Source organism: Humulus lupulus, chromosome 9 (genome assembly GCF_963169125.1).
Source record: "Humulus lupulus chromosome 9, drHumLupu1.1, whole genome shotgun sequence".
In the NCBI taxonomy this organism is placed as follows: Eukaryota; Viridiplantae; Streptophyta; class Magnoliopsida; order Rosales; family Cannabaceae; genus Humulus; species Humulus lupulus.
The window spans coordinates 123,410,576-123,482,664 of NC_084801.1; the positions used below are offsets into that span (position 1 = coordinate 123,410,576).

Sequence of the window (72,089 nt, forward strand, 5' to 3'; positions counted from 1 at the left end):
TTTCAGAAAGATTTTTTCCTATCTTTACTACCCTCGTGGTATCTTTCTAATCGAGCTTTACTTCTTCAAGCTCCTCCAACGGTTCGAGATCGACCCTTTCTTCAACTCTAGTGTCAATCTCTTCTTCTATCTCGAAGACGGATCCGTCCATTTCCTGAATAACCACAAGCGTCTGTGCACTAGTTTGGCTTTTCCCTCTCATGGAAATGCTATAGCTTTCCCTTGCTGTGAGTTGGTCTCCCTTTAGTGCCCCGATGCCACTAGACGTCGGGAACTTGATGGCCAAATGCCTAACAGATGATACTGCCCCCAGCCTAATCAGGGCTGGTCTCCCGAGCAATACGTTGTAGGCCAATGGGGTATCCACCACCACGAACTCCATCATCTTGGTTACCGAGACTAGATAGTCTCTGAGGGTTATGGGGATTTCAATGGATCTCGTAACAGCAATCCCTTCTCTGGAAAATCCGTACAACATCGTTACACAACATTTCAAATCTCAAAGCGTGAGTACCATCTTTTCTAGAGTAGCTTTATAAAGGATATTGAGAGAGCTCCAGTTATAAATAAGGACTCTGTGTACCCTTTTGTTCGCGAGCTAAAGTGTGATGACTACGAGATCGTTATGAGGAAGTTGGACATGTTACGTGTCCTCTTCTGTAAAAGTGATGGGTTAAGTTTCAACTCTCTGTTTCTTCGAAGCTCATGAATCAGGCTCTTAGGGAGAACCGTCTCCAGTCTTGAGCTCGTTTACGTATCTTTTCTGGGAATTTATGCCCAATCCGGCAAGGTGAGGTCCCTCAGAGAGGGTAATCACATCCTCCCCATCTATTTGGGGGGGAGGTCGATCATCCTCTCGTGCTTGGAAATTGTTGTTTTGTTGGGAAGGTTGTGTAGACACTGCCCTTTGTCCTGTCGAGACTTGATTAGGATTCTGGTTTCTCACATATTGTCCAAAATATCCTCTTGAGATCAAGCCTTCGATTTCATCCTTTAGTTGTCGGTGCTCAATAGTTGTATGTCCTACATCCCTATGGAATCTACAATACTTATTGGAGTCCCTCTTTGCCTTTTGATTTTTCATTGGGTCAAGTCGCCTAAACCGGACCTGATTCTCATTGGCGAGGAAAATATTTTCCTGAGTCTCATTGAGCTCGGTATATACCATATAAATGGAGAAATACTTGTCTCCCTTCTTCTTTTTCCCTTGTTTGCCTTAGAGTTATTCCATTCATTTTTCTTTCTTTTTGAAGGGTTATCTATGGCTGGACTTGACATCGATGGGGTAGCCGAGGTCGAGGCTGAGTTTACATTTTTTGTTGTAGTTATGGGCTGAAGGTCAGATTTAATGCTGACCTCACCTCCTCTATATTGACAAATCTATGGGCCCTCCTATTGAACTCAGGTAATGACCTTATAGGTTTTCTTTGCATATCCTCCCAAAGGGGACTCCCTGGTAATATACCAACTCTTACAGCCATAAGCTGGCCACTGTGGTCGACGTTGTGGGCTCGAGCCACTTCTATATTAAACCTTGTGAGGTAACTCTTCAATGACTCTCCCTGTTGTTGTCTGACATTTGTTGAAGCTGAGGCTTTGGGCCTGACGCCTACCATGGCTTTGAACTGGTTCTTAAATTCCTTCGCTAATTGATCCCAAGATGAGATCAAATGTCTTCTAAAATTTTTGAACCAGTTTTTTGCTAGTCCTGTCAGAGTAGTTTGGAACAACATACACCAGAGCTCATAAGCAACATTGCTAGCTCACATGATGGTATTGAATGTGCTCAGATGGCTGTATGGGTCTGAGTTCCCATCAAATGGTGCAACGTGGGGTACCCTAAACCCCTGAGGAAATGGCATGTTGGAGATATGTGGGGTGAAAGGCTCAAGCTCTTCATCGAAGTCTTCAGCCTTATCCATGTTCCTTTCATCCTGAAGAAGTAAGAACGCCCTTTTGAGCTAGTTAATTCTCTCCTGGACCAAGTCCACTGGAGGTTGAGCTTGTACTTGGGGGAGCTGGTTATTGTTTATAAATACCCCAACTCCTTGTCTCAGTATAGGGTTATTCTGATTCCCATATGTCGGCGGTTTTTATTGTTCAAATGGTCGCGCAAATAGAAGTTTGTAGGATCAGCATGCCCTCGGTTATGGTTCAAGTGATCTCGAAGGTCGGGATGATTGCCCTGATTCCCAGTATTCCTGGGTTCGGTATTATATATGCTTACAGACCTAGTGTGGTCTAAGCTCTCATTTATGAAACTAACGTTTCTCTCTGGCTGAGGGGCTCAGTGGTTACCAGGTGGATCTTCCACCGGCCTCCTCGCTCTAGTAGTTTTTGATCTCGACACATGGCTTCTCACCGGTTGTGCAACCCTATGTTCTCGAGTCGCCTCCCTCTCGCCCCCATGTCTAGGTCTGACTCGACGGTTCCCATCTCGACTGCCACTGCGAGAGGGCCTTTGTGGTGCAGGTTCTCCTGCCTGGTTCCTATGAGGAGTTGGTCGTGGAGCCTCTCAGCTTGATGAAGGGTGTCTTATAGGAGATGGTGGATATCTTATAGGATATGGTGGTGGCCTCCCATTGTTGGGCCTGGAAGGTCCAGAATTGTCCTGGACAGGTTCCAAGTTGTTCTTGTCTGCTTCAGGGTTAGAACTCCGAGCTACTGGAGGAGCTCGATTATTCCTTGTTCCTATAGACACTTCCACATTCAGATTACCAGTAGTATCAGTTCGAGTATTTCTCTTAAGGTGTTCATTGCCAGGGTCTTCCCTGGGCCTTGGCTGAGCCTGCTGGGCCCCCCCTTACTCAGCCCTCCTGGTGGTCGTGCTCCCTCGGGGATGTCCTCTTGGCCTCTTGGGTGGTGCCTGGACCTCAGCGGCCTGTTTGACCAATTCTTCATTGCACCTTGTAGCCTCTGCCAATTTTTGGTGCAGTTGGCGATTCTCCAGTTCAATAATGGGAATATACCTCTCTTGATTATAGTAGAGATCCTCGTTAGGCCTGGGAGCAGGCGGTCCCTGGGAATTAGAGGATGCACTCCCCTCCTCTGGGTTATGGTCAGTCATGGGCTACTTCCCAGGTCAATGTGGGTAATCTTCAGTGCGAGGAGTTTTCTCCTCTGGTATTTGGGGCAATGGTCGCCCACCAGTACTGGGGTTGTTCGTGGCAGCCATTGGTAATTCAGGAGGTTTCTAATTAAACAATCAAATGCCTTGCTTAATGCTCTCAATGAAAGCAACATTTCAGGAATATATTTTTCAAATTTGAAATAAATATAATTAAATGCATTAATTATATGATATCCCATGATAATTGGGATTTAATATCAGATAATAACATATCCCTAAGGAATAGGGATTTCCTAACAGCAACCGTGTTCAAACTGCGTTATTGACCTCGAACACACAATTTACACGCCTTCGAGATCGACTAACATCACGAGCTCGTTATTCTAGTCAGCCTTGTCCTTAGCTAGTGATTTCATCGAGCTCAACCTTCGGAGACCAATATCTTCGAGCTTGCAACTAGGGCTCGAATAACACACATGCCTCGGAGAAGATTCTATAACGACCCAAAATCACTAATTAGGCTTAAGGGCTTTGATTAGTATGTCGGGAGGGAATAATTGGTTTATGTGTGATTTTAATGATTAAATGCATGATTATATGATTATATGGATATGTGAAATGCATGTTTCTGAGTATTAAATATGCATGTGGGCCATGTTAAGCTTATAAGGGCATATTTGTAATTTTGGCCCGTTGAGGGCATAAATGTGATTATATGTGATAAATTGTTGAGACCACTTTATTATGTGGATATATTTGCAGTATAAGGCTCGAGACGGTCCTAGTGAGCGGATTGGCGAAATAGTCACGTTGGGGATTTATACCTGGCTTGGGGTAGCCTGGGGGTATTTTTGGGAATTTAGAAAATATATTGGGGATCATTAGACATTGGATAAATAATTGGAAGTTAATTGGAAGACGGGATTAATCGGTAAATGTTAGGAACACTTGAGGAATTAGTGGGAATTGGGAGCAAAGGACCATTATACCCTTAGATTGATTAGTGGATTAAGTGTTATGTGAGAGGCAAATTGGTCTTTTCTATAAAGGGATATAGTTAGATTTACATAGGATTAAAACAAAATGAAGTAGAACCTCCCTGCCCCTTCTCTCTCACGTACTCCTCTCTCTTACTCTCTCTCAATTTGATCAAAATCTAGGAAGGAAAGAAAGGGAAAAAGCTAGGCTTGGGCTAGGGATTTTTGAAGGAAAATAGACGGAATTTGGAGAAGATTAAAGCTAAAACTTGTGTGGAATCAAGCCATAGTTGAGGTTATTTCCAAGGCTCGGGGCTAAGGATCGTGCACGGAACCATTTCACTTTCTCCGCTCGGGATTAAAGGTAAGAAAATTGCACCCTTGTGTGGCTGTGTTGGGATTAAGGTTCCCTATATTTGAATACAAATATTGTATGATTATGATATGCCATGAGAGCATGAAATAAATGACCTAAGAGTGTCAGGACTAATATTTGCGCATAGGACACGGCTCGGCCACTGAGAGCTGGGTTAGCTAAACAATCGCTGAGCTTGGCCTAAGCGAGCTGGAGTCAGTGGGGTAAATAGAGGGTAACTTGAGTATTGTATGATGATTATGATATGTTTACTATTGTTAATCTGATGTTTATAACATGCCAAATAGCTGGTTAACTGCCTTATGGATTATTTGATTGTTTGTATTGTTTATACTATGCTATATGGTTTTCTTGCTGGGCCTTGGCTCACGGGTGCTATGTGGTGCAGGTAAAGGCAAGGGTAAGGTAGACCAATCCTGAGTTGGAGAGCCCTAGGGGCGGGATGTACATAGTCAGTTGCTCGTCCGCCACGGCCGAGGGATAATACAGGGACAGGAAAACCTAAAAATGTGTATTTTTCCATTAGAGTGGCATTTGCTTGTATATAACTTTTGAAAGCTGTTAATTTGTCCTTTATACCCTATTTTTGGTATCCCATGTACTAAACGTTTATTTAAATGAAAAATTATCTGTTTATGACCAAAATCTTTTAACCCTAGCTCGATCATGACTTTAGGGTCACATTTTCAACTAAACGACTTGATTAGCAGGACTTGCACAATTATAAACACACAGTGTAACGGTCTTGGTTATCCAGGGCATTACAGATTCGTTTTTTCGAGCTTGATGCTTAAGCTCGAGCCTTTTTAACTTGTGCTCGTTCGCCAATAAGAACAAGTCAGGAATCATGCAAATTTATATAAGTGTTGAGCCCTTACTTTCCATTTTCGAGCTTACACTTTTCGAGCCCACGTTTCGAGACTCATATATGACGATTTCGAAATTTGAGTGTAACAACGCTTCTATTAAATAAATAATCATGTAATAAACATGTGAGCAATGCATTGATAAACAAAAAGATTTCTATGCTTTATTGATAATAAAATGTGTTACATAAAAAATATGGTTTTATAAAGGCATAAAACCCAACAAAAGTTTCTTAACAGACTAGGCGATTTGAATGTGTATAAGTGTGTAGTGTTTAGAGAGCACCTAAAACTTCCATAATGAGAAACATCACCTAGTGGCACTCCATCATGAATAGATAACACGACTCCAATAGTCGTTGAATACGAGTTTAGAATGGATATATTGTATGATGCATTTTTGGACTCAAATGTATAATTTCCTCGCAAAAGAATGATTAGAGGGATTGAAGAACAAATTTGTGAACTTATGGATGTGTGTATTAATGTGTATATGTTTTCAATGGGCATTGTTTAGGGCGTTTCACGAGGGTTTGTTTTGTTAATGATATTCCTCTCATAAGATGGAATCACAAATTTATCTGAGTGACAATAGTCAGGTATGCAACTTCAAGAGTAAAATTAACTGTTTCAATGAGGTGAATACTGAATTGGTTGTGCGCATGTCATGTTTGTGTCATGTTGATTTGTTCTTTGTGTTTGACGAGAAAAAAATGATTCAAGTTGCTAAGTATTATCGATATGCATGCCTTTTGTGTTGTTAATGATATTCCTCTCATAAGGCGGGATCACAAATTTGTCTTGGTGACAATAGTCAGGTATGCAACTTCAAGAGTAAAAATAACCGTTTCAGTGAGGTAAATGCTAGAATGCTTTGTTCTTTGCTTTTGACAAGAAAAAATTGATTCAACTTCCTAAGTACCATTGAGATGCATGTCTTTTGTGTTTTTGAACTCTTGGCACTTGAAGATTAACTTGAGACATACACTATAAATATGCGCACAAGAAAAGAGTTTGGAGACTTAGAAAATAGTAGTGATCTTCCAAAACAAATGGTTGCATGAAATAAGAAATAGTAAAGGATATTATCATTTAGTAACTTTAGCATTGATATGTTAATTTGTGCAATTATTTTATTAATCTACCAAATCAATAAATGATTTTATTGTCTTATTTAGCATAGATTTTTCTGTCATTAAGTGTATATATAGAATTATTCTATTTATTTTCCTACATATAAATAATTATGCTAATTTGTATTATTTTATTATTATTCATGCAAAATTTATTTTTAGTATAATTATATTTAATGTTATATGTATGGCTTTATAATTTTAAATATGTTTTATAGTCCATTATTGTGCTATATACATTAAGATTATATTCACACATTAAGATAGGTTGAATAATATTTAGCATGTTAATATTCATAAAATTTTCACATTAATATTCATAAAATATTTAGGGTAAATAAAATTATGAATAATACATAAACAATTTTGTTGTTGACATAATAACGCATGAAATTGAGACAAATGCTCAATCTAGAACAATTTTTATTGATCTTTGGATGACCACACTAGGAGCACTACTCTCTGTGATTGTCTATTATGTTATGACGAAATTGTTCTTAGGTCTTCATAGATCCTAAAACATAATGTCTAGTGAACCATATAATTTTAAATAATTAGGGAGTAGCCACAACATCTTCAATTACATAAATTTATTTATTAATCTAAAAGGATCACATAATGGACATAACTTGTGATTGATTATATAGATATAATAATTTTACCTCACGACGATTTTATTATATTTTTATAATTAATTATGATAATATATATTAAATTAATTTTCTTAATTTACCCTCAGAAGTTATGATTAATTTAATAGTTTTATCATAAAGTTTAGTTTAGATAGAAATATCAAACCTTAATTTATCCCAAATAATGTGTTTGAATAATCTATCATAATGTACACCCAATTTTATTAAATTAAAAATTTACCCCACAAGAAATTTTTGTTTAATAAAATTTCATCTTTCAGCATGTTATACATTGGTAAAACATGACTTCATTAAGCCTCAATCTTTATAAATTTTGTAATCCTATTCATGCAGCTTCTTCATCCTCTTCTAGTTTCGCTGAAATCCTTACCGAAATTCCCGAGCTTAGGGGTGATAATTTCAAAATCTGGAAGGAACAAGTTCTTCTTCACCAAGGCTGCGCCGACATGGATTACGCAATAAGGAATGATGAACATGTTGCAATCACTGCGACTAGCACTAGTGCTGAGATCGCATTATATGAAAAATAGGAGCGATCCAATCGCCCCAGCATCATGTTCATTATGTCCAAGATACCTATGGGAATGCGTGGATCGATGGAGCAACCTGAGAAAGTCAAAGACTTGATCAAAATGGTTGATGAGCAGTTTGACACTTCGGACAAACTACTTTACAACAACCTCATCCACCAGTTCTCATCAACAAAGATCAATGGTGTCAAAGGAGTTAGAGAACATATCTCAAAGATGAGGGACATTTCTGCTCAACTGAAGAAGCTCGATGTAGTCATTCTTGAAACCTTCCTGGTTCACTTCAACCTTAACAATCTTCCACCTCAATATAGGTCTTTCAAAATTTCCTACAACACACATAAGAACAAATGGAGTATCAATGAACTAATAACCATGTGTGCTCAAGAAGAAGCAAGGCTCCTACAGTAACAATGTGAGAGTGTTCACATGGACACCCAAGGAAAGAAATGCAAACCAACCAAGAAGGACAAGGGGAAAAATAAAGTGCTTCCTCAAGGCGAGATAACGAATCATTCCATTAAGTGTTTTTTCTGCAAAAGGAAGGGACATGCGAAAAAGGAATGCGCCAAGTTCAAGAAATGGATGGACGACAAAGATATTCCAATTTCCATAGTATGTTATGAATCTAATATGGCTAATGTTAATATTAACACATGGTGGATTGATTCTGGAACCACAATTCACATTTCAAGTTCCTTGTAGAGTTTACAAAACCTAAGGAAGCTAGTGGGAAGTGAGCAGAGCATCTTATCCGGAAACAAGATGGGCTCATATATGGAGGCTATTGGAACGTGCCATTTAGTTTTAAGTAGAAGTTTTATTTTAAAGTTAGAAAAGACCTTTTATGTACAAAGTTTCTCTAGAAACTTGATTTCAGTTTCAAGACTTGTACCTTTTGGATTTTCCTTTACATTTTTAGGAAAATCTTTTAATTTATATCATAAATTTGAATGTGTTGGAAATGGTATTTTGTTTGATGGTCTTTACTGCCTTAATTTGCAAAACAATACCGCTTATAATATTGTGCATGTTTACGCTGGCAATAAAAGATGTGTTATGAATGAGAATTCCTCTACATTATGGCACCGGAGATTGGGACATATCTCCGTTGATAGAATTAAAAGATTAGTGAAAGATGGGGTACACAACACGATACTGATTTTGATACTTGTGTGGATTGCATTAAGGGAAAGCATACCTCCAAGTATAAGAAAAGAGGTGTCCATAGGAGTTCTGAACTATTAAAAATCATACATACTGATATATGTAGTCCAGACATGGACTCGTATGGTCAGAAATACTTCATCTCCTTTATAGATGATTACACATGCTACATGTATATCTACTTACTTCATAACAAAAGCAAAGCGATAGATGTCTTTATGATAATTAAAGCTGAAGTAGAGAAACAATGCAACAAGCAAATTAAGACAGTGAAATCAGATAGAGGTGGAGATTATTATGGTAGATACATCGAAGATGGACAAGCACCTGGCCATTTTCCAAAGTTTCTTCAAGAAAATGGGATTGTGGCCCAATATACCATGCCCAGTACACCCGAACAAAATGGTGTTGCAGAAAGGAGAAACCGAACATTGGCAGACATGGTACGGAGTATGCTTAGCAGCAACCTTAATGTTCCTAAATTCTTGTGCACTGAAGCTCTAAGGACATTAGTGTACATATTAAACCGAGTTCCAACCAAGGCAGTCTCAAAAACTCCTTTTGAATTATTAAAAGGTTGGAAATCGAGTTTGCAACATGTACTCATTTGGGGATGACCATCTGAAGTTAGGATATACAATCCACAAGAGAAGAAACTAGACGCAACGACCATAAATGGAAACTTTATTGGATACGCTGAAAGTTCTAAAGGATACAAGTTTTATTGTCCATCTCATAGTACTAGGATTGTGGAATCAAGGAATGAAAAATTTCTTGAAAATGCCTTGATTAGTGGAAGTGATCAATCAAACACTACTACAAAACTAGGCTTTCCCGACACCCAACCACGACAGTCAACTCTATTGACTATCGTAATTGCTTAGCAGAACTCTACGCTTACAGTTAAAAACTATAGGCATAGAGACCAATGCCGACAGTTAATTCAAGACCAATGCCGACAGTTAAAATGTGTCGCTATTGACTCCAACGCCGACAGTTAATTCGAGACCAATGCTGACAGTTAAAATGTGTCGCTATTGACCCCAACTTCGACAGTTAATTTTAGACCAATGCCGACAGTTAAAATGTGCCGTTATTGACCCCAATGGCGACAGTTAATAAAAGTCCAATGCCGACAGTCATAAAATGTCGCCAAAATTCAAATAAAAAATTATAATTAATGAATAGTATAATTTTAAAATTTTAAACTAAATTATGTAAATATATATATTTATAAAAATTATGTATTCATTAAAAACTTTTAAAACTAGATTTTTTTTTTTCTAAATTTTTTCATATTATTTACTTTTGTATTTATAATAATTTCTATATCAAAATTTAAATTTATTATTCTTTAACATATCTATAAAATTAACTATATTATTAATTATATAATTCGTTAACATATTTATAAAATTTGTATTAGTTAAAATAGAGTTGTTTTATTAATTGGAAAAATATTGTAAAAAAATTAATGAATAGTATAATTTTAAAAATAAACTAAATTATGTAAATATATATTTATAAAAATTATATATGTATTTAGTAAAAAAATTTAAAACTAGATTTTTTTTGTTTCTAAATTTTTCATATTATTAACTTTTGTATTTATAATAATTTTTATATAAAAATTTAAATTTATTATTCTTTAACATTTTTCTAAAATTAATTATATTATTAACTATATTATTCGTTAACACATTTATAAAATTTGCATTAGTTAAAAAAATTTGTTTTATTAATTGGAAAAATATTGTAAAAAAATTAATGAATAATATAATTTTTAAAATAAAGTAAATTATGTAAATATATATTTATAAAAATTATTAAAAACTTTTAAAACTAGATTTTTTTTTTTCTAAATTTTTCATATTATTAACTTTTGTATTTATAATAATTTATTAATGTTACATTATAATTATATTTAAAAAAATATTTTAATTTAATTGTATTTACAATTTAAAATAAATAAATAAAACTTGATAAAAAGTATCTGAAATGATTTTTCAAATGACATGGTAGGTCGGTTCTAGTAAAACTGACCTACCATATCATTATAATAATATATTATTAAAGATAATCTTATTTTTTTTTACATTATTTGAATTTTAAAATATATTTATTTATTTAAACAATACATACATATATATATACATATAATTTATTTTGGGTATGAAATAAGTATAAAAAATATAAACTTATCAATATTAAATATGTAATTTTTTTAAAATATAAATAAATGAATAAATTATTTGTCATTAAATAATTTAATTTAATTTGATAAATAAGAAAATATTTTAATTAAATAGTATTTATAATTTAAAATAAAAAACTTTATAAATAATTTAGAGTATCTATTTTTTTTTAAAATGACATGGTAGGTTGGTTGTAGGAAATGACTTCTCATGTGACATGATAGATCGGTTGTGGGAAATGACTTCTCATGTAACATGGTAGGTCAGTTGTGTAGGAACAGACCTACCATGTCATTATTATAATATACTATTAAAGATGCTCTAATTTGTTTTACATCATTTAAATTTTAAATTATATTAATTTATTCAAACAATAATTATACATAATTTATTTAGGTATGAAATAAGTATTACATATATTATTATTTTTTAAATGTAAATAAATGAATTAATTATTAGTAATTAAAAAAATTTAATTTAATTTTTATAAATAAGAAAATATTTGAATTTAATAGTATTTATAATTTAAAATAAAAAACCTTATAAAATAATTTAGAGTATCTATTTAATAATTTTTTTAAATGACATGGTAGGTCGGTTGTGTGGGAAATGACTTCTCATGTGACATGGTAGGTCGGTTGTGGGAAATAACTTCTCATGTCACATTGTAGGTCGGTTGTGTAGGAACAGACCTACCATGTTATTATAAAAATATATTATTAAAACTACTCTAATTGGTTTTTTACATTATTGAAAATTTTTAAAATATATATAATTTATTAATACATTATTAAAAAAATGTGAAAATGAAAAAAAGAGGCGCGGAGGGCAAAAATGAGGCGCCAAAATATACTTAACTTTTTTTTTTATCTTCAGTAAAGGAGAAAGAACCCTAAGCCGCTAGCCTCCCCTCCTCTAACTCTTCTCTGTTTTTCTTCATTTCCCGATTCCCCTCAACCTCCTTTCTTGGATTCTCAATCTCTCTCTGCTACCTTAGGACTTCTCTTTTCTCCTCTCGCCCTCCAGCGGCAACGAAATTGACAAGGTGCAGTTCAAAGCATGGACGCGAGACTGGCAACGATGTCTCGACTTCTCAGCGGCAGTGGCTCGAACTTTTCGCAGGTGCTGATGGCCTTGGGTTACGAAGCAATCTAATGCAAATTAGTTTTTGAATATTTTTTTATTGATAAAATTTCTATTTTGGTCTGACTATGGTTTATCTACAATATTGAGTAATGGGTTTTTCTAGGTCTAAGTTTAAAAAAAATTGTATCATAGGTATCTCTAATGGTGACAACAACGACTTTTCAGAACCCTTTGGATTGGGGATTTGTAGTATTGAGTCGACGAAAACTACGTGAATTACTGCTTTGTTCACACCGGCAAGGTCTTCATCTTTCTCTCTCTCTCTATATATATATTTGTGTTTATATTTCATATGTATTACCATTGTTTATTGTTTTTTCTGCGATTTAACAATTGAAGAACCCCTTGAAACAATTTAGTTGTCATTATATATAAATATTTGTATATGTATATTTTGAAAGTTGGGTATTATTATTCACTTAAATTAGTGTAATATAGCTAAGCTGAGAAATTCAATATACTCGTTGTGGGGTTTTCATCTCCCTTTGTTTATGTTTCTATGTATTACCATTGTTTATGGTCTTCCCTAAGATTTAACAGTTGAAAAACCCTTTTAAGAAATTTACTTGTGCCTCACCATGACCAAAGTTCCTCTGCACTATGTGCTTCTGCTGGGTTCTAGAATTTTTTAAGAGAAAGGATTTATGCAAAGCGATTTCATATGGTAGTAAACCATAGTCAGCCTTGTATTCTCTCAACTAGGTACGTTTGTGGATATTCTTTTGTCTTGTTGTGGTCATTGCTAGAATTTTGATGGGAATCAATAGCATGATTAATATTATGTATTTCGCAGGTTCAAAAGATGGCAACTGAAACTGGGTTGGACTTCAATAATCAGAATATTATGTTGGAAAACAAATATCATCAAGTGAGATTATTAATTTGAATTTAAGGGGTAATAGATTCTATTTTGAACTGACATAATTAATGCACTATTTTAATTTAGTTTATACTGATGATGGATTGTTATGAGTAATTTTTCTTTCTTTTCTGTTTTATTTGAATATTGTAGTCGTAGACAATTGTTGATATTGTGAATTAGGTATGTACATATGATATGTATATATATAATCATATAAAAGACCTACATATATAGAAAGAAAAGACTAAAGCTAGTACACTTGATTAATATATATATATATATAATCATATGAAGGTTTAGCGTATAGACTAATTCATTCATTCATCCATTTATCCTTTAAGGATTTAAATTTGTGGATGTAAATTAAAAGTTAGTTTGGATTTTGAGTTGCGCACAAAGTGTTTGATAAAATGCACCTGCGTATTTCAGATTAGTTCCATTTAGTTTGTGCACTTAGTCTTCTTTATATTAACACTACTATAGTAACTGAAGAAAAAGAACCAAAAGCCCTTGTTCGAACCATTGCAAAAGGTCAAAGAAGGTAATTATTTACCTGTACCTATGAATAGATCATTGGTTGAATATATTGATATATATATATATATGAATTTGTAGAGTTGATGTTGTTGGGGTTCATAACGCTGCTGCTAACGGTGTTTCAAAACCGCATCGCCAAAATATGCATCAGCGAAGATCAGGCCAAGCAGTGGCTACCTTGCAGCAACGACAAAGACGACTCGTCATCTAAGACTACTCATCACTTTCAGACCCTTTTCGCTACTATCCCACGTCTTCTTGCCAAGGCTTCCTCTTCCGATGAGTACTGTTCAGAAAAGGTATCATGAGATCTTTGCCATTAATTAATTAATTAATTTTACATATTATGGCATTAACTATATGTTAGAATTTCTAATACAATCAAATAACATGAAAAAACAATAATCTCCAACACATAATCCAAAATCATGTCATTATAAATGCAGATATGAGAAATCCTAAATCATAATTCTATAGATCATTTGCTAAATTAAAGAAGAAGATTAACACAAGAGCGAAAGCACTAACCTGAGGCCATTGTTGGAGATTGCACAGAGGGTTTAGATCTTCCTATATAATATGTATCTCTATGAGAGAAGAGTCTCTCTTTTCTTTTCTGTTAATGGGATGACAGACATAATAGAATAATACATATATATAGGGGACCACAACCCTAATTTATAATTAGTGATTTCCAATTTTTCCCATTATAAAATTAAAAATTCACTTTCATGTTTCTACACATTAATTCCATGACACGTTAATACCCTATGATATTTATAACATAATTGGTCACTTAATTTTATATCACACTTTATAATAGCATTATACATTATACATATGTGCCCATAAAATAGGATTTTAATCCAACAATCTCCCACTTGGGCAACATATGTTTCCTTATAAATGTACAACCTTATGAGCTCAAAATTTGCTATCATATAAAGGTATTCTTTAACAATCTCGTCCATCAACCATATCCATATAGGATCAAAGCGGTCTTTGTCATATTAATCATGACTAAACCCATCAATGGTCACATATACAAATACAATCAAATGACATAGATCAATCATGGATGCGTAGCATGAAAATTACATGCAATGTGAACCAAACATGTCTATTTCCAACTGGTCCTCCTTAAACTTTAGCGAGGTCAGAATAACAAAAACAGAGTGAATGAATTGAAAAACTTCATTTCTGATCAGAAAATAACCAAATACATTAATGTCTGAAATAAACATAAAGCAAATAAAATACAAACTCCCACTAAATCATGATATCCTCAAACAATACTGTAACGCCCCAACTCCAGGGACCGTTACGGTGTGCCTTGTAAACAGTATTAAACTTGCTAATCGAGTCATTTGGCCAAAAACGTGTAACTATGTATGATTAGCGGTTTATGGATTAAACATTTTGGTTAAGATGTAACGTTTCACTAGAACGTTTAATATATACACTGGAATCCCGAAAATATAATTTTAGAGTCTATTACAAAAAATATTTACAACAGGCCGTTCTAAGCGGCAAAATAAGGTTTAACCCTAGTTCCACTTTAAACCTCTGCCGTGGAGGACGAGCAGCTGCATATGTACACATCATCACCTAAGCTCTCCAACTCAAGGATGGTCCAGCTTCCTCTTGCCTTTACCTACACCACATAGCACCCGTGAGCCGAAGCCCAGCAAGAAAACCCAATAAAGCGTGATATAATATCAACAATAATCATAATAGCCATTCAGGACCAACGGTCGAAAGCAGATAGGTGACAATAGCCAAAAGTCACAGAAGTGGGTACAGCTCCCTCTAGCCATGTGACGATAGGGTCACCAAGGCTTAACTGATAAGTGGTTCTTTCATAAGTTTGATTAGGATAGGTGCATGGTGATTGGTCACCAACATAACCATCCTCCCGACTCTAGAGTCCTAACTAAGGACAACGTCCCCCAGCCATGTGACAAACAGTCACCGGGGTCATATACCTTGGCTATGAACATCTGGTCTTAGACCAGGCAAGCGCTTATAGTTCTCATTGACCTTCTGGTCGGTCTAGCATTAATACACTATATGGGTCATTCAATGCCAACCTCGATTAGATCTAATCTTCATTTGGCCCGGCATTCACAACGCACTGCCACTTCTGACTCTTGGGTCGGTGAAACACGACCAGTGCTCAGCCCGTGGTGAACTTAACTAATAAGTCACAGCTTCACAGACGGACCTAACACCATTGCCGATTCTGACTAATAAGCCAACGCCATACACAGGTAAGCCATGCCACCAAACATATATCACATGTCCAATATCCATAAACAAGGCATTCAGCATGCTTACTTAATAGATACTAGTACAATTAGGTCCATGCACAACATAGAGGCTCAAGCTCTGAACGACATCATACCCAGTATACAAAGCATGTCCTAATCACATGTTTCTCGTGCATCACATGCATCATACTTAACAATCCAACATGCATCAATAGCAGCCACGCATGTCACGTTTAATAATCAACCAACATGCATCAAGAGTAACCACGCATGTCACATAAACACAGGGTGCAGTTTTATTACCTCAGATTCGAGCTAGAATGATTTAAAGAACGACCCTTGAGAACGATCAACTTTTAGTCCTTTAACGGTCACCTAGTCATAACCAAATATAAGATACCATCAATAAAAATGATCAACATAAGTTCCCAATCCAATATCTAGCCTCCGGGACATCAATCCCCACTTAACCGGGTACTAGGTTCAACCCCGAGGCCTAAGGCTTGAATCCCTAAGCTAAAAACACCATTCTGCCCAAAATGTCACTAAGGGTCGCGGCCCGCCCTAGCTGCGCCACGCCGCGCCCCCAAGACAGAGACAACCCCCTCTGCCAGACGCCTTGAGCCACGGCGCACCACAGCCATGCCGCGGCTCAATACCCTGTTCAGCCAAAAACTCAGTTCTCACCAACACACCTCCCCTGCGTTTTCCCTTGGAACCAAGCCCTTCAAACCTGTCCCAAACCTCAACCTAACACCCAATTCAACCACCAAACATCATCTACAACTCACCCTCATCAAAACCCAACATAAACATCAACCAAACTTTCTACAAGAGATTCCCAAGCTGAAAACTAAAGCTCAAAAACAGAGCACACCATAAAATTCATAGCTGAAACTTACCTCAAGCTTGATTTGAATCCTTCCCAATGGTTGAACTCAAACTATACTCCCCAAGCTTTGACTCCCTAGCTTGCTTCCTCAATATGGGCTCTCAAAATTCAAAGAAAAGAATGAAGGAGAACTTGTACGGGAGAGAAAGGAAGAGATGAGGATGGGCTCTGTTTTGTTCTATTTTCCACAGTCTTCTAAACACTCAAAGGCTGATATAAATCCCTAAGATCAAAAGACCATAATGCCCTTAAGCCAAATAAATCCCTCTAAAGGCTTCCGAGGGTAAAACCGTCCTTTCCCGCCTGTCTCGTTAATTATAATTAATGCTCTCCAATTCCCGTTATTCTCAATATTCCCAAATACCAATAAATCATTTCTCATTACCCTTTAATTCTCGGTAATGCTCTAGTCATCAAAATGACTCTGAGACTCACCCCGAGCCCTGAACTTAAACCCGTTATGACTAGACCGAACACTTACATCTCATGATCGTCTCATGCCGAATAGCTCGAACCAATCCACCTTATATTGTGGCTATATTAATTAATCACAATCATGCACCCAAAATACACAATTACGCCCACAGCGGCCAAATTACCAAAATGCCCTCATAATTAAAATATGAACCCATATGCATGCATCCACCATCATATAATAATATAATTCACGTAAACATGAATATAATCATTAAATACCATAATAAATCAATTATGGCCCTCCCGGCCTCCTAATCAAGGTCCTAAACCTTATTAGGAAATTTGGGGCATTACAACTATCCCCTCCTTACAAAAATTTCGTCCTCGAAATTTACTCAACAGCTCGGAACCAGAATTCCACTCACTTGACACAAATTTTCAATTCTCTGGGTCGCTTCCTCGACCTCACCATCTCTATAGCCTTACCTTAACCCAAGGTACCTTCTGTTTAACAGAACCTCATTACTTATATCACAATCTGAACTGGCTATTACTTACCAGAATACTTAACCTAACCTTCAGATTCTCATAACTCAAATCATAAGTTCCTTTAACCCATGTTCACTACATGGAAGTACATAACTCACTGTATACAACTGCCAGTGCCAAAAATAAAGCTGTTTTAGAGTCACCCTATTCAGACCCAATCAGGATCCAACTGCTGGAACAAACTAGGGCTTAACTTGTCTTAATTCCTCACCCCTTTTCCCATGGTGACACCTTAGAGAAGATACACTCTCCTACCTAGAATTCCATACTCCTACTTTCCAGTTCAATAACACTTTTCCACTTATTCTGAAAAATGAGTAACCAAAATCCAAGCTCCAGCAATCTCATAAATCCCCTGAACCACCTCAGGATCCAGATATACATCATCGCATTCATCTTATAAGATGTTCCCCCAATAATAGTTGGATAACCCTCTCTCTCTGATTTACCATCAGTCTGAGAGTAATAAACTGTACCGAGTTTCATCTATATACTCATCGCCTTCCTAACCCTTCCAAAACCTGGAAGTCACAATAAAGTCTTCATCTGATAAGATGGACCTAGAGTTCACAAAGGCTCTCTATCCTTCTCACAAGGAGACTCGAATATTGATCAGCCATACTATTCACCTATCCTTACTGATAAAATACACTCACTTGGACCACCAATCCACAAAGACTTAATGCCAATTCATACCGATCCATCAACCTGGGAATCCCACCCTCAAAACTCATCGCGATGCTCTCCTATTCCCACTATGAAATACACAAAGGCTGTAATGGCCTTGCTGTTTCCTGATATTCTGTCTCGACCTGTTAACAGGTTAAGAGCTTTACACGCATCTCATTACTTCCCTCTTCATCTCAGGCCATCACTATAAAGCCTTCATAACATGTTACCTTTTCACGATGCCTGAATGAAGCGAATAAAAGAATAGCATGAGATTCATCCTCAATCTCTCAGTTAATCTCTATGTCCATCGGATCCCAAGTCCGATCTCTATACCATAAATTCATGTTTGTCACTATACAACCTTTAGCTAATCCAGCTAAAGCTTTCCATTCATTCTTGCCCGTATGTGGCTCACGTAACCATCTTTCCTTTTATCTTTCTTGAGATAATAATCTCAAACAATAAACTAGCCACCTGGCCCGCCAGAAACTCTACTCCAGTTCTGGTCAAATTCTTTAATCAACATGTTGCATATGCAATCACTTTTCTCTATCACTAGGATGTCATAACAATCCTCTAACTGATCCTGGTCTATAAAAGACCCAGCACTTTCTCCCCAAGGCACTTGAAATATCTTTACTATCCATGGACACTCATGTCCCCAAGGCACTCTTCACTCTTGGAAATTCTCCGCAGAGAAAACACCATTATACCATCGTCCAAGTCGATCACAAATCCTATTCAAATAAATCTTTGAATGCTCTATTCATCTGATTCACAAACACTTAACATCAAGCCAATTCTCAAGATATATTCAGCACTCGCAGTGCTCTAATCTGATACCATCATCATCTTTTACATAATTTTCTCTCTCTGATCTCTAACTGGTCTTAACCAGATCCAAGATCATCTTAAAGGATTCCATCTTACTTAGCAACTAACCCTTTAATTCTTATAACTCCACTGAGCCACTCAAAACAATACTTACATCTGATTCTATTTCTGGTACTAAACCAATCACCATTCTAGTCTCTTTTCATAAAAAGGAGCCCTAGCAGACCACCTGGGAACACATTCAGAACCCACAGACTAGTCCAGTCTGTCCTGATCTCACTAGTACAACCCAGGTGATATCCATCATGCTAGCAAAGAGTTCCATGCATCCCTCTGCACAAAACTCTAGCTCTCGCTACAAGTTTCATAAGCACACAGAACCATACACCAAACTAACCAACACAAGGCTCTCCACTCTCAAGCCAAGAATTACTACACTTTCCTTGCCATTCAAGACTGCTCTTTAATTACCTAACCAATCCAAACCCTGGATCAAACCAAAGCCTGTCATAACCAGCTTTATCAAAATCCATGATGAGTCCTTGCCATAACTCAACTTATCTCTTGAATTATCAATACCATCTTACATTTCCCATCACAACATAACCATGTGATCTACATATACCATCAATATACCCTTCTCTATATACATACCAACAAAAGAATAGCAAGGCGCCAAAGCCAAACAGCATAATTCGAAACTCAGAACTAGAAAACTGACCTGTCACCCCCGAGGAACTAGTCTCAGTCTCAGACTCTGATTGCCCTGGAATAAACACTCGAGTTGGAATTGAGCTGTCTATCCCCCTTTGCTCATCCTTTAACACGGGGCACCTCTTCACAATATTCCCAACCATACCACATGCGAAATATGCCTTTGCTCGGCATTTTCCCAAATGATGCCTCTTGCACCGAGCGCACTTTGGACGAGTCTTCCAGCTTTCATTCTTACTTGTTCCAATAAGTGGAGATACCACTATCTGGGCTCTGTGCTCTCCAGCACTCTGCTGCCCAACTACTATACTCTCAACAGTAAGAGCCTTCTCTACCACCTGAGCATAGGTAGAGACTTCATGCACTGGGGCAACTTTAATGCTCTGAGCTATTCCAGGATTCAACCCCTGAATAAACCTCTCCTTCCGAGCCACATCTGTGGGTACCATGTGTAAGGCAAACTTGGATAACCCAACAAATTCAGTAACATACTCGGTCACTGATGCATTACCCTGAGCAAGATTTAGAAACTCATTCACCTTAGCGGTCTTAGCTGCATCACAATAATACCTCTCATTAAACAGCTGCCTAAATTCTTTCCTGTCCATCACAGCTATGTCTCGTGTATGGGATACTACCTCCCACCATGTCCGGGCATCATCCCGCAGTACACATGTAGCACAGATCATCCTATCGTAACCCACCAGTCCCATACTATCAAGAATGGAGCTGATCATGCCCATCCATTGCTCAACTCTGAATGGATCTAGGCCTCCCTCAAAGACTGGAGGATAATACTTTAGGAATCTTTCACAGAGGAATTCCCATCCATTCTCAACCCTAGGTTGTGCTAAAACTGATGCCACCCCTGGCATGGGAAAGGAAGGGGTACTACCCAACAGACTCCGTTGTTGCTTCAAATACCTGATCTCTTCCTCCTGCCTCTGCAATCTTAATTGCAAATCTATAAGCGTCTGCTGAACATTCAGAGATGCAGACGAAGAACTAATACCCTAGCTGTAACTCCCAGCCCCTGTATAACTATCACCAAGCCTCATATTCTGCCTTGAAGATAAACCTGCTGATTCAATCTGCAATCAATAACTTGACCCATTAATCACCATAACCATATCAAGGGCTTTCCCCCACAGGATAAATCTTACCACACCACAATCATAAACCACTTGCAGTGCTACAAACATGCCCATGGCATTCATACATTACTCATAATCCCTGCTCTTCCAACATTCACGCCATGCCTCAACTCCAGCATGCAAATATCACAATTATATATATATATATTCATGGAGCAGGTAATCAAATGATCATGTTCATAAACATTTCCATGGAGCATATAATCATATAGTCAAGAGCCAGGCTCTATCAGAATCTCATGCTCCCTAATGCAATGTGTAGGTAAAGCATTCACATTTTATTTAAACAGCTATGCACATAGCTACAGAAATAGTTACCATTCCTTGAGTGAAGCTATCTTCAGTGATAAGTGTACATGCCCAGCTTGTCTTCAGGAACCATAAACCTTGGCTCGCTCTGATACCAAGTTGTAACGCCCCAACTCCAGGGACCGTTACGGTGTGCCTTGTAAACAGTGCTAAACTCGCTAATCGAGTCATTTGGCCAAAAATGTGTAACTAAGTATGATTAGCGGTTTAGGGATTAAATATTTTGGTTAAGATGTAACGTTTCACTAGAACATTTAATATATACACTGGAATCCCGAAAATATAATTTTAGAGTCTATTACAGAAAATATTTACAACAGGTCGTTCTAAGCGGCAAAACAGGGTTTAACCCTAGTTCCACTTTAAACCTCGGCCGTGGAGGACGAGAAGCTGCATATGTACACATCATCACCTAAGCTCTCCAACTCAAGGATGGTCCAACTTCTTCTTGCCTTTACCTGCACCACATAGCACCCGTGAGCTGAAGCCCAGCAAGAAAACCCAATAAAGCGTGATATAATATCAACAATAATCATAATATCCATTCAGGACCAACGGTCGAAAGCAGATAGGTGACAATAGCCAAAATTCACAGAAGTGGGTACAGCTCCCTCTAGCCATGTAACGATAGGGTCACCAGGGCTTAACTGATAAGTGGTTCTTTCATAAGTTTGATTAGGATAGGTGCATGGTGATTGGTCATCAACATAACCATCCTCCCGACTCTAGAGTCATAACTAAGGACAGCGTCCCTCAGCCATGTGACAAACAGTCACCGGGGTCATATACCTTGGCTATGAACATCTGGTCTTAGACCAGGCAAGCGCTTATAGTTCTAATTAACCTTCCGGTCGGTCCAGCATTAATACCCTATATGGGTCATTCAATGCCAACCTCGATTAGATCTAATCTTCATTTGGCCCGGCGTTCACAATGCACTGCCACTTCTGACTCTTGGGTCGGTGAAACACGACCATTGCTCAGCGCGTGGTGAACTTAACTAATAAGTCACAACTTCACAGACGGACCTAACACCATTGCCGATTCTGACTAATAAACCAACGCCATACACAGGTAAGCCATGCCACCAAACATATATCACATGTCCAATATCCATAAACAAGGCATTCAGCATGCTTACTTAACAGGTACCAGTACAATTAGGTCCATGCACAACACAGAGGCTCAAGCTCTGAACGACATCATACCTAGTATACATAGCATGTCCTAATCACATGTTTCTCGTGCATCACATGCATCATACTTAACAATCCAACATGCATCAATAGCAGCCACACATGTCACATTTAATAATCAACCAACATGCATCAAGAGTAACCACGCATGTCACATAAACACAGGGTGCAGTTTTCTTACCTCGGATTCAAGTTAGAATGATTTAAAGAACGACCCTTGAGAACGATCAACTTTTAGTCCTTTAACGGTCACCTAGTCATAACCAAATATAAGATACCATCAATAAAAATGATCAACATAAGTTCCCAATCCAATATCTAGCCTCCGGGACATCAATCCCCACTTAACCGGGTACTAGGTTCAACCCCGAGGCCTAAGGCTTGAATCCCCAAGCTAAAAACACCATTCTGCCCAAAATGTCACTAAGGACCGCGGCGCGACCCCAGACAGAGACAACCCCCTCTGCCTGACGCCTTGAGCCGCGGTGCACCACAGCCATGCCGCGGCTCAATACCCTGTTCAGCCAAAAACTCAGTTCGCACCAACACGCCTCCCCTGCGTTTTCCCTTGGAACCAAGCCTTTCAAACCTATCCCAAACCTCAACCTAACACCCAATTCAACCACCAAACATGATCTACAACTCACCCTCATCAAAACCTAACATAAACATCAACCAAACTTCTATTAATCCAAACTTTCTACAATAGATTCCCAAGTTGAAAACTAAAGCTAAAAAGCAAAGCACACCATAAAATTCATGGCTGAAACTTACCTCAAGCTTGATTTGAATCCTTCCCAATGGCTGAACTCAAACTATACTCCCCAAGCTTTGACTCCCTAGCTTGCTTCCTCAATATGGGCTCTCAAAATTCAAAGAAAGGAATGAAGGAGAACTTGTACGCGAGAGAAAGGAAGAGATGAGGATGGGCTCTGTTTTGTTCTATTTTCCACAGTCTTCTAAACACTCAAAGGCTGATATAAATCCCTAAGATCAAAAGACCATAATGCCCTTAAGCCAAATAAATCCCTCTAAAGGCTTCCGAGGGTAAAACCGTCCTTTCCTGCCTATCTCGTTAATTATAATTAATGCTCTCCAATTCCCGCTATTCTCAATATTCCCAAATACCAATAAATCATTTCCCATTACCCTTTAATTCTCGGTAATGCTCTAGTCATCAAAATGACTCCGAGACTCACCCCGAGCCCCGAACTTAAACCCGTTATGACTAGACCGAACACTTACATCTCATGATCGTCTCATGCCGAATATCTTGAACCAATCCACCTTATAATGTGGCTATATTAATTAATCACAACCATGCACCCAAAATACACAATTACGCCCACAGCGGCCAAATTACCAAAATGCCCTCATAATTAAAATATGAACCCATATGCATGCATCCACCATCATATAATAATATAATTCACGTAAACATGCATATAATCATTAAATACCATAATAAATCAATTATGGCCCTCCCGGCCTCCTAATCAAGGTCCTAAACCTTATTAGGAAATTTGGGGCATTACAAATACCACGCCCATATGAGCAATGTGCTCATGAAAGACCTTGGGTGATAATCCCTTTGTGATTGGATCCGCTATCATGGAGTGTGTCTCAATGTGCTCTATGGATATTTGTCCACTCTGCACTCTTTCTTTCACAACTAGGAACTTTATGTCAATATGCTTTGACTTGGATGAGCTTCTGTTGTTGTTGGATTACAATACTGCTGAATTATTGTCACAAAATAACTTGAGTGGTCTTTCTACATTCTCCAAAATGCGCAGCCCAGTGACAAAGTTTCGCAGCCATATTCCATGATTCGATGCCTCATAGCATGCTACAAATTCTGCTGCCATAGTGGAAGAAGCTACAAGTGTCTGTTTGGCACTTTTCCAAGAAATAGCTCCTCCAGCTAACATGTAAATATAGCCTGATGTAGACTTTCTGCTTTCTTGGCACCCAGGGAAATCAGAATCAGAATACCCTACGACCTCCAAACGATCTGATTTCTTATATGTGAGCATGTAACCTTTTGTTCTCTGAAGATACATCATAACCCTCTTGGCTGCTATCCAATGGTCCATACCAGGGTTGCTTAAATATCTGCCTAACATTCCAACAATGTACGCAATATCCGGACGCGTACAAACTTGAGCATACATCAAACTCCCAACAGCTGATGCATAGGGAATCTTTTGCATTTCTTGAATTTCAAGGTTACTTTTAGGGCACTGACTGAGACTAAATTTGTCTCCTTTAGCAACAGGGGTATCACCTGGTCTACAATCTTGCATGCCAAATCTTTTGAGTACTTTATCGATATAGCTCTTTTGTGATAATCCAAGAATACCTCGAGAACGATCTCGATGTATCTGAATTCCTAATACAAAAGAGGCGTCCCTAAGATCTTTCATCTCAAAATGCTTAGATAGAAATCTCTTGGTTTCGTGCAATAAGCCTATATCATTAGAGGCAAGCAATATGTCATCGACATATAGAACCAAGAATATATACTTACTCCCACTGAACTTATGATATACACAATCATCAACAACATTCATCTCAAAACTGAATGAGATAATTACTTGATGAAATTTGTGATACCATTGACGAGAAGCTTGCTTGAGTCCATAGATGGATTTTGTCAATTTGCAAACCATATTCTTCGGGTCTCCCGACACAAAGTTTTCTGGCTGCACCATATAAATTGTCTCGTCAATGTCTCCATTGAGAAACGCGGTTTTAACATCCATCTGATGTAGTTCAAGATCAAGGTGAGCAACAAGTGCCATTATTATTCTAAAAGAGTCTTTCGATGAAACTGGAGAGAAAGTCTCTGTATAATCAATGCCTTCTTTCTGAGTATAGCCTTTAGCTACAAGACGCGCTTTATACCTCTCCACATTACCATTTGCATCCCTCTTGGTTTTAAATATCCATTTACAACCAATTGGTTTTGCACCGTCTGGTAATGGGACAAGTTCCCAAACTTTATTGTCATGCATAGACTTATACTCTTCTTTCATGGCATCAATCCACTTTTGAGAGTTAGAACTTTTAATGGCCTGATGAAAATTGATTGGATCATCTTCCATCATTCCATTGTCATCCTCATGTTCTTGAAGAAATACAACATAATCATTTGAAATGGCATTTCTTCTTTCTCTTGTGGACCTTCTTAATGGCTCTGGTTCTTGAGGTTGTTGAGTTTGTTCTTCTGGAACAATTACCTCATCTTGATTTGAGGTTTGTTCAACATTGTCTTGTTGAGGTTCTGGATTCATTTCTTGAACAATGACAGGTGTAGAAGCATGAACATTGTCAAAAATGATAGTAGGAACTGAGTTTGAACTCAATTCCTCCTCAAAAGCAATGTCTCTAACCTTATTTCTCCCCCAAAACTCAACATCCTCAAAAAATGTTGCAGTTCCCGTCTCAAAAATATTTTTAATTGTGGGATCATAAAACTTATAGCCCCTAGATCGCTCAGAATAACCAATAAAGTAGCTGCTCACTGTTTTGGAGTCCAATTTTTGTTCATGTGGCTTATAAGGCCTTGCCTCAGCTAGACATCCCCAAATGTGAAAGTTTTTTAGACTAGGCTTTCGACCTGTCCAAAGCTCATAAGGTGTTTTTGCAATTGCTTTAGTTGGTACTCTATTAAGAATGTAAGTTGTTGTCTTTAATGCTTCTCCCCAGAGGGACTCAGGTAAGGTAGAATGAGCAATCATACTTCTTACCATATCTTTAAGAGTCCTATTGCGTCTTTCAGCAACACCATTCATGCTAGGTGATTCTGGCATGGTGTACTGTGGGACAATACCGCATTCCTCTAGGAATTTAGCAAACGATCCTGGACGTTGTTCGCCTGAGCCATCATATCTACCGTAGTACTCACCACCACGATCAGATCTGACATTTTTAATCCTTTTGTTGAGTTGATTCTCAACTTTAGCTTTATAAGCTTTGAACACATCCAGAGACTAAGACTTTTCATGAATGAGATATAGGTACCCATAACGTGAGTAATCGTCTATGAATGATATGAAATATTGTCGACCATTCCATGATGTTGTAGGGAATGGGCCACAAATATCTGTATGAATCAATTCTAAGACATCTGAAGATCTGTTGGCACCTAATCTCTTAGTTTTGGTCTGTTTTCCCTTGATACAATCGACACAAACATTAAAGTCTGTGAAGTCAAGAGATTCTAAAATTCCATCAGACACAAGGTGCTCAACTCTACCTTTTGAGATATGACCTAAGCGCTTATGCCATAATGACGCTGAATTGTCCTTATTTAATTTGCGTTTAGTACCACGTGATTCCACATGCAAGGTTTCATTATAGGATGCAATTGTTTCTAGCAAATAAAGGTTGTCATAAGCATTCAAGTAACCAGTTCCAACAACATTTGAATTTAAAGACAAATTAAACTGATTGTTTCCAAAAGAACAAGAATATCCAAATTTGTCCAACAAAGAAACAAAAATTAAATTCCGTCTAAAAGACGGTACAACAAAAGTGTCTTTCAAATCCAAATAAAAACCAGTTCCTAACAACAACCTAAAATGCCCAATTGCTTCTACTTCCATCGATTTTCTATCGCCCACGAAGATGTGTCTTTCACCATCACTTGGCTTTCGGTAGCTCAGGCAACCCTGCATAGAAACACTTATGTGAGTAGTAGCACCAGAATCTATCCACCAAGTGTTCCTAGGTACTGAAGCTAAATTAACCTCATAATAGACCAAAGTAAGAATCATACCTTTCTTTGCACGCCATGCGTGATACTTGGCACAATCTTTCTTCACATGTCCAGGCTTGTTGCAAAAGTAACAACCTTCTGAATCCTTCTGTTGTTTCTTTTGGGCTGGACTCTTAGCAGCTTCATTCTCATATTTCCTTTTCTTGCCCTTATCCTTAGAGGCAGTGGCCAAGTGAGCACTTTTAGTTTTGTCCTTTTTTAACCTTTCTTCCTCTTGCACACAGTGAGAAATGAGTTCATTGAGAGTCCATTTCTCCTTTTGGCAGTTATAACTAATTTTAAATTGGTTAAACTGTGCAGGAAGCGTTAACAAAACCATAAGCACAAGCACATCATCAGAAAGCTCGATCTTAAGTGTCTTAAGTCTTGAGACAATATGATGCATTTCCATAATGTACTCCCTTACATTTCCTTGACCCTTATACTTCATGGTCATCAAAGAACCTAGAAGTGTTGTCATTTCAACCTTATCGTTTTTAGCAAAACGTTCCTCAATTTGTTCAAGGAAATTCTTGCCCTTATTAATCCCTTCGGATTCTGTGCCCCAAAAGGCTTCTGGAATGCTGTGTTTCATAATCATTAAACTCATGCGATTTGAATGATCCCACCTCTCAAAATCTGTTTTCTCATCACGGGTGCTTTCCTTAGTGAGAGGTGCAGGTTGTTCATCCCTTAATGCATGGTCTAAATCCATACATCCCACAACTATAAGTAAGTTTCTTTTCCAATCCTTGAAATTGGTCCCATTAAGCATAGGAATAGAATTAATATTATCATATATTGAGGCAATAGAAAATGAACTAGCTGAATATAGAACAAAACAAACAAAACAAGCTCACATCAATATGCATAATCAAACAATAAATTAAAATTTTGGTTAATCCCATCTCAAGATACCAAGCACAACATTAATATTAATTATTTGGACAATAATATTAACTGTAAGCGATACTCTTGTTGTAGCAATCAAACATTGACAATAAATTATGTCAAATAATAAGTCAATCTTTGGACTAACATATTGCTCACACAAAATACCTTATAATTGTCACACATTTATTACCACATGTTTGCATGAAATTTGGCCAAATATTAACTTACCTTTGGGCCAGTTAATAAATGCATGAATTACATACACACAATTATCTTAATATTTTAATTTAATTAATCTACACAAAAGAGATCACTTTGGTGATATTTTGTTTCAATTAGTTAATTTAAAATATTAGATATTTTTTATAAAATCTAAAACCAAAACCAAATTTGAATTTAATTATTAATATATATATATATATAATAGTTTCATTTATAATAATAATAATAAAACAAAAAATTCAATACTTTCAGTCTGTCCTCAACCGACTTCATTGAGGAATGACTCAACTCCATCTCTCGTGGAGGAACAAATACTTGATGCTTGCAAGCTCAGGAAAACAATAGCCTCAGCCCACACAAACAATAATTTATATATATATATATATATATATATTAAACAATGATTTATATATAATCTCATTAAAAAAAAACTTTATATGAGATGAATATATATATCCACGAAGCCAACGTGATGAGAGAATAGAAATAATCATCTATTAAACAATTATATATATATATAGTCACAAAATAATGAAACCTGATACTTAAAATTGAAGCCTATTTACAATATACTATCAGAATTTTTAATGGTTATAACAGCACAAACGTATTCAATTAATTTATATGTGCATATTATATCCAAACATAAAAATATGTACATAAATATGATCAAGAATAACAAAACAACAATATTATCTGATAATCAAAACCCTAATTTTATAAAAGCCCCAAATTTATATGAACAAAATCATCAAATTTTCAATAAATTCAGCAAAGGTGGCTCTGGTACCACTTGTTAGAATTTCTAATACAATCAAATAACATGAACAAACAATAATCTCCAACACATAATCCAAAATCATGTCATTATAAATGCATATATGAGAAATCCTAAATCATAATTCTATAGATCCTTTGCTAAATTAAAGAAGAAGATTAACACAAGAGCGGAAGCACTAACCTGAGGCCATTGTTGGAGATTGCACAGAGGGTTTAGATCTTCCTATATAATATGTATCTCTATGAGAGAAGAGTCTCTCTTTTCTTTTCTGTTAATGGGATGACAGACAGAATAGAATAATACATATATATAGGGGACCGCAACCCTAATTTATAATTAGTGATTTCCAATTTTGCCCATTATAAAATTAAAAATGCACTTTCCTGTTTCTACACATTAAATCCATGACACTTTAATACCCTATGATATTTATAACATAATTGGTCACTTAATTTTATATCACACTTTATAATAGTTGTACGCCCTGATTTTCCCACGGGTTGATTAGCGAGCTGAGCTGCGGCCTAATCATGGTTACCTCGTGGATATCCCCAAAACTGGAGCTACCGTCATAAGATCATACCTCCTTAGCTCGAGGTAACCCAAGGGTTCGCCAAGATTGCCCAAGACTTGAGTCCGGACTCTGAGGGCCGAAGGTCGAGTTAGGTATCAAGCTCGTGGTACGAGCTTGATATGGAGGCTATGACTCTTTGTATAGTCAACACACGCAAGGTAAACGTGTATATATCAGACATCACGTGTCTAATATGCCCCTGACTTCTCGGACACGCAGCAGGAACGTGCGTATTCAGACACCCATGACTGGGTTGGGCCGTGCGGCCCATTATCTCCTTACCTATTGATTTGACCATACTTATGTGTCAGGTTTAGGAATTAATCATGAATGTCACAGAGTTGATACGATAGGTAAGAAGGTCACGGGATGACCTTCTTACCAACTCCCAGGTGCCTTCTCCTATAAATATGGAGACCTTGGGAGTTGATAAGGGTTGGATTATCTCTTGTAAGAAATACCCTGTAATCAAATATCCAGTATACAGCAATAATACTGACTAGTGGAGTAGAAGGATTTTAACCTTCGAACCACTTAAAAAACGTGTCTTGAGTCACCATTTTGCTTCTCCAAGATCATATATCTGTTACTGTTCAACATTAGCACTAACCACTTTCTCTTCTTTTCTTAATTTCCTGTTGGCGAAGAACCGCGTCAACAGTTTGGTGCTTTCATTGAGAGTAAGTTTGGTTAGTGTTGTCGCAAACATCCAACTATGGTGACTACTCAATCCAGGCACGGTAACGAGACAGAGCAGCATGATGGGCAGGAGGCTCATCATACTGCCACCCCTGGTGAACAAGTTCCTGAGACCCAGCAGCAGCCAGGAAAGCAGCCGGTGGGCCAAGATGACACCGGAAGTTCGGCCCCCCGGCCACCTAATCCAAACCCGTGTTATTACACGGCGGTGGAGATGGAGAACGCTCAGCTAAGGAGTCAGCTAGCAATAGCTAGCCAGTAGATCAAGGATGTGCTGGCCCGACTACCCCCTCTCACAACCGATGCTAACGTTGGAGAGAGGCAAGGCGAGGCTCCTAAGTCTCGCCGGGGTAACCGGTCCAGGCATAGCCGCTTAGACAGACTTCTGACATCCAACTCCACTCCCTCCTCACACCATCAAAAGGCAAGCTTCGAAGAAGTGCCTGGAGCCAGGCTACAGCAATATAGTCGTTCAGTCAGGACGTCGACACCTAGCTCCCAACCATCCTCGAGAGCGCCCAGAGGAGCTCGAGGTAATTCCCGAAGGAGATCCGGGGAGGGCTCGCAGCATTAGCCCGTCCCCAACAACCGTCCTGCGCCTCGTCCAGATCGCCAGGCGCGGGACCAGCAGGTTGGCAAGGTCGAAAGGCCCTCACCAAATTTGATCTGTCCTGACGGAACTAGGATCGCTTCTCCAGTCAGGCATCCTCCGTCTCCAATCAGATATCCATCTCCTCCTCGACCCGTCCGAGATATCCCAGCCTATGGGAGTAGTAGGAGAAACCCGCCATCAGCTGGACCTTCCCGGCGTAGCAGGGCGCCAAGGGAAAGCCCAAATCCTCACCACCAAGGGCGGACTCCAAGCCTATCTAGCAGGAGCCACTGGACCGGCAGTCGCCGGAGTGATCTCTCTGAGGGAGACCTGCGTCAGCGTTTGAGTTCGGCACAAAGTCATCAAACCACCCAGGGGGGCGACCTGCGAGATCTCCTTAACTCTCATAGGGGGAACCAGCAGGAGGAGATGGCCACGCTCGCTCAGGGGGGCCCTGTCCGAAGTACGTAACGGAGGGAATGTCCCAAATAACCTATCTCAAGATAGGAGGGGCAATAACCCAACAAATATGTACAATGGACCCGGAGCTGTTGAACAGCCCCGGAATAACCAAGGACATCAGGACCAAACCCTCGAGCGCCTGGCTCAGATGGAGGAGCTGATGAGGAAGCTCCTGTCAGAAAAAGAAAAAGATGAATATGATTCAGGGGACGAGATGGAACTCTTCGCCCCCAGTATAGCAGCAACGGCGTACCCATCTGGTTTCCGTATGCCGCACTTGTCAAAGTTCAATGGGGACGGAGACCCATCGGACCATCTAGGGATGTTCAACACCCTAATGATGGCCCACAACATTGGCCCTAAGCTGAGATGTTTAATCTTCCCTTCCACACTGACTGGACCTGCCAGGCAGTGGTTCAAGCAAAGTAAAAGACAGTCAATCAGCTCCTGGAATACTTTCTCGACAGATTTCAAAAGGGCATTCCGAGCCTCCCAGGCCGCCCGTGTTCAGGCCGACTCCCTGGCTAACGTGAGGCAGCAGCCCGGTGAGACTCTGAAGACCTACCTGAGCAGATTTGTGAACGTCGCTGCTCAAGCCAGAGATGCGGATGATAGTTCCAAGCTCATGGCCATGAGAACTGGAATCCTCGTCGGAGGAGATCTCTGGAAGGATATACAAAGGAAGGGAGTCAGCTCAGTTAGCGAATTCCTTAACAGGGCCCAAGAATGGATAAACTTGGAGGAAGCCGAAGCCTCAGCTGCGGGAACCAGCCAGGTCCCCGAACAGACCGCTGGAGTGGGGACGGAGGTCGTTGTAGCGACCCAAAACGTCTCACAGAACAACCAGCCCAGTGGAGGCAAGAGAAAGGGGAATGGAGAAAACGGTCAGCACGGCCAAAAGAAGAATAAGTCCATAGACGAATTCAAGCCCGTCTTCGCGACTTATACAGAGCTCACCCAGTCTAGGGAGAACATCTTCCTAGCCAACTCTACTCGAGTCCCCTGGAAGAGGCCGGAACCATTAAAGCACCATAAGGGGAAGAGAGACACCTCCAAGTTTTGCCGTTTTCATAACGATGTTGGCCACAATACTGACGATTGTAGGCATTTAAAAGATGAGATCGAGACTCTCATCCGAGCCGGTCCCTTGGCTCAATACGCGCGGAACAGGGTTCCAACAAGTCGACCTGCTCCAGAAGTCCCGGCCAGTCAGCCCGGGTCTCGGATAGATCAGGACGTCCCTCCTCCCATGGTTGGAGGAGAGATATCCACCATCTCTGGAGGTCCGCACATGGCCGGCACAAGCAGGGGTGCCCAGAAGAGATACGTGAACGAACTAAAGGCTCATAACGGAGTAGAGTTCGTCCCAGAGCAGCGCTAGTCAAAGCAGCAGCGGTTGGAGAGACAACCGATCATTTTTACGGAGGAAGATGCGGGCCATGTCCAATTCCCTCACAATGACCCTTTGGTCGTGGCAGTTCAGCTCGCCAACCGGAGAGTGAGGAGGGTGCTGATCGACAACGGGAGCTCGGTGAACCTCCCGTTCCGATCCACGTTAGAAAAGATGGGTTTAACCATTGCTGAGTTGAAGGCGGCCTCCATGATGCTGTATGGTTTTTCGGGAGAGGGATTAGCAGCAATAGGGATGATCGAGCTGGTGATCACCCTAGGAGAAGGATCTCAGACAGTCTCCAAGCTCCTCGAATTCATGGTCATCGACTACTCCGCTGCATACAACGCGATCTTGGGGCAACCTACGCTCATGACGTTTGAGGCCGTCACTTCCATTCGCCACCTCGCGATGAAATTCCCTACTTCCACGGGAATATGCACTGTTCATGGCGATCAGATCGCTGCCAGGGAATGCTACAGCATTTCTATGAAGGGAAAATCTAAACCCGGGCAGCTGGCAATGGCCACTCAAGGTGGTGGAGAGGAATCTCAGGAACCCTTAGCTAATCCTGAGATTGAAAAACCTCAAAGCGCCGAAGGGGAAAATGTCATCTTAAGTGAGAACATTGACCCCCGAATAGGCGAGGACAAATCCGAGCTCCAAGCGATTGAGGAGCTGGAGGAAGTGAACATTGATCCGCAGAACCTATCACGGATGGTCAAGCTCGGGAAAAACCTCTGTAGCAAGAGGAAGGCGGAGCTGACTAAATTTCTGCGGGATAACCTGGACATGTTTTCCTGGTCCCATGAGGACATGGTGAGAATCAGCCCGAGTGTCATCATGCATACACTTCATCTGGATAAAAGCATTCCCGCCAAGTCCCAGAAGCAAAGACGCCTAGGAACAGCTCGGGCTGAAGCCTTGAAGGAAGAGGTTGCCTGGCTCAAGAAATGTGGCGTTATCCGTGAAGCCAAATTTCCAATATGGGTCGCCAACCCCGTGCTGGTCCCGAAGTCCAACGGAAAATGGCGGACCTGCATAGACTTCTCCGACCTGAATAAAGCCTACCCCAAGGATTGTTTTCCACTGCCAAGGATTGACCAGCTGGTAGATGCCACGGCGGGGCACAAGCTCATGTCCTTTATGGACGCGTACTCAGGCTACAATTATATCACCATGAATCCGGTAGACCAGGAGCACACCAGCTTCATGACCCCGACTAACGTCTATTGTTACAAGGTCATGTCGTTCAGGCTGAAGAACGTCGGAGCTACCTACCAAAGGTTAGTAAACAGAATGTTCGCAAGCCAGATCAGGAAAAACATGGAAGTTTACGTTGATGACATGCTAGTCAAGTCAAAGACTGCCGATAACCATGTTTCCGACCTGGAAGAATGTTTTAGGATACTACGGGAGTATGGCATGAGACTTAATCCGCAGAAGTGCACTTTTGGAGTCGCATCCAGGAAGTTCCTGGGCTTCATAGTCAATACCCGAGGAATCGAGGCAAACCCCGACAAGATCAGATCACTTCTCGAGCTTCCCTCGCCCAGGTCGCGAAAAGATGTCCAAGGCCTGATAGGAAGAGTGGCAGCCCTTAATCGGTTTATTTCCAAATCCACCGATAAATGTTTGCCATTCTACAACCTGCTCCGAGGAAACAAGAAGTTCGAATGGACAGAAGAGTGCGAGAGCGCATTCCTCGACCTGAAGGCACATCTGGCCGAGTCACCCGTATTATCCAAACCCAAGGCAGGAGAGCCTCTTTTTCTCTACCTCACTGTCATCGGGGATGCAGCTAGTGCCGTGTTGGTACGAGAAGAAGACCGAGTTCAGAGACCAGTGTACTACATCAGCAAGAGACTTCTCAGGGCTGAATCCCGGTACCCGTTGATGGAGAAATTGGCGTTCTGCCTTAACACGGCCTCGCGAAAGCTCAGGCCGCACTTCCAATCCCACTCGATACACGTCATGACCGATCAACCTTTAAGGCAGGTCTTGCAAAAACCTGAAGCATCGGGACGTTTGTTAAAGTGGGCCATCGAACTCAGTCAGTTCGAGATTCTGTACACTCCGCGAACTGCTATAAAAAGTCAGGCCCTGGCCGATTTTATGGCAGAATGCACGGGATTCCAGGAGGATCCCGCAGAAGACTCACCCCAGGTCACCTCGTCCCAGGCGTCGTGGAGGATCTTTGTGGATGGTTCATCCAACGAAAACGGCTCCGAAGCTGGAATCATTTTGATATCCCCGAGGGACATAGATTCCACTCGGCCCTGAGATTTGGATTCAAGGCCTCCAACAACGAGGCCGAATACGAAGCTTTGCTGGTGGGGCTGAGGATAGCTCAGGAGCTTAAGGCGAGCTCCGTCCAGTGCTTCAGTGACTCCCAGCTCGTGGTAAACCAGGTTCTGGGCGAGTATCACGCACGTGGACCCAAGATGGCCGCCTATCTGGCAAAGGTAAAAGTTGAGCTGTCCGCGTTTGAGCGAGGCTCGATCGAACAGATACCTCGGGAGCAGAATGCTAACGCAGATGCTCTTGCCAAGCTCGCCACCTTTGGGGAGACGGAGACCTTGGGGTTAGTACCAGTAGAATTCTTGGAGAAACCAAGTATAGAAGAAGTCGGGACAGAGGTCGAGATGATCGACGCCAGGCCGACCTGGATGACCCCCATCCTTGAGTATCTCGTCGAGGGAAAGCTGCCTGAAGGGCGTAATGGTGCACGGTTAGTACTCTATCAAGCTCCCAGGTATACGATAGTAGATGGGGTGTTATACCGGCGTGGGCACTCCCTCCCTCTCCTACGATGTGTTCTTCCAGATGAAGCAAAGGCCATTCTGCAAGAGGTGCACGAGGGTTTTTGCGGAGACCACACTAGGGGGCAAAGCTTGGCCTTAAAGATCCTGAGGCAAGGGTATTACTGGCCAACTCTGTCTAAAGACTCGATCTCATACGTGAAGAAGTGCGACAAGTGCCAGCGATTCGCTGCAGTTGCCCGAGCTCCTCCAGTTGAGCTAAAGATGATCTCGTCCCCATGGCCGTTTTCTGTTTGCGGGATAGACTTGGTTGACGCCCTCCCCACTGGAAAGGGCGGGGTCCGTTACGCCGTGGTAGCCATCGACTACTTTACGAAGTGGGCTAAGGCAGAGCCTTTGGCAACGATAACGTCCAAAAAAGTGCTTGACTTCGTGGTTAAAAGCATTATCTGTCAATTCGGCCTGCCAAAGAAGATCGTCTCCAATAATGGGACTCGGTTCGACAGCGACCTGTTCACCGAGTTTTGTGAAAGGTACGGAATTGTGAAAAGTTTCTCCTCCGTGGCCTATCCTCAGGCGAATGGCTAGGTCGAAGCTGTCAACAAGACTCTAAAGGCAAGCCTCAAGAAGAGATTAGATGAAGCAAAGGGGGTCTGGTCAGAACAGCTCCCCCAGGTCCTATGGGCATACCAGACCTCGCATCGGACTCCTACGGGTCATACTCCTTTTTCCCTAACCTTTGGGAGTGAGGCAGTCCTCCCCGTAGAGGTTAAAGTGCTTTCTCATAGGGTCCAATCTTACGACTAGGACCGCAACCACGAGCTACTGTGCAATTCCCTTGACCTAGTTGATGAAAGGCGAGAAGATTCGCAACTCCAGCTTGCCCATTATCAGCAGAAAATCACTCGCTACTTCAACTCTAAAGTCAAAAAGCGCGGCTTTAGCGTTGGCGACTTGGTCCTAAGGAGAGTTTTCCTAGCCGGGAAAGATCCCAAAGATGGAGTCTTGGGACCAAACTGGGAAGGACCGTACCAGGTCATCGAAATCATTAAGGAGGGAACTTATAAGTTAGCTCGGCTTAATGGAGGGGCGGTCCCGCGGACTTGGAATGCCATCCACTTAAAGAAATATTATCAATGATTCACTTGTAAGGCCTGGAAGGCCATCTTTTATGTAGTAATGAGAATCAGCTTTTGTACATGTTTGCAAGTGTAATCTAAAGTAACCACGAAAGACCCTTTCCCAGTTACTTGAGGGGCATATGGTACCTGGATATAACCAGGTCTCCTTAATGACTTAGAAGTTGATTCATATCGATTGACCGTTGTTTTTCTTAAAAAAACGCGAGATATTGATAAGGATTAACGCTAACTAAGTCCAATCCTGGTCATAACCGGGTCATAAAACTTAGAAGTTGATTTAAATCTATTGATCGTTGTTCTTCCTAAAGAGCTCGAGATATGGATAAAATTTAACGCGAACTAAGTTTTCAAAATAAGTTCCTGGTCATAACCGGGTCATAAAACTTAGAAGTTGATTTAAATCTATTGATCGTTGTTCTTCCTAAAGAGCTCAAGATATGGATAAAAGTTAACGCAAACTAAGTTTTCAAATTAAGTTCCTGGTCATAACCGGGTCATAAAACTTAGAAGTTGATTTAAATCTATTGATCGTTGTTCTTCCTAAAGAGCTCGAGATATGGATAAAAGTTAACGCGAACTAAGTTTTCAAAATAAGTTCCTGGTCATAACCGGGTCATAAAACTTAGAAGTTGATTTAAATCCATTGATCGTTGTTCTTCCTAAAGAGCTTGAGATATGGATAAAAGTTAACGCGAACTAAGTTTTCAAATTAAGTTCCTGGTCATAACTGGGTCATAAAACTTAGAAGTTGATTTAAATCTATTGGTCGTTGTTCTTCCTAAAGAGCTCGAGATATGGATAAAAGTTAACGCGAACTAAGTTTTCAAATTAAGTTCCTGGTCATAACCGGGTCATAAAACTTAGAAGTTGATTTAAATCCATTGATCATTGTTCTTCCTAAAGAGCTCGAGATATGGATAAAAGATTAACGCGAACTAAGTTTTTCAAAAAATTGTAACCAAAATGCGTAAGGGCAAGAAAGAGGATCAATTAAAAACGTTGAATCAAATTGTCTCGAGGTGGAAGCACCTCATGCAAAGGTTACACAAAAAATATTAAAAAATAGTGAAGGGCACAGGAGAAGAAGCGCCCTAAGCTCCGCTAGGTGGCCCCTTGGAGGTCGCCGTCTCGCCTTGCTCAGGTGCGCCAGAGCCTTCCCCGGCCTCGGAGGGCGCTTCTTTATCAAGGCGAGCTTAGAACTTCACCAGCAAGCGCTCCCAAAGGCTCGCTGACAGGAAGGAGAAGTCAGCGTCTGGATTGTAGGCCCAACAATGGTAGAACAGGTCTTCCAGGGACTTTTCTGAAGTTGTCTACTCGGCCTCTAGGGCGGCCTGGGCGGCCTGAGCCTCAGCCTTCGCGGCATCTAGGTCTGTCCGCAAGGTAGCGAGGGAGGTCTCGAGCTCTTGGACTTTCGAGCGGGTTTTTTCCAACTCGACCTGCGAGGCCGCCAAGGCATCCTTAGCCGCCTGCAGGGTAGTCTGGTGCTCGCTCCTCAAGTCCTCGAGCTGAGTTTTGGTCCTGGCGATGTTCCGGTGAAGGGCAACAGCGCTCTGCAAAGGTGAAAAGACAATTGCCTTAGAAAAAAGAGAGAAAAAATAGGGCAAAGTGTAATAATAAAAACCACAAAAAGGTTAGTTAGCTTACCGTCATGGCCATGCCCAGTGAAGACTCGAGCACGCCCATTAGGCTCATTGTCTCGATGGCCCGGAGCTCCTTCTCGGTGAACTTGTATATATGGCTGACGGCGTAGTTCGCCGACTCATACACCGTTCCCCGGAAGGCCTCGAGGATCTTCCCCAGGTCCTGGGGATTGGCTGGGATGCGTACCTTGGAGGGTACAATCGTCGAAGTCCCGAGCTCCGTTCCTACATCCCGGGCGGCGGCCGGAGCTCACGGAGGGGGTGGAGGCATGTTGCTTCCCCCTGCAGTAGGAGGGACCGCTCCCACGACCTGGGCAGCTGGGGCTTACTCCTTCTCCTTTGTAGGAGACTTGGCGAGGGTCCCGGTGGCGTTCTTGGACGTCCGAAGCCTCTTCATTTTTGGCCCAGCGGCCCCTGCTGGGGGGTTCCCCCCAAAGAACGCACCTTGCAGGCTCTCCTCGGGCTGAGACATCTCTTCTGTCAAAACGAGAACATGGTTAGTACAAGAGTTGGCAATCATACAGAAAAAAAAAACAAAGGGGTAATGAGAAAAATTCAAGTATATGTATACTAAAGGGAATCCTACCCCCCGAGCTAGAAGAAGAATCTAAGTTGATTACTTCCCGAGCTGGCGCAAGTTCTGGGTCCGAGGCTGACTCAGGGCTAGATTCCTCTACATATTGCCTAAGCCCCGGAGCTACAGCACCCCTCCGGAGTGATGTCCATGACCGAAGGTTGGTCCCATACTCCTCGAATAGGATCGACCTAAAGGCTAGGGTGTTATCTACTACTACGGTACCCCTAGGCCGCCTATCTTGGTAGTCCAGCACGAGCCGGTCGACACAGTGGAGCAGGGTTGTGTTCAGGTCTGGATCACTTCGGTGACGATGGACGAGCTGCCTAGGATTGAACCTAGCCAGCCGAGGGTCTGCTGTGGCCCTATCTAGACTCCTAAACATGTAAGGGTTACCTTGGCCAGAAGGACCCGCGGCTGCTCCGGATTGGATCCTCTCCTCGCCCGTCCTCTAAGCGACCTCCAAAGCCCGCTTCCTATTCCTCACAAGGGGAACTTCGTCGCCCTCATCCTCCTCATCTTCATCTCCTGCGACCTCCTCCACGATGTTGGGTCTGGTGTCACGAGCTGGGGGAAGCTCCCGGGGCCTCCTGAGGTTCAAGGTCTGATTTGGGAAAATCAGCTTGCAAGCTACCATCGTCTCGTCTGTTACGAGCACGCTGTAATCTTTCTCACTGGGGGGCAAGCTCGCCAGTGTCTCGTATTGGGCCCCGAGGGTCACAGATTTCTCCGTCCTCGGGAAGATGGCTGCAGGATTGGTCTAAGTCAGAAAGGGATACGGGAGGAGCTAAAACAACACTTAACTTACGAGCTAAGGATAAAAAACACTTACGAGGACGATTGAAGTAGTGGAGCTCGCAGTTCCTGAACCCCGTCGACATGAAGAATTGATCCTTGAAGTCGTTGGGCAGCTCGATGACCGCAGCCGTATTGGGAAATCGGGTTAAGTAGTAAAACCCGTCGCCTCGTCCCCGCTGATTCGGGCTGGCCTTGAGGCAGAAGAAGTACAAAATGTCCGCTGGAGTGGGGACCTCCCACTCGTGCTTCAAAAATAGATATCTCAACCCCGCCAACAACTGATAAGAGTTGGGGGGCAGCTGGAATGGGGCCAACTTCACATAATTTAGGAAGTCAGCAAAATACAGGTCCAGCGGGAGGAATGCCCCCGCCTTGAAATGCTCGCCGCTCCAGGCCGCGAATGCCTCGTCAAGCGGCGTGTAACTCTGCTCGCCTTCTGCGGGAGGTCGGGCAATCACTGACGTCCTCCCCAGCGCGATGTTGTGGGAGAGGAACATCTTATTGATCTTCGTCTGGTCGGTGATCTTTGAGACGATCTTCTCCGCCTCGAAGAACGCATCAGGAGCCACCTCGAGCTCCTGCTCCACTGCCGGCCCAAAGTTGGGGATCGGGGAGTCTGGCATCACCGCCTTTCCTTTGTCTTGCTGGGAGGCCGAGCTGCCGACGGCCTTCTTTGGAGCGTTCCTCTTCGGTGCCATCTGGTTGCCTAGCGAACAAAAGAAAATATTTCAGAAAAAGGCGACCCAAGCATGAGGAAAAATCAAATGTTATTTGCACGAGCTGAGGTAAGCCCAGCCCATGGAGAGTGGGACCACGCGGTTCAATGAACACGCACCTGTGCTCCCAACAGATCCCCGATTACTCAGAATTCGTGTGTCAGGAGGGTCAGGATAGAATTTGCCTTGGGGGGAAAGTTTCAGTAGGCAAAGATTGCAAAACCGCCTGTGAAGCGTGTCCCCTAAGCTACCCGGTTTTGCACCCAAAATTCCAAAACTCCTACCTAGAAATTTTCCCCAGAAAATGCATCCTGTAAACCATACTCCTAAACGATTTCCTACAGCAAAAAATACCCTAACCTAAAAGGCTTTCACCCTTCATACCCACAAAAACCAGTAAACCCTTGCATGTGGCTACAGTAAATATTTACCTAAGCTACAGTGAAAAATATTTTCAAAACACGCATGGTCAGGAGACTTACAGTGTTTGGTTGGGAGGTGAATGAAGGTGTCGCCTAGGTTGGAGCTTCGTGGGAGTTGCTGTCTCCAAAGATTCGAAGGAATCCTCACGCCTGAGCTTCTCGAACACTGAGAATGGCAGTCACAGAAAGGAGGGTTTCTTTTTCTTCTGAGATGAAGAGAGAAGAAGGAAAGAAGTTCTGAGAAATTTCAAATGAAAGGGTGGCCCATGCATAGGGTGGCCACCCCTTTTATATATAAGAAGGATCATGTGTAGAGGGCCGTTGGATGGCCCTGATGTGGGATCCAAGGCCCTCCACTCGAATACGAAACGACGGCTGGGCATAGGCTAGGCCATTAAATGCGGTTCTCGTAAGACGTATCGTCACCAACCACGATGTTCCACGTATCAGGCACCTGCGTAAGATGTGGAATGTGAAGAGTTCATGGGGAAGCCTAAAAGCCCCTACTGTGGCCTTATACGACGTGGTATACCACGAGCAGGGGCTTGGGGGGCAGATGTACGCCCTGATTTTCCCACGGGCTGATTAGCGAGCTGAGCTGCGGCCTAATCATGGTTACCTCGTGGATATCCCCAAAACCGGAGCTACCGTCATAAGATCATACCTCCTTAGCTCGAGGTAACCCAAGGGTTCGCCAAGATTGCCCAAGACTTGAGTCCGGACTCTGAGGGCCGAAGGTCGAGTTAGGTATCAAGCTCGTGGTACGAGCTTGATATGGAGGCTATGACTCTTTGTAAAGTCAACACACGCAAGGTAAACGTGTATATATCAGACATCACGTGTCTGATATGCCCCTGAATTCTCGGACACGCAGCAGGAACGTGCGTATTCAGACACCCACGACTAGGTTGGGCCGTGCGGCCCATTATCTCCTTACCTATTGATTTGACCGTACTTATGTGTGAGGTTTAGGAATTAATCATGAATGTCACAGAGTTGATACGATAGGTAAGAAAGTCACGGGATGACCTTCTTACCAACTCCCAGGTGTCTTCTCCTATAAATATGGAGACCCTGGGAGTTGATAAGGGTTGGATTATCTCTTGTAAGAAATACGCTGTAATCAAATATCCAGTATACAGAAATAATACTGACTAGTGGAGTAGAAGGATTTTAACCTTCGAACTACTTAAAAAACGTGTCTTGAGTCACCATTTCACTTCTCCAAGATCATATATCTGTTACGGTTCAACATTAGCACTAACCTCTTTCTCTTCTTTTCTTAATTTCCTGTTGGCGAAGAACCGCGTCAACAATAGCATTATACATTATACATATGTGCCCATAAAATAGGTTTTTAATCCAACACTATATGCCTAATTGAATGTATATCAAAGTCATATATATATGTGTGTTGTACTCTCCACTATGTTTTTCTTCTTTTTTTTTTACATTTCCCACTATGTTTTTTTTCTTTTTCTTTACAGTTCGATTATACGTTGAAATACGTCATAACAATCCTACTTATCCTAGCCACTCTGAAATTGTTAGATCCTTACTATGTAATTGTAAATAGGATTAATCAGCATGTCTCTTTCATATAACATACGTATATTTTTTTTTAATTAATATGATTCTATTAACTACTTTGGTTAGGGGAAAAAATAAACTATTATTTACTATGTCAATTATAGAACATATTTAAGAATAGGTAGAAGATATTAATAAACAAATTAAAAGAAACTACTGTGGTGGTCTTGATTTGTTTTAATGCAGCTGTTTGGCTGGATGCAAAATAAGCTTAATGGAAAACAAACAACCAAGAATACAAATACAGTTCCAGCAACTAGTAAGTACTCCAGCTTTTCCCACTATCTTTGTGTCTAAAATGAACATGTTTTTCACTTGTTTATTTGGATCTGAATTTTATAAATGTATATGTGTGTGGGTATAGATTATTAAGTTGATCAATTCTTGCATATACTCTAATTCTGTTACGATGCATATATATATGTTAAAGCATGCATATTGAAGGTGGTGGAAATATGGTCAGAAGTACTGACCAATCACAATATCACCTTTAGAAAAGGGTCTCCATATATAAAAAAAAAAAAAAAGAATACATGAATATATTTATCAAACGTGTCTAAAATATGGATTGGACCAAGTTTAGATCTGATTATTGATAAGTCAACAGCTTGAGTTTAGTTATCAAAGGGGTCAAGTATTTTGGATCTGATGATTAGAAAGGCTGGAAAATCAAATTAAAAAAAAAAGATAATATTATATTTATATAAACCTCCATTATTATCAGATCCTCAGGGGGAGAGAGAGTCATGAATTTTTAATAATTGAGTACTGACATGAGTGAGTACATATTTCAATAATCATAACAAAGAACTTGATGAAATAATGCATAAATACATGAAAACTAGAAATACGAAATACGAAAATTCACAATAACTAATAGAAAAATTGAATACAATCATTTTTTATAATTATATGTATATTTAAAATGCATAGGAAGAGAGAGGTATATTCAGAGGAATATTCTAATTGTTTTTTTTATTGTGTATTGCGGTGATAACGGAAGGTTGAAAACTTACATGTCTTAATTTGGATTCTAATTGTTTAAACATATTCAGAGGTATATTCTTTTATTCTTTTTAATATTATACAAGTGTATGTTAAAGGAGTTTGAATATCTTAAATATTCATCCATAGTGAAGTAGGTTCTGAGATTATAATTGTGTGTTACGGTGATAACGGAATGTTGAGAACTTGCATGTCTTAGTGAAATAGGTTCTGTGATATATATAATTGCGTGATGGGAGAGATATAAGGAAGAATTTTTTTTTTTGTTTGAATTGACTGAATTATTTGAATTAATATTGACAGATGGTTAAGTTACAAACATAGGGGAAATGATGTCCGTTTTAAATCCTAAAAAAAAGTATGAATGATTTAGATTATGAAAGATTAACGTTTCACTTTCATTTATATTCAAATAGAGCTCAAGTAGTCATATATTTTGACTACTTCAAGCTTTCAAACATCTGCAATGAATCTTCAAACTGATTTGCTTTCTTCTCCGCAACTTCACGCTTCCTAGTCAATTCCTCATTCTTAGTTTGCTCAGCAGAATAAACCTGAATGGCCTCCTCAGATTTCTCTGAATCTCTTTATTGGAAGAAAATAAGTTTCTTATATTTTGAATTTCAAGTTTTTTAATGAGATAAATGAAAAAATTGAAAATTAGATGATGTAAAATGAAGAGGGAAAAATAGAAAGCAATTATTACCCTCAACCGCTTCGTCAATTGTAAACGCCAAGTAAGCTCCTCCACACGCTTTTCCAATTTGTCCTTGGCTTCTTTAAGAGCCCCTGTTTATCTGGCAGCCTAAATAAATTTGACAAAACATTATCACTTAGTATCCCCCACTCAACATGAAACCAGATTACATTGAGTTGAAAGAATATAAAAATCTATATATATATATATATATATAACATGCCATTTTGAGCTTTCTGAGTTCTTTTCTTGCAACTCTGCATCTCCAGCCACACTGAGTGACAACCGCAGCCACACTGTTTGGCTTCACACATCTGATGTAGTGAGGCTCTGTTGCACTCAAGATTTCCATCAAAGACTGAAGTTGTAACTGTGAATTAATAAAAGTTTATTACTCTTTATGCTTTATGATCAGAATAGAAACACATTCCGACATTCATAACACAAAATTGGAGACATTTGCAATAAGAGAGCTGAAAAATCACAGAATTGGTGACCAGAAAAATACAATAATTCATATAGAAATCAATTACATAACTAATTCATGGGATAAACATAAGTAAATTCTAATTAAAATTTCTTAATAGCGACAGTTAAAAATTGTCTGGAAATCCCGTTTTTGTAGTAGTGTTTATAACTATATTATCTTTTCTTTTTTTGCTAAGTACTATGGACTTAGAATCCGATGCATATTACCTACATAGTGCATGTCTTTGTATATGTGTATATATGTATATTAATTTCTCGTTGTTTATTGGATTCTCTTTTTAGTCAGATACTATTTATATTTAGGCACACAGGCAAAAGTTGTTTCTAGTAATAGGTTTTATTTTGGTGAAGGTATCAAGTTTGCCACTGCTGATTAAGTTTTGTTAGATTTTACATGACATTAATTTTTTTTTGGAAGTTTACTTTTAATTATTGAAGAGCTGTATGGTTGATGTTTATAATTGCACCACAGAAACTACTTTCGGCTATTCTCTTGATTTTTGCTATGGCTTGACTAAGTTGAAGTATCTTCTCACATACAAAGTAAAGTACTTGAATTAGCTACTTAGTTGATATAAATTTATGTGGGATTTAATTATTTATTATATAGTTTTACCTTATTCTGAGTTATGTGGGGCATAGACTTACACTTAGCTGTTTCAGATAGAAAAGTGTTATGGTTTATGTGTGGTTTGTTTGGTATATTTCTACTACATTCATTTCATGCTGATATATTATTGTATAATTTTCATTCTACATTTCCACCAGTGAGGCATGACTCATGCATGTGAAGGAGTTGTTCAGCTTCTCTTCTCAGTGGTGAGTGGTGATGAACTCTGTTGATTCTCTTTCAACTCAAGAAAGAAAGGAAACAAAATATATAAGCTTGTCTTGTTTGTTGTATTCAAACTCTGATTTGTGACTTCACAGTGTCTGTCTTTGTTAAAATTTAGAGTGAAAACAATTGTCTCTACATGTTTCACTATATTGGCCATAACTTCATGGGGCCTTATCTAAGCTTGTGATGTACTAATTATCGTATACCAATTTAATCATGATTATTGTTTAAAATCCCAAGAACAGATATATCATATTGATTATGCCTTGGAAGTTCTGAAGGGTTTTGGAATTTATTTTAGTTTTGGTTTGACTTTAATGGTGTTTATTTTGTATTGTAGGCTAAAACTCTACTTGGATATTTAAGAGAACCAAGACAATTATATAAGAGAACCAAGGCAACAAGAAATTTTTCTTCAAGTTGTTGGGTATTATTTTCTTTCTTGTTTGTAAGAATTATGTACAGTGAGATTTTTATTTATGTATATAGTTTTGTTGTGTTCTACCATTGTATGTAATATATAGATTAATTTCAATTGTAATAGTTTTTTTTTTAAAAGAAGTCACTTAAATTGTTAATATAATTAGCTTCTTGTAAAAAAAAATTTATTATAATCTATAGGTTTTTAGATTTGTATACAAATGTTTCATTTAAATAATAATTTTTAATTTAAAATAAATATGAATTAATTTTTTTAAAATTTAAAGTATAACTTTTAAGGGCACGCATTGCGCGTCCTAAAAAAAATTCGTCGGCATTGCCAGCAATGGTGACACCTATTAACTGTCTGCGTTGCCAGCAATGGCGACACCTATTAACTGTCGGCATAGCCAGCAACAACGACACTTAATAATTGTCGGCGTAGCCAGTAATGGCGACACCTAATAACTGTCGGCGTATCTAGCAATGGCGACACCTAATAACTGTCGGCGTAGCCAGCAACAATGACACTTAATAACTGTCGGCGTAGCCAGCAACAACGACACCTAATAATTGTCGGCGTAGCTACCCCTACGCCGGCATAGGCAAATACGACAGTTAGTCGACTGTCATCGTTGCTCAATAACGACAGTTAAAAACTGTTGGGAAATCTCATTTTTGTAGTAGTGAAGAGACTTAGCATCTGAGAAAAATCCTTCAGAATCCTCCACCTCAAGAGAAAGATTGATTGTGGTTGATAACACCCCTAGAGTCCAAATGGATGTTAAACCACTACAACCAATTGTTGAAGATCCACAAGTCAATGATGAAGTTCAAATGGATCAAGTTGTTCAGGAGTTGCCTATAATTGTTGAATAACAAGCAGAACCATCCGCTCCCCAAGAGCTTGGTGGTGTAGCCTTAAGAAGATCCACTAGGACCACATGTTAGAATATTATTTATTTGGTATATAAAATCAACTAATTGATTTAATATATTAAAGTCAATATTTAATTTATTGACAAAATATTCTAATTAATGGTCAACATTGTTTGTTACCTGATTTTGTTGTTACCCGATTTTTCATATCCCAACTGATTGAGGAAATATCTCAATCTGTGGCAGAGACTCTGATGGTAGGTCTCACTCTATAAATATAGAGTACCGGTCCCCAAGCTCGCTGCTCATTCTGACTTTCAGTAACTCCATCTAAAAGAGTTAGTGAGAGCTTGGAAGCCCGTATACTCGTTCTAATTATTTCCTTTTCTTTTGTAGATCTAAAGCTAAATCGAGGTTATCAATAGCAATGGCTGGAGGTATACAATATTCGATTTTTTTGTATATGTTCATTCTATATATTAATTCCGCCTACATGTATATAGGATTGTTCATATGCCTACTTTCATATTAATCTAACACCACAAAATCCAGAAACGTTTTCACAAGCTATGAATAACAAAGAATCGGAATTGTGGTACAATGTCATGAATGAAGAAATTAATTCTATGAAGAGCAACGGAGTCTGGGATCTTGTTGAGTTGCCTAATAGGGTGAGGGTTATTCAGTGTAAATGGGTCTTCAGAACAAAGAAAGACTCATTAGGCAACATTGAGAGACACAAAGCGAGACTCGTTGCTAAGGGATTCACTCAAAAAAAAGGAATTGACTATACAGAGACCTTTTCTCCAGTATCTAAGAATGATTCCCTCGGATTTATCCTGACATTAGTCGCTCATTTCGATTTAGAGCTGCAGCAGATGGATGTGAAAACTACATTCCTGAATGGTAACCTAGAGGATGAGATATACATGAAACAACCAGAAGGGTTCTCCTCCAGTGATGGTGATCATTTGGTGTGAAAGCTTAAAAAGTCCATTTATGGTTTAAAACAAGCGTCCTGCCAATGGTATTTAAAATTCCATGATGACATCGCTTCCTTTGGATTTGAAGAGACTGTCATGGATCAATGTATATACCAGAAGGTCAGTGGGAGTAAGATTTGTTTTCTTGTTTTATATGTAGACGATATTCTTCATGCAACCAATGATAAGGGCATGCTACATGAGGTGAAGAAATTTCTCTCAAAGAACTTTGAGATGAAGGATATGGGTGATGCGTCTTATTTCATTGACATTAAGATCCATTGAGATAGATACAAGGGTATCTTAGGTCTATCTCAAGAAGCCACATTAACAAAGTTTTAGAGAGATTTCGGATGAAAGATTATTCATCAAGTGTTGCTCTTATTGTTAAGGGTGATAAATTAAATTTGAGCCAATGTCTAAAGAATGATTTTGAAAATGAAGAACATCCCATATGCTTCTGCTATTGGAAGCTTGAAGCTTGATGTATGCTCAGGTGTGCACAAGACCCGACATTGCCTTTGCTGTCAGAATGCTAGGAAGATTTCAGAGTAACCCGGGGTTAGACCATTGGAAAGTTGCAAAGAAAGTTATGAGGTACCTTCAGAGTACTAAGGATTATAAACTCGTGTTCAGATAAACCGACAACATGGAAGTAGTTGGCTACTCAGATTCAGACTTTGCTGGTTGTACTAATTCATGTAAATCAACCTCTGGTTACGTGTTTATGATTGCCAGTGGAGCTATATCATGGAGAAGTAACAAACAGACTTTGACTGCTATTCTACTATGGAAGTCGAGTTCGTTTCATGTTTTGAGGCTACATCGCATGGTGTATGGCTAAAGAGTTTCATTTCAGGCCTTAGAGATGTAGATTCCATATCTAGGCCATTAAGAATGTTCTGTGACAATTTAGTTGTTGTATTCATGGCTAAGAACAACAAAAGTGGTAGTCGAAGCAAGCACATCGACATAAAGTACTTAGCCGTGAGAGAACGTGTTAAAGAAAATAAAGCGGTCATTCAACACATTATTACTGAATTGATGATTGCTGATCTTATGACGAAAGACTTGCCACCTCATAAATTCAAGGATCATGTAGTGAACATGGAACTTGGTTCTCTTATGTAAAATTATTATACAAACTGAAGTTATTATCAATGAAACTCTTATTTTTATGTTTTCTCATATTTATGGGCATCTTAATTTATTTGAGAAATTTTTATCTTCATAGGTCCTAAATAAACATAAGATTTATTTGTTTAAATACATAGCCACATAAAGTACACTGTTATGTAATAAATATATTGTAATACATGGAAGATAATACTCGCCATAAATAGAGGATCTATCGGCATGATTCGTGTCTTTGTTATCTAACAGAGATAATCGTTGAGCTTAAGTTATACTTTAATTAAATGCTAACAAAGTGGGAGAATGTTAGAATATTTATTTATATGGTATATAAAATCAATTATGTTACAACTAATTGATTTAAATTCATTTAATATACCAAAGTCAATATTTTATTTATTGACAAATATTATAATTAATAGTCAACATTATTTGTTACCCGATTTTGTATATCCCAACATGTCTCACTTTATAAATATAGAGTACCGGTCCTCAAGTTCACTGCTCATTTTCTGTCTTTTAGTAACTCCATTCAAAAGAGTTAGTAAGAGTTTAGAAACTCATGTACTCATTCTATTTTATTTTATTTTCTTTTGTAGATCTAAAGCTTATAGATCGAAATTATCAATAGCAATAACTGAATCTACATATATTCGATCATATTATTTATATACAATAATTTGTTTATTCACTATTAGGATTGTTATCCATCTATATTAAATTTTAATCTAACATGATATTGTTAGTTGCTACAACTACAATTGACATGATCATTTTCTGTAATGAATATTATGAAGAATAAGGTACACAACTGAGTGGGAGATCGATAGATGAACATCAGTTTAGTTGTATATACATCAAAAAAGAATTTGTGATATATTGTTGATGACAAAACTATTATATTACGACTGTTGTCCGCATTTTCCCAAATTGTCTTAATTAATGCCAGCCTCAACTGTGAACGGTCTTGAAATTATCAATGTCAGCTCTATCTGTTTTTTTTTTCCTCAAACGACAATATATTTTTCTTTCGGACATATAATAATTTTTATATATATATATATATGTAAACATATTAATTATATCTCACCATTAATGACATATAACTAACGCCGTACATAAAAAAATACGCACGAGTCTAGTGAACTCTCATTTCTAAGCCATTTCTCTCAACCAATGAAAATTCTTACTTGCAACCGAGTCAAAAGAATGTTAAGTTTCCTATGTATTTTACTTCTCTACTCTACCTCATGTATTCTGACTTATACTTCTTCTTTCACAAGTACAAATTTTCTCCACATACTGTACAAATGTATATATAAAAGAATCTCTATAACGTATATATGCCATATATATATATCTCTTTTATATAAAAAGTATGGAGATAACAGAAATTTTTAGTTTTAACTGTTTTTTTTTTAACTTTAACAAAATATTCTTATATTTAACAGAATATTCTTATATTTAACGATAGATTATAAACATGACTTAAATTTAAATAAAGTTTAATAAATAAGTAATTAAACAAATTAAAATATGATATTTTGAGATATTAATAATTATTTAAAAATATTAAAACCATATATTTTATAACTTAAATAAAATTTAATTAAACTTAACTTAATATTATATTAAACATATAATATATAATCTTTTGTTGTCACTGCCAAATTCAAAAATTAGAACAAACATAAACTTAAACAAAAATAAATAAATAAATAAATTAAAATATGATATTTTTAAGATATTTTATGATAATTTAATTAATTAAATCATATATATTTAAAAATAATAAATACATACATATTATTTTTTTTATCTTATAAATTTGTGTGATAGTTTGTTTTTTATCAAGTGATTGGAGTTATATATCTTTATCAAATTCACCAAAGGATATTGTAAGATACATTAGAAACTAAAAAAAGTTGATGCATGCATACTACTATCTACAATATAATATTTTCCATTCTTATTTTATTTCTATTATTAATTTCTTTTTAAATATTATTATATTATATATATATGTCATGTAGCCATGTAAATATATATATGTCAATGTTGTGTTTAGATGTCATATATAGAGAGATTATTGATATAAATATTTATATATATTATAACACTATAATTCATTCTATTATGTATATATATTTTTAAAATAGTGAACCAATTTTTATTAAAATTATAGACAATGTTTACAACTTTAAAACTAAATAAACGTATATTACATATTGCTTCTACCTAGTATATATAATAAGTATGCAGATAACAGAAATTATTGGTTTTAACAGTTTTTTTATTTTTTTAATATTAACTTTAACGGAATAGTCTTATATTTAACATAATATTCTTATATTTAACGGTAGTTTGTAAACACTTAAACTTAAATAAAATAAATAATTAAAAAAATTAAAATAAGATATTTTTGAGATATTTTACAATGATAATTATTTAAAAATAATAAATAGTTAAACAAATTAAAATAGGATATTTTTTAGATATTTTACAATGATAATTATTTTAAAATAATAAATAATTAAATAAATTAAAATGTGATATTTTTGAGATATTTTACAATGATAATTTTTTAAAAATAATAAAATCATATGTTTTATAACTTAAATAAAATTTAATTAAACTTAAACTCACTTATTAGAATAATATCATATTAAACATATAATATAATCTTATGTGAATTAGCAACAAATTACTTTTTTTTTTAAAACACTACCAAGAAACTTAAATTTAAAATATAATTATTATATTTAATATTACATTAAACATATAATATATAATCTCTTGTTGTCACTTCCAAATTCAAAACCTAGAACAAACATAAACTTAAAAAAAAAATTAATTAAAATAAGATATTTATTTAAAAATTTATATTACATTAATATAAATTTAATAAAAATAATTAATAAATTTTATAAATAAATGCATATTTTACATTACTCATATCTAGTATATATAAAAAAAAAAAACATGTGAGCCTTTCATGTCTCTCAAGTCAAATCAATATAATTAATTAATAACCAAAATCAAATTGTTACAAGTTATACAAGAGGAAGTGATCGATGTTGAGGGGTGAGTTATTGAGAATTTTCCTTCATTTATTTTGAGGGTCTGTGAGATTTAAAGGAAGATAAGCTTAATTTCCACACAAATATACATATATCTCTTTTATATAATAAATGTGTAGATAATGAAAAATTTTTATTTTAACTGTTTTTTATTTTATTTGCGTTAATTTTAACGGAATATTCTTATATAACAGAATTTTTTATATTTAACTATAGATTGTAAACATGTTTTAAATTTAAATCAAATTAAAATATGATATTTTTTAAATATTTTACAATAACAGTTATTTAAAATTAATAAAACCATATGTTTTATAACTTAAATGAAATTTAATTAAACTTAAATTTAAACTTCACGTATTAGAATAATATCATATTAAACATATAACATAATATAATCTACTATCTTTAGTATATTATATTAACAATTACATAAACTTCAACAAAAATAAATAAATTAAAATAGGTTATTTTTAAGATATTTTATGATAATTTAAATAATTAAATCATATTTATTTAAAAATAATAAAGTCATACATATCATTCTTTTTATCTTATAAATTTGTGTGATAGTTTAATTTTTATTAAGTGATTGAAGCTTTTTTTATTCATCAAATTCACCCAAAGGCATTGTGAGTTACATTAGAAACTAAAAATAGTTGATGCATGTATACTACTCTACACTATGACTTTTTCTATTCTTATTTTATTCTATTATTAATTTCTTTTTAAATATTATTGTAATTTATATATATGTCATGTAGTCATATAAATATATATATGTCAATCTTGTGTTTAGATGTCGTATATGTTGAGATTATTCTTATAAATATTTATATATAATTCATTCTATTATATATTGAAGAAAAAAAAGTGAACCGATTTTTATTAAAATTATAGACAATGTTTTGCTCTAATTTTTTAATACATTTATATCATACATTATATTAAACATATTTTATTTATTTTTATGATATTTTTTTAATTTACTTAAAGTTTATATTATAATTAAAAATAATAAAAATAAATACATTTTTGAATAATCATGTTTATATCTTTAAAACTAAACAAACGTGCATTACATACTATTTTTACCTAGCATATATATACACAAGAACATATATATGCACTTAATAACAAAAGAATAAAAACACATATATTTACCACAAATACCTTTAAATAGTCTGAAAAATTACACTTAATTTACTAAGTAATTTTTTTGACAATAAAAAAAAGTAAAATAGTAGCTTAAAATATTGCACTTCGTAATTATTATGTGTGGTTATTAGTCATATTTATTTAAATCTAATAGACTAGTTAATGACTTTTACTACACCAAATTAATATAAAATGTGACTTTTGTTGCAAAAAAAATTACTTAATTAATGACTTAAGAATAACTTTTCAAATTAATTACTTTCGCCGTAAATTACTTAAATAAAAAACACACATTTTACATTGCAACCCTTTCGAAACAAATTTCTGACAGAAAATAAAAAATATACTATCTTAAAATAAACAGTAATAGAAAGATTATAACACACGTATATGTGCACTGTACCACAAAATACTGCACCACAAATTTGTCGAACTTAGTCAATTAGAATTGTGATCACAACACAATATATATTATATTGGAGCACAAATAATAAAAACTATATATATATATATATATATAAGTATATATATCTTACACAAAGTTTCTTAGCAGTCTCCTAGAGGGTGGTGTTGGTGGTTTTATATTTTTCTTGTACGCATATGCTTTTTTGTGTTACAAGTGCACTAGACTCGTCGTGGTGCGAAAACATGTGTTATATGAACATAATATACATATATATATATATAATATATATGTATTATTTGTATTGATCAGCATCTAGCTCATTTAAACTTGATCTACTCATTCGAATATACTTTCCGTAAAATCTTACTTTGATGTACCAATGGGTGAAACTAATAAGCTGGTTTTTTTCCTACTATTTTACTTGTTATGTTTCCATAGCTTTTTCTTGCCATTTTTTAAAGTTAATTTATTTTTGCCGAAATGTTAATTAACACTACACTTTTCACTTTTCTCTTTTCACCAGCACACTAAATATAATAACATACATATATACTAGGGGTAGGGCCGTTCTAATTTTTAGTGCAGGAATAAATTATAACAAAAATATTTTTACATGAAGTTATACACTGTAGTTATAGTAGGCATCCTACCTATTTTCAGAAAATTTAGAATACTTTACAGTGCCGAAAAAAATTTCAAAATAATTTGTTTCACGGACAGATTTAAAAACAACATGTTTTCTTGTTTTCGGTATATGGATATATTATAATTCCTTTTTTTTAAATGACAGTGTACAAAGTAGTTATTTAGAATCCCCATGAATTTTTGAGAAATTCTAAATAATAATAATATTTTATAATATTTAAATTTATATTAATATAATTATTATATATGTAATCTTGGATTAATATATTATAATAATAATATTTTATAATATTTAAATTTATATTAATATAATTAATAAATATTTATATTTAGTTAGTTTTAAAAATATATTTACTTAAATTTTTAGAATATTCTATTAAAGATAACAAAACAAATAATTAATTCTGATATCTACATATTTTTTTTATACAGAAGATATATATATATTACATTATTCTAATATAGGTGACGGGAATTCGAAGTTAGAGCATAATAATATTCTAAATAGTTGTATATATATATTTATAATTAAAACTTCAAAATGGCAAGTTTATTAATATGGAAACTGCTCTCTGGCTTCTGTGTAGTTCTTAAGAAAAAGGATTCCTTTTTGTATGGATTTCTACCAATTACAAATATCGGCTGGCCTTTTCTGATTGGCACTAGTGTGATACGAAAGCTTAAAATATTATAAAAATAGTTATACATATAAAATATTATTTCAATTATAAGGAGGTACTAAAAAACTTCAATCAATATACTAAATTAAAATCTAGGTTAGAGTCCACTATAAAATAATTAACTAATTCACTTGTATCAATAAATATATATATATATATCTTTTATATATAAAAAAATATGTAGATAAAAGAATTTTTTTGTTTTAACTGTGTTGACGCCGTTTTTCGTCATAAATGAAGAGCAATTAAACAAAAATACAAGAGGAAACAAACAATATAGACACGATTTTTTACGTGGTTCAGCAGTTAAAATCTGTCTAGTCCACGAATCTGTGTTATTCACTTGTTGGAATTCTCTCAAAGCTTTCTGGAAGCAATTTTACAGAGTCTTCCCCATACAAATTTCTCTCTCCCATACAAATGAATTGTTCCACTCTATTTATAAAGGGGTTTACCGATTATCTTCGCACAGATTTTGGGAAGATATGATACAAATCAATTAAAATAAATGCAATTAAATCTATTCAGTTACTATGTACGCGTATATATCCCATGATATTTGAGATTTAATAACAGATTACATCTGATTCATTAAACATAGGGATTTTACAACAATACACATGTTCCCACACAGCTTACGAACTTAGACATTAGACTCATACGCCTTCGAGATCGTTCATCCATCACGAGCTTGACTCCTTGGTTCACCTCTGTTCTTAACAAGCAATGTTGACGATGTCATTCTCTTCGAGCTCACAATCCTTGAGTTCGTATCGTCTTGTCTGATAGCAGGAATTGAAGCAGTAGATTTTTACAAGTGTTGAACTATTGCCATCGTGAGCTTCAAGCCTAACTTATAACCTTGGAACACCTCCGAGACTACGTAGTTCCCGAGCTCACCAATTCTGATGTTGTCGTATTTAGTACTCAGCAAGACTTTGACTTTCTTATTAATGCTGATTACATGACGACTATGTTTTTTTCAAGCTTACACCTTACGAGCATGAGTTTCGAGATCAAGATTTCCATTCTCGAAATCAGGGTGTAACATTTTACCCCCTCAAAAGTATCAGTTCGAATCCTATGAGAAGAAAACTTTTGAACTGCCACCTTAAAAAAGCAGGCCACCTACTGCACTCGAGTGTGGACACGCGTCATCCACGGATTGCTCAAACAAAGCACTTGAGTACTTTTCCAATATGCCAACGCCTCTTTGCTTTTCAGCTTTTTGCCGCCATCATCAGGTTTGCACCCGACTGTTTGATCGAATATCAAATCCAGCCAAAGGCCCAGATTATCTCGACCCTTGACCTCCTTTTTGGACGTATATATATATATATAGTCTCACTTTCTCTTGTCCTTCACTTTCATCTTTACATCTCAAGTTTTGGAGAGAAAGAAAAAACCAGAACCATAAATTCTACTTTCCTCTGTGCATGTTCTCCAAACTGAAGAGACATAACAACCTTGGCATTTTCGATTCCGTGAGAGCTTTCTTACAACCGCTCCTACAGTCATCGATCTCACTATATCGTAAGCCACTGTGTGTAAGTTTCTTGTTCTTGACTCTCGTCTTTTTATTTCTTCGTGCATTTTTGTGTTTCTTCTACACTGCAAGTATGTTTACTAGTTTTTCACTAGTCGTATAAGATATTAGTAGTCTTAGCCACATTGCTTAACTGATACTTCATAAACTTTCAATTCAAAGTTTTTTAATAACGCAGTTCTGAAACCCAGATTTAGTGTAAAAAATACATAGGGTTTTTTTTTCTTCAGATTATAGGTAATGTATCGTGTAAGCCAAGAAATGGGGTTCTGAATTAGGGTTTTTAATTGCACAAATCTCAAAATTATCATCTTTTTGTGTAACCGTCAACTTTACCCGTGAGAATCCAGGATTCTTAAAATGAATCCACACTTTCCCACTCTCATGTCAAGTACACGCTCGAAGCCCGAACTTTACAATAGTTTGGGGTTCCTCCTTGAATTCGATCTGTCCTTTCAAGACATCAGTCTCGATCGATCTTACTCCATGATCTTCAAGCTCAAATCACCAAAACTATACTCTGATTTCTTGTATGCCTGACCCTCACCTTTTTCTTTCTTGCTAGATGTCACAGAACTCTGAGAATCGGTGGGGGTCAGTGCTCGTAATTCCTTATTCTCCATCAAATCCCAGTCTAGAGTCTCCCTTCACTCGAAACCAGCGACTAATACGCGAGCACCACGCGAGGTGCGAACAAGAGGACATCCGAGCCCATTTTCGACGTCAAATTGACATGGTCGAGGAAAGAAAAAGGAAAAAATTCCGGGTCGCGATTTATCCAGATCCGGACCCCGAGATCAGACCTGTTCCGCTCGATCCCAAACTCAAAGTGATTGTTGCTTACGAGCCTGGTGCACCTACCTTTTCGCTGATGGAGGATCCCTCAGATCACCCTTTCACTTCTCGAGCAGCATCTGTTCCGACCCTGCAAGAAGGTTTTTCAAGGTGGAACATTATTGGAGCTCGGTCACCTCAACAGGCCAAATATCTGACATTCTAGCTCCGGGTGATGGCAGACCCGACAGCAAGATTAAGCTCGCGGCCTAGAGTCGCGAGCATATGAAGGCAGGGGCCCTACTGCCCTTGAAATCCTTTTTTAAGGATTTTTTGGACTTTGTTGGGCTCACCCCATTCCAACTCCAGACCAATTCTTATAGGGTTATATCTGCCCTTTAGTCCTTGTACCATAAGCTGAAGTGGGGAGGACCCTCACCTCAAGAGATTCTGTATCTCTTTTATCTGAAAAGCAACCCCTCCCAAGCTCGAGGAGGGGATGGATTCTACTACTTGTCGAGCTATCTGAAGGAGAAGAAGATCTTCGAGGATATGCCAAACCATCCTCCAAATTTAAAGCTGGCCTTCTTCTGGAAAAATGGCCTCACTCCCTCCAAGTTCTACTCATTCCAACGCATCTTAAGTACTCTTACTTGTTCCTTTTTTATTCATTTAATTACTAGGCTCGAAATAACTACACGTATCCATTTCTTCAGCCAACTATCAATGTCCTACTCCTTCAAAGTCAATGGTGGAGCACAAGACAACTCTGCTCCAACTGCCATATGGTCGGCACTCCCTATCTTATCTTCTCCATGAAGAACAACTTCGAGCCTGTGGTCTCTTGGAGCAAGACCAGTCGACAGACGACATTGCCTATCGAAAGTACTTCAAGTGGGAGCATGTGCCACTTCCCACTAAGGAGCTCCCCCCAAGATGAAGGTCGTTGAGCTCACAAGCTTGTCCCTCTGTGGCTCGCCGTCACGACAAGCCCACCTCGGGGAATGAAGCCCAAGACGAGGCCTCGAGCTTGAGTGGTGGAGGTAAAGTTATACTTAGCTCTGCCATGTGGTCTCCTTCCTTGCTTAAGCATAAACCCAACACTCCGATCCTATTCCCAGATCCTAGGGACAACTTCCATGCTTGGTCTTGGGAAGATGAGAGGGTTCATAGGTTTGATAGCTGGTTAGGAAAATTCTAAACTATGTATAGTTTAAACGAAGTTTGGGATGGGGTCGCTGTTCAATATGGAACCAATGTCTATAGAGATCTTTCGAGGCTGTCCCCCACATATAAGGAAGGGACTCCTCCAGCCCTCTGAAGATAGGGGGATTACTTGGTCACCGAGCACAAGCTCGGGGGAGAGTACCAGTTGGGTTTCTTTTGACTTTAGCCTTGTTTCTTTTTGATGTTTAGGCTCGATCACTAATGTGTAAATTGTGTGTGTGCAGGTGACATGGAGTCTGATTTAGAAAATGTCCTCAACCGCTGCTCGGGAGCTAAGCAAAGCAAACCCCCGAGGGCATCGCAGAGAGCGGGGCTCCCCTCCAAAATTTTGAAAAAATCCGAGGCAACACCTCCTGTCTCGGACACTCATGGCCCAAGCCTACCTGCTGATCCAAACCCCGGGGTCAGAGTATCCAACGAGATCTCATTTCCCCTGCCTCCTCCTGCAATCCAAACTTCTCAACAAACTACTCTGGCTCCAAAGAAGCAGGTTCCCACACGAGAACGCTTGTTGTCAGTTTCGACCCACGCCTCTGAGTATGTGATCGACAACGCTACGGGAACACACGGAGCTAGTCTAGGCTCGGATGTATTATCTTGAGTTGGCTAAAGTTTCAGCAACCTTGGCGCCCCCAATGGAAGTTCCTCACCTCCTGCCGAGATAACAACACCCTTTATGACAAGGACAGCGAGCTCTTCACTTTGGTAAATCCTTTTATTCTGTAGCACTGCATATACGAACTTATCATGTATGTTTAATAACCCATTTTTGTTTATGTGTACAGGCTTTCGCTACGTTTTCTCAACTGAATTTTAAGTTGAACAACGATATTTACTAGAGTTGAAGGTGGCGAAGAATCTCCGGTTAAAGCTCGCAGACGAGCTTAAGGCTGTGAAGTTGACAATGTCTAAGCTCGAGTCAAAACTGGAGGCTAAGGATTCTGAAATCAAGGAGGAAGACTCCAGAATCAAGGAGCTTGAAGAGCTAAATGCCAAACTCGAGGAGGAGAAAAAGGCCACCTTTGATATAATCGAGGGTGAGAAGTCTCGCCTCCTCGGGAGTTTAAGTAGAAAAAGGATCATGTTGTTGACATGGCCATGTACCGAATCTGGGCCAACAAGGCTGATCTCGACACCAACTTTCTGGACAACCTTGAAGATGAATTCCTTAAGAGGTGGCAAGTTCGGCTTGACAAGGAGGATGCCAGGGATGAGGTAGAGGAGGCGGCGGAGAATTCTGGTGCTGCTGATGGGGATGTGCCTGCTTCATAAAAGCGAGATCATGGGTTGCGTCCCATTATGTTTTTTGTAATACCCCTTCTTTTATATATATATATGCCCTTGGGGAAAAGACAATGCATAGCTCGTTTTAGGGATATTTTATTATTATTTAGACAGTAATTTTAATCTTTATGCATGCAATTGGCTCGAAAACTTTTATGCATTTGATTTTACATTTAGCTTTTGCTTTAATATTTTTTCTTTACATTTCTGGGTCGAAATATTTCAAGCATATTATACTAAAGGCTTGCTTTTATTTTTGTTTATTCATACAAACACATTTGTCGGATTTAAGCTCGAGTTTCAATGCATGCATGCACAATTTACTCGATATATCCATGTCCGGCCTCGTTATTGTCAAGGTTAGAATTTACTTTTACCATGCACTCGAAAGTACTTATATGGCATGTAATCTTAGTAGTTTAGTTATATTTTGCTCTTCTAGTCACTTTTTTTCTTCCTCGAGTATCTCCTCAAGGTTGTGAGGTTGAAACTATTTTTTGCAAAATTTTCCAGCCTCGGACTCGACTTAGTTCAAAGTAGGTTTATTTACATTCCAATTTTCTGTCGATTAGTTTTAGCTGGTTTGTTCCAAACTTATTTAGCTCGCATGCTAGGTTACTAATCCTTACACTTATAATATTTATAGTCTGGTTATGACTAGACTATCTTAGCTCGCGAATCTAGTTATATCCAGATAGCTTTAGCTCGCGTGTTTGGTTATTAATCCATACACTTATAATTTTTATAGTCTGGTTATGACCAGACTATCTTAGCTCGTGAATCTGGTTATATCCAGACATCTTTAGCTCGCGTGTTTGGTTATTAATCCATACACTTATAATTTTTATAGTTTGGTTATGCCCAGACTATCTTAGCTCGCGAATCTGCTTATATCCAAACAGCTTTAGCTCGCGTGTTTGGTTATTAATCCATACACTTACAATTTTTATAGTCTAGTTATGACCAGACTATCTTACCTCACAAATCTATTTATATCCAGACAGCTTTAGCTCACGTACACTTATAACTTTTATGTCGGGTTAATGATTTAGACGTTATTAGTTTACGTGTATACTTAAAACTTTTATATCGGGTTAATGATCTAGACATTTTTATTTTATGTTATTTATTTTTTCAAACTTATGGTATGATTGTATACCACTGATGCCCCCTTAATATCCTATGAGTGTGACCATAGGTTATTGAATTAAGATAGTTTGCAAAAAATACAACATATAATAAAGAAAATAACTTTTTGAGCAAAGTTTAACATTTTATTAACAAAAAGTCTGAAAAATAAACAAGATTGGTTACAACAAAACACCCTTCCTAAATTATTGATAATAAGGTCGTAGATGTTCACCATTCCAAGCTCGCGACACCAACTCTTCGTTTAGTCTCGCCAATTTATATACCCCAAGCCGGATGATAGAGTCGATCTGGTAAGGTCCTTCCCAGTTAGGTCCGAGTACTTCAGCAAAAGGGTCTCGTGTAGCCCAAAATACACGTCTTAACACCAGATCTCCCAATCCAAATTTTCTATCTCAAACCCTCTTAATGAAATACATGGTAGCTCGTTGCTGGTATGCAGCTTTTTTCAATTGAGCTTCATCTTGTCTTTCATCAATGAGATCTAGACTTTCTTCGAGCTGGGATTGGTTCGAGGCCTGATTGTAGGCATGGCTTCGTATTGTGGGTATTTCAACTTCAATTGGCAACATGGCCTTGCATCCATATGCTAGGGAGAAGGGAGTATGCCCTGTTGAAGTTTGAGCTATGGTTCGATAAGCCCACAAAACCCGAGGCAATTCCTTGGGCCACCTCCCCTTAGCCTCCTCTAACCTTTTCAGTTATATTATTTTATAATATAATGTAATATTATTTTATTTTATAATATAATGTTTTAGATTAAATAAATGTGACATAGAGTGTCACATGTTGTAACATATAATAGAGAGTTACATTATTTAGATATATGTGAAATATCCAAATATGTAACATATTTGGTGTTACAAATTTGTAACTTCCAAATATTACCCATTATTGTGTAAATTTGTTGCTACACAATATTGAGATGAATTTCTTAAAGTCATAAGAGATATGACTGTTAGAGATGTGATTTTAACTCCCATAATGTGTATGGAAGTTACAAAATCAAGTGGGAATGAATTTGGAACGTTTTGGAAAAGTTGGAAAATTGGTTGCTGAAAAAACATCTTGGGCCACGGCCTGTGTTTTTTAAGCCGCGGCCCAAGAGGCAAAAACACATCGTGGTCGCGCCCTGTGTTTTTCAGGCCGCGGCTGACAGCATTTTCTAAGCTTCAGTTTTATCCAATTTTGAACGTTTCCAATAGCCAAGTAACTCCCAAATCTCTATTTTAATTCCATAAACATCCAATTAATCATTGGTAACAACCATGGGGGTTGGTGGAATTTGAAATTCAAAGGGTGTCTCAAAAACTCTATAAATAGGAGCCTATTGCTCACTTGAAAGACACAACATTTCTATCCATGAGAGCACTTGGCTAGAAACACCTTGAGGCTTGATTATTCCATAAAGGATTTCCAAAATTCTGTGAGAGATCCCTTAGTGCTTGAGTTAGGGGGAAAAAAGCCTTTGGACAAAGGTTTCAAACATTGTTCAAGTTGGTGATCCCCAACACTCTTCACTTTGGTAGTGTGAGTGAGAGTTGTTTCTATTTTGTTTTCTTGTTCTTTCTTTCTATTCGATTTCTCTTCATCTTCATATTCTTCTCTTTTGTTTATTTGTATTTCTTGTTTTGAGTTGTAATCTTCTTTTCTTTTTTCAAACACTTCACTTTATTTGTATTATTTTGCATAGAGTTGTATTTCTCTATTTCTCTTCTACTACTTCTTCTTTTATTTATTTGTATTTTCAGTCATAGAGTTGTAACTTTATTTAATCAATCAATATTTATTTGTAATATTTTGTTTAGAGTTGTAATTATCTTACCATTTCAATTGAGGCAAATATATATTTTCCTAACAATTTCTTTATGGAGCTTTTTAGGGTTTTGTTGACTGCTTCGACCTAGCCATTTGATTGGGGATGGGCGACGAAGGAGAAGCTTTTTGTTATCCCATTCTTCTTGCAGAAATGGGTAAATAGGTCACAGTCGAACTAGGTACCATTGCCCGACACTATCTTCATGGGCATCCCATATCGGCAGATGATATTCTTTACCACAAAGTTTAAAACTTTTTTCGAGGTAATCAATGCCAAGGTTCGGCCTCGGTCCATTTTTTGAAATAATCAACCGCAACCACAACGTACTTTACTCCACCTTTGCTTGTTGGTAGTGAGCCTATAAGGTCGATTCCCGACACCACAAATGGCCATGGGGAGGTCATCATGGTGAGTTCAGTAGGTGTAGCTCGTGGAATTGAAGCAAATCGCTGGCACTTATCACATCGTTTGACGTATTCAAATGTGTCTGCCTTGACTGTGGGCCAGAAATACCCTTGCCTTATCACCTTTTTGGATCGACTATGCCCCCGGTGTGATCCCCACAAAATCCTTCATGAATTTCTTCCATAATTTTTTTTGCCTCGGGTGGAGTTACACATCGGATTAATGGCATAGAATACCCTCTTCGATATAGCCTTCCTTCCACAATAGTATACCTCGGGATCTGATACATAAGTTTCCGAGCCTCATCCCATTTTGCTGGGAGAATTCCAGTTTCGAGGTAATTGACTATTGGGGTCATCTTGGTAGGTTGAGAATCATTCATGCATACGTCTTCTTTGTCAGGCTCGTTGATACTGGGGGTTGACAGAAATTCTTCCAGGACCACATTCAATGTATCAGCCTTGCTGGTGGTAGCGAGCCTGGCCAACGCATCTGCATTCGAATTTTGTTCTCAGGGAACTTGTTCTATAGCATAGAATTCAAACTACTCGAGCGCAACATTCGCTTTCTCTAGGTACGCAGCCATTTTTACGCCACGAGCCTAATATTCCCCCAAAACATGGTTGACCACCAGCTTTGAGTCACTATAGCAGTGTATAGCCTTAGCTTTGAGCTCCTTGGCTATTCAAAGTCCTGCTAGCAATGCTTCATATTCAGCCTCGTTATTCGATGCCTCGAAGTTGAACCTTAAGGCTGAGTGGAATCGATTTCCTGCTGGGGTGATTAGTATAATGCCTACCCCCGATCCATTCTCGTTGGAGGATACGTCGACGTAAAGTTTCCACAGCTCGCGGGCTGGGGTTACAAAGTCATCGTTAGATATTCCAGTACACTTGACAATGAAATCCGCCAGGGCCTGTCCCTTGATGGTCATTCTCGGGTGGTACGAGATCTCGAATTGCCCAAGTTTGACAACCCACTTTAACAATCTTCCAGAAGCTTCTGGTTTAGATAAAACTGTCGGAGCTTTCGAGATGAGTGGATCAGGCTGAGAGCCAGTTTTTCCATCAACGGGTACCTCGATTCTGCCCCCAGTAACCTTTTACTGACATAGTACACTAGTTTTTGTATCTTCTTCTCCTCTCGGACGAGCACGACACTAATGGTGTGCTCAGTTGTAGCGAGGCATAAATACAAGACTTCTCCCGTGATAGGTTTCGACAAGATTGGTGGTTCGGCGAGGTTCTTCTTAAGGTTTTGGAATGCAAGCTCGCATTCCTCTGACCACTCGAATTTTTTGCCCCCTCTTAAAAGGTTGAAAAAAGGAAGACAATCGTTTGTAGATTTCGAAATAAACCTACTTAGTGCCGCCATCCGTCCAATTAAGCTCTGGACATCCTTATGCTTTCGAGGTGAGGGCATATCAATCAATGCCTTGATCTTGTATGGATTAACCTCTATTCCTTGTGCATTTACTATAAATCTCAAAAACTTTCCCGAAGAGCACTTTTGTGTGTTAAGTTTCATGTTATACTTTCGAAGTACAGTAAAGTATTCAGTGAGATCATCCGCATGGTTATTGTTATGTTTGGACTTGACAAGCATGTCGTTAACAAAAACTTCCATGTTATTCCCTATCTGCTTCAAAAACATCCTATTCACCAGCCTCTGGTATGTGGCTCCAGCGTTTTTGAGCCCGAAAGGCATGACATTGTAGCAGTATAACCCCTTATTGGTTACAAAACTCGTATGTTCTTTGTCTGGCGTGTGTATGTGTTGGGGTTTTATGCCCTAATTAAAACCCAAATTCTTTGTAATCTCATTTTATTATCAATAAAAGAATAGAAATCATTTTTTGACTTGGTCAATCACTTTGCTCACATGTTTTATTTTCATGATTATTTGTTTAATATAAACTTCTATTAAATCCCGAGCATATAGCTAATCTTATTTATAGTGACGTAATCATAGTGGAATATAAATATGATTATATGTTCAAAATAAGTTAGTCCTAAGATTAGTCAGTGCACCGGATTTACACTGACTTGCCAATATACGATATGATCTACTTACACATTACAGTGTTATGTTCTTTCCAGAACATTAGCAAAGTAGATAAGATCGGATGTATTTGTTACATCGGACAGGACCGATATTGACAGTTGATAAGATAAGTAAACATGCCGTTATTATCTATTCTAGTCATATCATATAGTTGACCATAGATCAATTCAATCTCAATTCTGAGTGGTTAGTATTCTAACTGATTGTATTATTTGAGTTCTTTGACTTGTTCGTTACCAGCTTACCCTACGGACTAGCCCATGCTTACATCTTGGGAACTCGGTAGTATAATTGAGTGGGAGTGTTAATCATAGATATGAACATCTATAGCTTCTGATGAAGAAGTGAAACGATGGTTTCCTTTTAGTTTGGTTCAAGGTGTTAAATGATAGAGATCTCATTTCAGTAATTAAATTAGTTTACTGAAATATCATTTACAAGGAACTAAGTGTTTTAAGGATAAAATACAATGAGGGGTAAAACGGTATTTTAGTCCTATCTCATTGTAGACCGTCTATAGAGGATTGAGTGAAAATTATGGTTGTAACAATGGATAATTAATAGCGTATCTATATTTGTTATAGAGCGTTCTATGAATTCAAGAGTGCAATTCCAAGTCTATAGTGGAGTCACGAGGAATTAATAAGTTAGTAAATTTATTTGTTAGATTTATGATAACTTATTGGAGCTTGATTTCATAGGCCCATGGTCCCCATTGTACCTTGGATAAAATCATCTAGATAGTCTCAATTAATTGATTTAATTATCAATTAGAATTATCAAAGTTGACCAGGTCAATTTTGGATAGTTTTACAGAGTTGTGTAATTTTGAGAAGAAAAGAGAAATTATGGCAGATTTATTAATTAAGATAAATTGGTATCTAAATTAATAAATAAGTTTAAATCAAGGTTCAAATTATAAATAATTAATTTGATAAAGGATTTAAATAATTATTTAATTAATTAAATCAATAGAAAATAATACAGGCCTTGATTTTAAGTCCAATGGGCTTATAATCAAATGGGAAATTTCACGGGCCTATAGCCCATGATAATTTCGACCTAGGGCTTCAAAATGGCTGTTATTTTATTGATTTTTTAATTAAATTAAATGGCCTAATTGAGTCTATAAAAGGAGTGCTTAGAGAGAAGATTTAAAAGACGACAGATAAGTCACAAGTCAGATTTTCTGATAGTTTTATATTCTCTCTAAACACAAGCCATTTTCTAAGCCACTTTGTTATTTTCTCTTCTTCTCTCTATATCTATCTCATGTGTTGAGAATTGCCCACACTAGTCTAGGTGGTTCTAAGGATACATTGGAAGATCGTGAAGAAAATAGAAGATCGGTTCAGTTTCTTGATAATACTCTGCGACAGAAAAGATACAAGAGTTAGAGAAACTGAAGGACGGACTCTTAATTCCGCTGCGTATACTGTAAGTATTATATTATTTGTTTCTCTTTGAATTCAATTTTAGAAACATGTTTTAGGCTATCTCGTATTAATTTGTTTAATATTAGATATACATGAAAATAAATAAAGATCATGTATAAGTTTTTCCAACAGTATGGTGATCTGGTTATATCCAGAATAAGTGTCCATCAATGATATGATGTCGTTACCTGCAGTGGCATCTATGAGCTGATCTATCTAAGGTAGGGGGAAACAATCTTTAGAACATGCCTTGTTAAGGTCTGAGTAGTCGATACAGGTTCGCCATTTGCCGTTGGGTTTTGGAACTGACACTAGATTGGCAATCCAATCGAGATAGAAGGCATCTCGTATGAATCGATTTGCATTCAACCTGTCGACTTCTTCCTTGAGGGCCATCTTTTTATCATCGTCCAGGAGTCTTCGCTTTTGTTGCTCGATCGGGGGGAAGCTTTTGTCAATGTTAAGCGCATGGCGCATGACATTCAGACTGATTCCCACCATATCCGAGTGTGACCATGCGAACACATCCTAGTTTTCTTTTAAAAAGCAGATTAATTGCTATTTCACTTCTTTTGAAAGATTCTTACCCACCTTTATCGTCTTCGTGGGATCTTCTTCTTCGAGCCTGACCTCCTCGAGCTCTTCCAGAGGTTCGAGGTTAGCTCTTTCTTCTACCTTGGGGTCGATCTCTTCATCTATCTCAAAGACCGTCCCATCCTTGTTCTGAATAATGACAAGTGTATGTGCACTTGTTTGCTTCTTTCCCATTATAGAGATGCTATAGGATTCTCTTCCTGCAAGCTGGTCTCCATTCAACGTCCAGATGCCACTAGAAGTCGGGAACTTGATGGCCAAATGCCTAATGGACGATATTGTCCCCAGCCCAACTAGGGCGGGTCTCTCGAGCAGTATGTTGTAGGCCGATAGGAGGTCCACCACAACAAGCTCCATCATCTTGGTTACCGAGACTAGATAGTCTCCCAAGGTCATAGGGAGTTCGATGGATCCCATACAGGCAATCCCTTCTCCTGAAAAATCGTACAATGTTGTTGCATATGCTTTCAAATCGCGAAGCGCGAGTCCCATCTTTTCTAGAGTGGCTTTATAAAGGATATTTACCGAACTCCCGTTATCAATCAGGACTCAGCATACCCTCTTGTTCGCGAGTTGGAGAGTTATAATCATGGGGTCGTTATGGGGAAACTGGACGTGTGACGCGTCCTCTTTAGTAAATGTTATGGGTTGATTCTCAACCCTCTGTTGTTTTGGAGCTTGCAGCTTGAGTTCGTAGGGAGAACCGTCTCTAGTATTGAGCTCATTCACGTATCTCTTTTGGGCGTTCCTGCCCGATCTTGCAATATGAGGTCCCTCCGAGATGGTTATTACATCCTCTCCATCAATCAGAGGGGGTCGCTCGTCCTCCCGAGCTCGGAAGTTATTTTTCTGGGTAGGTTGTGCAGTTGTTGTCCTTTGGCTTGTTGAAGCATGATTGGTATTTCGATTCCTGACGTACTGTTCAAAATATCCCCTCGATATCAAGCCTTCGATCTCATCTTTCAGTTGTCGACATTCATCGGTTGTGTGTCTGATATCTCTATGGAATCTACAGTATTTATTTGAATCTCTATTTGGATTTTAGTTCCTCATGGGGTCAGGTCGTCTGAACGGGACCTAGTTCTCATTAGCCAGGTAAATATTCTCCCGGTATTCATTGAGCTCGGTATGCACTTTGCATATGGAGAAATATCTATCTCCTTTCTTCTTCTTTCCTCCATCAGCCTCGGGGTTATTCCCTTTGTTCTTCTTCCTTTTAGAAGGGTTGTCCCTAGAGGGTTTCGAAGCTGAGGGGGCCACCGAGGTCGAGGCAGAGTTTATGTTCGTTGTTGTAGTTATGGGTTGAGAGGTCATGTTTAGTGCTGACCTCGCCTCTTCTACATTGACAAACCTTTGGGCCCTCCGATTGAACTCGGTTAGTGACCTGATAGGTTTCCTTTGTATGTCTTCCCAAAGGGGACTCCCTGGTAGTATACCCGCTCTAACAGCCATTAGGTGATCGCCATCATCGACATCTCGAGTTCGGGCCACTTCTAGGTTAAACCTCGTGAGGTAACTCTTCAATGACTCATTTTGTTGTTGTTGAACATTTGTTAAGGCTGAGGCCTTGAGCCTGATGCCAATCACAACCTTAAATTGTTTCTTAAACTCTTTAGACAATTGATCCCGGAACGAGATCGAATGCCTTTTAAACTTCTCAAACCAGTTTTTTGCTGGTCCTGTAAGTGTAGCAAGGAACAACATACATCTGAGCTCGTACCCAACATTGTTGGCTCGCATGATGGTGTTGAAGGTACTCAGATGACTATACGGGTCTGAGTTTCCGTCAAATGTCAGGACATGAGGTATCCTGAACCCCTGAGGGAACGAAGTGCTGGAGATATGAGGGGCAAAAGGCTCGAGCTCTTCATCAGACTCTTCAGCCTTGTCCCTATTATGCTCGTTCTGCAGGAGCCTGGATGCTCTTTCTAATTGGTCGATCCTTTCTTGGACTAAATCCACTAGAGGTCGAGCCTAGACCTAAGGGGGTTGGTTATCGTTAATAAAAACTCCAGCTCCCTATCTCGGTACAGGGTTATACGCTGACTGTTTGCAGCCATTCAGGTCGTCACACAGATCAGGGTTCACGGGATTATCTCGATCCCAATTATGGTTTATATGATCCCGCAGATTAGGGTGATTCCCTTGATTCCCTGTATGCCTTGGTTTGGTGTTATAAATGCTCACGGACCGAGTGTAGTCCAAGCTTTAACTTACGTAACTCGTAGCCCTTTCTGGATGCATGGCTCAATGATTACGAGGTGGGTCTCCTGCTGGCCTCCTTGTCCTAGCAGTTTGTGATCTTGACATTTGGCTTCCCAAAGGCCGATGAGCCCTATGATCTCGAGTAGCTTCTCTTTCGTTCCCCTATCCAGGCCGAGCCAGTCGGTTTCCATCTCGACTGCCGCTGCGAGATGGCCTCTGATGTGCAGTTCGCAAGACCTCTTGGAATGGCGAGGGGTGCCTTATTGGTGATGGTGGGTGTCTTATGGGTGACAGTGGTTGTCTACCATTGTCGGGCCTGGATGGTCCAGAGTTTGCTCGATCAGACTTCGGGTTTAGGTTCTGAGCTGCCGTGGGGGTTCGGTTATTACCCGTTTCTGCTGGTACTTTTGCAGTCGGGTTGGCAATAGCCTTAGCCCAGTTACTCCTCTGGGACCTTGGCTGAGTTGGCTGAGACGCCGGTGACGGCACTTGCTTCACCCTCCTAGCGGCCGTGCTCCCATGGGGACGTCCCCTAGGCCTCTGGGGAGGTGCTTGGGCGTTAGCAACCTGTCTGGCTAATTCTCCATTGCATTTTTTTGCCTCTGCCAACTATTTGCGCAGTTGGAGATTTTCAAGTTCCACAATTGGAACATATCTTTTGGTATTGTAATACATATCCTTGTCAGGCCTGGGGGCAGGCGGCCCCCGAGAGTTGGACGAATCAACCCTCTCTTCAGGATCTGGGTCCACCATGGGCTGCTTTCCAGGCCAGCATGGGAAGTCCTTAGCATGAGGAGTCTGCTCCTTAGGTATCTGGGACAAAGGTCGCTCACCAGTATTGGGGTTACTTGCAGCAGCCATTGATGATTCAAAATGCTTTTTTATTAAACAGGCTCACGTCTAGTTTAATGGCTCTCAATGAAAGCACCAAACTGTTGATGTCATTTTTCGTCAACTTAGAAATGAAGAGCAATTAAACAAAAATACCAGAGGAAACAAACAATATAGACACGATATTTTATGTGGTTCAGCAGTTAAAATCTGCCTAGTCCACGAGTCTGTGTTATTCACTTGTTGGAATTCTCTCAAAGCTTTCTATAAGCAATTTTATAGCGTCTTCCCCATACAAATTTCTCTCTCCCTTACATATGAATTGTTCCACTCTATTTATAGAGGGGTTTACTGAATATCTTCCCACGAATTTCGGGAAGATATGATACAAATCAATTAAAATAAATGCAATTAAATGCATTTAGTTACCACGTACACGTATATATCCCATGATATTTGGGATTTAATAACAGATTACATCTGATCCCTTAAACATAGGGATTTTACAACAATAAACATGTTCACACACAACTTACGAGCTTAGACACTAGACTCATATGCCTTCGAGACCGTTCATCCATCGCGAGCTTGACTCCTCGGTACGCCTTTGTTCTTAACAAGTAATGTTGACGATGTCATCCTCTTCGAGCTCACAATCCTTGAGCTCGTACCGTCTTGTCTGACGGCAGGAATTGAAGCATGAGATTTTTACAAGTGTTGAACTATTGCCATCGTGAGCTTCGAGCCTAACTTATAACTTATAACCTCCGAGACTATGTAGTTTCCAAGCTCACCAATTCCGATGTTGTCGCATTTACTGCTCAGCAAGACTTTGACTTTCTCATTAATGCTGATTACATGACGACTATGTTTATTTTGAGCTTACACCTTACGAGCATGAGTTTCGATATCAAGATTTCCATTCTCGAAATCAGGGTGTAACAAACCGTTTTTTATTTTTTTCGTTAACTTTAACGGAATATTCTTATATTTAACAGAATATTCTTATATTTAACAATAGATTGTAACACATGAATTAAACTTAAATAAATAAATAAATTAAAATATGATATTTTTGAAATATTTTACAATGATAATTATTTAAAAATAATAAAACTATACATTTTATAACTTAAATAAAATTTAATTAAACTTAAACTTAAACTTCACTTATTAGAATAATATCATATTATACATATAATATAATATAATCTACTATCAACTAGCAACAAACTTTTTAAAAAAAAAATAACAACAAACTTAAATTTAAAATTATATATAATATATAATCTCTTGTTGTCACGGCCAAATTAAAAAACTAGAACAAACATAACTTAAACATAAATAAATGAATTAAAATATGATATTTTTAAGATATTTTATGATAATTTAAATAATTAAATAATATTTATTTAAAAATAATAAAACCATACATTTCAATTTCTATGATACACTATGACTTTTTCTATTCATATTCTATTTATTATTAATTTCTTTTTAAATATTAATGTAATTTATATATATGTTATGTGGTGATGTAAATATATATATATATCAATGTTATGTTTAGATGTCATATATGTACAAATTATTACAAATTATTGATATAGATATTTATATATTATAGAACTGTAATTTATTCTATTATATATTAAACATCTTTTATTTATTTTTATGACTTTTTTATTTATTTAAAATTTATATGATAATTTAAAAAATATAATAAAAATAAACACATGTTTGAATAAGCATGTTTATAACTTTAAAACTAAACAAACATGCATTGCATGTTGCTTTTACAT

General features: G+C 38.1%; 2 protein-coding genes across 2 annotated transcripts; one reads left to right on the forward strand and one right to left on the reverse strand.

The window, feature by feature from the left end:
• Positions 1–13,594: 13,594 nt before the first annotated feature.
• On the forward strand, positions 13,595–46,006 carry LOC133801406 (MLO-like protein 15). The gene is made up of 3 exons (XM_062239608.1): positions 13,595–13,811; positions 42,726–42,798; positions 45,499–46,006. Exons 1-3 carry the CDS (start codon positions 13,596–13,598, stop codon positions 45,519–45,521), a joined length of 312 nt encoding a protein of 103 aa, XP_062095592.1. The 5' UTR covers position 13,595; the 3' UTR covers positions 45,522–46,006.
• A 23,612-nt stretch (positions 46,007–69,618) lies between these two features.
• On the reverse strand, positions 69,619–70,317 carry LOC133800005 (uncharacterized). Its single transcript, XM_062237988.1, has 2 exons — positions 70,183–70,317; positions 69,619–70,065 (listed from the first exon to the last, which is right to left on the reverse strand). Exons 1-2 carry the CDS (start codon positions 70,315–70,317, stop codon positions 69,619–69,621), a joined length of 582 nt encoding a protein of 193 aa, XP_062093972.1.
• Between the last annotated feature and the right edge of the window lie 1,772 nt (positions 70,318–72,089).

Bases quoted from the DNA above. Each gene is read 5' to 3' on its own strand.
- LOC133801406 (XM_062239608.1), top strand. From the start codon at position 13,596: ATGTTGTTGGGGTTCATAACGCTGCTGCTAACGGTGTTTCAAAACCGC. The intron at 13,812-42,725 runs GTATCATGAGAT...GTTTTAATGCAG, and splicing joins ATGAGTACTGTTCAGAAAAG to CTGTTTGGCTGGATGCAAAA. The intron at 42,799-45,498 runs GTAAGTACTCCA...CATTTCCACCAG, and splicing joins AAATACAGTTCCAGCAACTA to TGAGGCATGACTCATGCATG.
- LOC133800005 (XM_062237988.1), bottom strand. From the start codon at position 70,317: ATGGCTGCTGCAAGTAACCCCAATACTGGTGAGCGACCTTTGTCCCAG. The intron at 70,066-70,182 runs GTTGATTCGTCC...CTGCGCAAATAG, and splicing joins ACCCAGATCCTGAAGAGAGG to TTGGCAGAGGCAAAAAAATG.